Genomic DNA, 72,089 nt, shown 5'->3' on the forward strand with positions numbered 1-72,089 from the left:
ATTCGTACACGCCGATCGGGTCAAGTGCTCCTCCTTATTACGCTTATTCCAAGATGCCTACGACCAGCCCATTGCCATATACCTATACACCCCTCATTGCAAATGCATTGCCTCCCCATTCGTATATGCCCGCAGCGGCGTATGACATGCCGCCATATGTCCACAAGCCAGAGGCCCTCGTCAATGTTCCTCCGATAAATACTTCAAACATCGCATCTTATGCGCCGTCGAATATAGGCCGAAACACAGTCGCCTCACAACCGCAGCTCATTACAGGAGCTCTGCCACCCAACCCATATGGTCCGTCACATATACCAGAAAATCCTACAGTCGCCGCCTTACAACTACAAGTTAATGAACTACAAAAACAACTTACGGGAATGAGGGACAGTCCAACGACAGTGCCGCCGCCGCATTACGCACCAACTCAGACGTTCCCTGGTCATAACATGATGATGCTAACTCCCAGGCAAGTACGTGACCTGCCGGAGTTCGGCGGACAACCTGAAGACTGGCCTGTATTTTATACTGCATATAACGAGTCTACCGCTGCATATGGGTACTCGAATTGCGAAAATAACCAAAGGTTGAATAAGAGCTTGAAAGGCGCAGCACGAGAGGCCGTAAAGGCGCTATTGATACAGCCGAGTAACGTCAATGCTGTCATTGAACACCTTCGTTTCAGATTTGGTAGACCGGAACAGCTAATACGCAGTCAGCTCCGCCAGGTAAAGGAAACTCACTGTATACCAGAGGGAGCAATGAAAGAATTGCTTCAGTTTGCTACGTTTACAAATAACCTGGTAGTGTTCCTTCAATCTATGGGCGACGAAAGACATTTATCAAATCCGACATTGCTCGAGGAGCTGACGTCGAAACTTCCTCTTACGAAACGCTTGGAATGGGCCCGCCATCCCTTAACTCTGAGACCATATCCCACGATTGTTAGTTTCAATATGTGGTTGACTGACGTGTCCAACTACGCTCAACTAGTCATAGAATCTGAAAGACAGAACGTTAGGCGTCGCCCAGTGTTACATGCTGCAGCCAACGAGCACGACGGAGAACAGTGACGAGATAGATGCCCAATTTGCCAAGACGAGCATGCATCAGAGTGCCGACGTTTTAAAGATGCCACCATTTCGGAGAGGTGGAATAAAGCCAAAGAGCTTCGGTTATGTTTCGGTTGTTTGAAAGTTGGTCACGCAACGCGGGAATGTCGACATCGTCAAGTATGTTCAATCGACAACTGCAAACGCACTCATCATCGACTACTACATAGCGCTGAGCCTCCTCGTCGAACGCAAAGCACGACCGAAAGAGATATCACGGCTCCGACTCCGAGCCATCAGATAAAAAGGCCACCAATAACCCAGTGCTGAACTGTTCTTCTACGACTAATCCCAATATATTGTTTAGAGTGCTGCCAGTGACATTACATGGACCCGGGAAAAGCGTCAACACATATGCGTTACTGGACGAGGGGTCATCGATAACGCTAATGGAGAACTCACTAATGGAAGAGCTGGGCGTCAATGTCCATCGTCGAGATGTGGACATTCAATGGTTTGGCGGAAAGGCCGCCAGGCAAACGGTTGCAGTAGCGAACGTCGAGATCAGCGGACTGGGAATTAGAAGACGTCACATGCTCCATAACGTTTATGGAATCTCTAACCTCATGCTGCCCACCCAGACCTTACGCGAGAGCGACATTCCCGACGTCGCACGATACAGAAATAAACTACCAATGAAACCATAAACGAACGCTGTACCCACCGTGTTGATTGGACTGGATCATGGTCATCTGGGTTTGCCCACGCGTTCAACAAATCCCAACAAACAAGCACCCTACGCCGCGCATACTGAACTGGGTTGGGTCGTATTTGGACCAGTAGAAGCCGCGGGCAGAGGTCAAATATGTCTGCATGCTAGACCTACCGCAGATACACAAATACAGGAGATAGTGTCGGAGTACTTCTCCACTGCCACTTCTCCACTACCACTCCGCTGCCACTTGTCGAGAGCTCTGATGATATACGTGCTCGCCGCATTCTCGAAGAGACAACGTCGAAAGTTGGTGAACGCTTTCAAACGGGCTTGCTGTGGAGATCAGAACAGATAGAAATGCAGGAAAGCTACGACATGGCATTACAACGCTTAATTGGCATCGAACGAAAATTGAGAAAAAACCCAGAATTCGCTACGGCTTATAAAAATATAATACAGAGCTACGTCACTAAAAATTATGCACGCAAACTATCGCCACAAGAAGCCTCACAGTCGAGTCAAAGAACGTGGTATCTACCACATTTCGCTGTGTATAATCCCCGTAAACCAGGAAAGATCAGACTGGTCTTCGATGCTGCCGCAGAAGTTAATGGAGTTTCGTTAAACTCCTGCCTTTTAAAGGGCTCTCAACAGGGTCGACCGCTGGTGTCAGTGTTATTTCATTTTCGGGAAGGCGTAGTGGGAGTCTGCGCAGATATTAAGGAAATGTTTCATCAGATCGTCATTCGTTCCGAAGATAGGTGCGCTCAAAGATTCCTCTGGCGGGAAGGACAGTCCGGCACAACCCCAGGTATCTATGAAATGTTAGCGATGATCTTCGGAGCAGCCTGCTCCCCTAGTTCCGCCCACTATGTCAAAAACATCAATGCTTTGAGTCATATTGAGAAAGACGCTCGTGCAATCGAGGCCATCACCGACTATCATTTTGTTGACGATTTCGTCGATAGCTTTCAGAATAGTGCCGAAGCAATACGCGTGTCGGAACAGGTCAGGAACATACATAAAGATGCTGGCTTCGGGCTTCACAAATTCGTTTCTAACTCCCGTGAAGTCGTTGAATACTTCGATGGAAGCTACAATGAGTTGCCCATCCAATGTAAGGACGGTCTAGGATCAGAAAAGGTACTCGGAATGATGTGGCAACCGTCAAGCGATGAATTCACGTATAGCTTAAAATTTCATGGCGTCGATGCGTCCGTCGTGGAAGGCCGTCGTCCTCCAACAAAACGAGAACTACTAAGTATAACGATGTCCATATTTAATCTACTGGGATTCTTATGCAACTTCACTGTCACAGCTAAATGGATGTTCCGACAACTCTGGAAGAAGAAACTCGGCTGGGATGAACCTATCCCAAGCGACGTCAACGCTATATGGAATTTGTTTAGGCAGCAGTTGTCCAGCGTCGTCTCATGTAGAATTCCACGTCATTACTTTGTGGGAGGCTCCATGCAAACTCTTCAGCTCCACATATTCGTCGACGCTAGCGAAGAGGCATTTGCAGCAGTTGCGTACTGGAGGACTCAGACTACGCTAAACGATAGAGTCATTTCCCTTGTGTCAGCCAAATCACGCAGTGCTCCTCTAAAGCAGCTTTCGATCCCTCGACTAGAGTTACAAGCTGCGGTGCTGGGCACCCGCCTGATGTTAACAATCGTCAAAAACCATACCTTCCATATTGAACGGTGCGTTTTCTGGAGTGACCCATCCACGGTCATAAAATGGGTAAATAATGAGCAACGGCGATACAAACCTTTCGTAGCACACAGAGTCGCCGAGATATTGGATTCTACTAGACCGTCAGACTGGAGATGGGTGCCGACAAGCGAAAACGTTGCGGACAAAGGCACTCGCTTGAACACGGAAACTGACTTCAGCCCTTCATCCAGGTGGCTTACCGGACCGAGCTTCCTATCCAAAGAGGAGCACAAGTGGCCGCAATTTCACGATTTGAACCCTTCCGAGGATAAAGAAGAACTTCCACCAAGAGTAATGATGGTAATCAACACGACTGCAGTAATCGACTTCGCGAAATTTTCTCTTTTACGAAGCTCAAGAGAGTCATGGCTTGGATCAATCGCTTCATAAATCAATGCAAGCCCAATACTGGAGAGACAACGCATCCGAAAAAATACGGTCTTACTGTGAAAGAGTTGAATTCAGCTGAGCGTTTGATTTGTCGATAAGTTCAGCGAGTAGCGTTCGCCAATGAAATTTATCTACTAAGTAAGGGAGACGTGCCCCCAAGAGGCAGCGAACTATTTTCGCTCTCTCCGTACCTCGACGATGATGGAATACTCCGCGTTCGTGGTCGGATAGACGCTGGAAGCTGGATACCTCATGAAATTAAGCGCCCAATAATTTTGCTAAGTGGGCACATATTGACAAGACTCATAGTCACCAACGAACATGAGAAAATGATGCATCAAAACAGCGAGGCCATGATATGCCAAATACGTCAAAGGTTCTGGATACCTCGACTACGAAGAGTTCTCCGAAACGTAATCGCTTCTTGTCACTTGTGCAAGATAAGGAATGCAAAGCCGGTGCAGCCAATAATGGGACCTCTACCGGAAGATCGACTTACACCATTCGTCAGACAATTCACCTTTACGGAAGTAAAGCTGTGTGCCATACGTAGGCAATGGAGGATCGCCAGAGAACTAAGAAAAAGATTCTGGAAAAGATGGGTTTCCGAGTACCTTCCAACTCTTACTCGTCGTACGAAGTGGTGTAATCCCATGAGAAGTGTACAGAAGGGCGACCTAGTTTTTATATGCGACTCGAACGCGCCTAGAAAGGACTGGCGCCGTGGCCGAGTGGAGGAGGTATTTACTGGAGCAGATGGTGAAGTGAGACGAGCAACCGTACGCACAACTGTAGGATTGACACAAAGGCCCGAATCTAAGTTGGGAATTCTTGACATATCTAGTAGTGAATTATAGTGGATTCACGGGGTCGGGATGTTATGAACAGATCTCAAATACCCTGCAACGTTATACTACATGGTAACACCACCATTTGTATCACTTTGATGCCACACGGCAACACCGCAGTTTTGTCTTCTGTAAGCTGTCAGCTGTTAGCATTGAAGCTGAAAAATTTAAACTTGATAAAAAACCGACAGAAAAGAGCCCAAGCAGAAGTGGAAACTGCGGTGAGCTTATTAATATTTATTATAATACATTAACTAATTGTAATTGTCACATTTACATACAATCAGAAATAAACGCATTTTAAATGGAGTTGTATTTCAACCGCCTCTGCAAAGGATTCGCAGCAATACTTTTACCGCTGTGAGCCCGCGGTATAGCAACTTTGTTGCCGGGAAACCCCCGGGTTCGTCGTTTTATATTGCAAAGGGGCTCGTCCTCTTTCAATCCAGGAGCCAGCGAAGGTACACGGTGTCATCTCACGTCACGTAAGTGCTAATTTTTGTTTTTATATTCACAACATTTGTTAAAGAAATCTTCCTTAACACTTGTTGGTTTTTCCTTCAAAATATTGTAATAAAGAAGCTTTGCATTGTCAGTGAATTAAGCGCACCACTTTTGGTGTTTTTATTTCATTTCTTCCTTTTTATTCCGCCTAAATAATTCTCGAACAAATACGTGGGTGCGCGCTGTTGCCACCACGCATTTGTACATGGTCCTTACCACGCCGGCAAAGAGAACCAGTCACCTATAACTACAGTCCACTCAACTCCCTAGGCATAAAATCAAGGAAGCATTAAACTCCCTCAAAAACCGTGGTGATAAAATCAGTAAGCACGAAATAGTACATTCTCATATTACATAGAGGACAAAGCAATCCACCAACAAGGAAAATTAGCGAACGTTCAATAACTACGTCAATCAACAATATACAACAAGTGATGCACTTTTTTAGTGATACCTTGGAAACATCCAACAACAACATTTAAATAACTTTCCATTACTCCGGATCAATAATTTGTTAAATAGTACGTGGTTTACAAATAATCCGTGCTAGGTAGGGTTTTCCTTTTCACTTTTAATAAAAATTAAAAAAAAAAAAAAATTATATAGCGTAGAAAAGTGTTTCCTTTGATTAAAACCGTGCAAGTGATTGTGTGAAATGCAAATTAATATTTCGTGCAACAGTAGAAACGCATCAGGCTGTTGTTTAAAGTTTGTGCGGCACGCCTTGTGACTATCTGGAACAATCCCCCACCCGCGGTAAGATTGTCCGGACACAGCTCAAGGTAGCACAACACTGCTCTAAAGGTTAACTTAACCTCAAAAACCGCTTTGCGCCACTTTTCTGCTTTCACCTTTGCAGGGTTTATCTCAAAAAATTCATTTTATTCCACAGCACAAAAATTCGATTTGTTAAGGTTATTTATTTAGAAACCTGTAATTTTAATTTACGCGCATATTTAATTAAATAAAATTTTATCTCACATAAAAATCACTTGCACTTATTTTACACAGGCAATACGTTTGCAATTTAGTTTGTTGCTATAGCACAAAGTGCACTTAGTTTCATACACACATATTGTTTTTGTTGTTTTGGGTGGCGAATAGGCTTGTTTCTTGTCCAATTTTTAACTTGAACTATTTTTTATTTTTTACTTGCACAAATCAGTTTTGACTGATCTAATTTTTGTGATACAAAGTCCAATAAATCAATAAAAAAGTCTTAATACAGTCCTTGGTTAGGCTCACAAAATTCCATAGCGAATGTTTCGCAATTTTCTTTATTAACACCACTTTTACTAGCCATTACATATTGGCTTACACAACTTATTAGCACATCTGTATTGGGCATTCTTTTAACAATTACGTGGGTGCGCGCCGTTGCCACCACGAAATTGCAAATTCTTTCAGTTCATTTTCACTTAATACTCTCTGCAAAAGAAATTAATTAATTAATATTTTAATAAATTTTCATTTAATATAATGGATACCTATATAAGCCAAGCAGAGGCAGTGACTGAGTTTGAAAATGACTATAATGATATGTCCCCTTCAGACCATATAAATCACACCCTTTTAGTCCAAAAGGAGGAGTTGAAATCGCTATGGGAGAAGGTGAAGCACACATATGAAGAACTCTTGAGCTCCTCAGAACTCGAGGCAAAAGAGCAGTCGGCCATTAAAAAGAAGCACAAAGTTACATACTTCAGCCTTCTCAAGTGCCAGGCAGCAATGGCTGAACTCTCGAAAAAACTTGAGAAAGCTGAAAAGAAAGAAGAAAGCTCAGGATATAGGGAATATAGGGTGCGCCTGCTATCATATTATACGGACGTGTTCAAAGGAAATTACCATTTTTGGTCGTCATTTAGAGACATGTTCACTGCTATATATATACGTAACAAAAACCACGAAGCAGTAGAAAAATTATATTATTTAAATCAAAAGACTCAAGGTGAGGCCAAAGAAATAGTCGGACAATGTCCTTTAACAAAAGACGGTTTCCAAACAGCATGGAAAAATCTATGCGACCGATACGAAAATACACGTATTTTAGCAAATGCCCAATTAAAAATTCTGTTTAATTTGAAAGCAGTTGGGAGGTAATGCGGTAGCTCCACCAAGAAACTGCAGCGTGAAATAAATAATTGCATCTCGGCGCTCCAATATCATCATATAGACATATCCAACTGGGATGCAATTATAACGTATCTCTGTTCAACAAAATTGCCAGAAACCACGCTGGCACTCTGGGACCAAACAATCGAAAACAAAACAGAAATATCAAAACCGGCTGATATGGATACATTCTTATCCAATCGTTTTCAAACCCTAGAAACCGTGAGTGATTTGAGAGGGGACACACTTTCCAAACCTTCAAAGTCACAAGTATCTCGTTCGACAACAGATACATCTGCTAAAAAATTAGGGTCCTATCAGGCAAGTGTAGCCAAACCTACATGTGATATGCAAAAGTCCTGCACATCGAATTTCATAGTGTGAAAAATTCTTACGTTTAGCGCCTAGTAAACGGTTTGAACAAATTAAGAGCAGCCGTGGGTGTATAAACTTCCTTTCTGTTGGCCATTCGGTAACAAAGTGCACCAGTCAAAGGAACTGTGCCACATGTCATTTAAGACATCATACGCTACTTCATATTTCGAATCAGCCAAAACCAACATATACTTCAGACACTATCGGAGCATCTATGTCACGAGAAGCTCAAATACGACGCAATGATGAAAGAGAAAATGCTCCGATTAATAATGTGAACTCATGTTTTGCTAATACAAGAAAAGGGGTATTACTAGGGACAGATCAGGTTCATATATATTTTAATGGTGTTGACTATTCGGCGAGAGCGCTAATAGACTCGGGATCTGAATGTTCATTCACTACCGAGAAACTCAAGCGCAGGATTAATCTGGAATCGAAACACCTGCATGCCCAAGTTTCGGGCATCAATAATAAAATGTCTGCACAAGTAAAAGGAGCGTGCAACATACAACTGCGGTCACCAACAGACCCATTAATCGAAATCAATACGATCATGCTGGTTTTACCACATTTAACAGGGAATCTTCCAACTTGCAAAATAAACGCAATGACTAGGCGAGCATTCCCTGACTTAGTAGTGGCTGACAAAAGATTATTTGTCAATGAGCCAGTCGATGTAATTCTGGGCGGAGACATATATCCCCAAATTATGTTTGGCGGCATTAGGAAAGATGTGCTAAACACATTAATAGCACAGGAAACGGTGTTTGGCTGGATTCTGACAGGCCGGATAGATGCGGTTGCTACAAATAAAACCTTAGTATCATATTTCAACGAGGTCACGTTGGACAAGCAGCTGTCGGAATTTTGGTAGTTAGACTCCTCCATTCCAACGAAAAGGAGCATCAAAAACGATGGTAGGTACTGCGAAGAGTTATTCAAATCCACAACAGTTCGGAAAGATGATGGCAAATACGTGGTTTCCTTACCCTTTAGAAAAGAATTTAGCTTAGGTCCCTCTCTGAAAAGTGCGTGTTCTCATTTTTTTCGCAATGAGACACGACTAGCTAAAACCCCGATCTACAATCAGGATATAATACAGTTGTATTTAAATAGGAAACCCTAGGGCATATGAAACAAGTCAGTAATATTTCGCCAGACTCAACCAACTGTTACTTCCTCCCTCACCATGCTGTCGTAAAGGAGGGAAGTACAACAACAAAAGATAGAGTAGTATTTAATGCATCATGTGCTACCACAAACGGAAAAAGTTTAAATGATGCCCTATACCCAGGTCTAATACTCCAATCCGACCTAACAATCCTTATACTACGTTGGCGGAGTAGTATGTAAATACCAGTTCTAGACCAAATGGTGAAAGGAACAGTATATATACACCAACACATATATATACAGCAAACACAATTTCGTTGCTTACTTTTAGGCGCGCACGTTCTTAAGTTTAGTGCTTTTTGTTTCTGTTCTGGACGATGTATAAAAAAAATATTAGAGCTTTTTGCTTTTAGCAGAGCTTTGCCGTTTAGGAGAGGATCGTTAAATGGGAGCCCTACATTCTTAAAGGGCCGCAAATTTTTAAATGTCCCTCATATTTCTCTTGAGTCCTAGACTTCATCCGAGCCGCTTTAAAGAGTCCCATAGATTTCTAATCGAGCGACTGCTCCCCAACCCCCCACCACCTCTTTTTTCTCGCCTACAAAAAGTAGCAGTTGGACACCTGTAGTACCGTCCAATCCCAACCCCCAACCACAACCCCCAACCCCCTTTTTTTCTCGTCTACAAAAAGGAGTCGATGGGCACTTGTAGTACCGCCCCCTTTTTTATCGTCTGCAAAACGGGCCTGTCGGGCACCCGATCAGGGGCAGATTTTTAACTAAAGGTTATCTCAATATAGAACTCATGATCTTCCATTTGGGCTCCTTAAAAATGAGAACATATACAAAAATTATATTTTTTAAATATGAATATTGAAAATTTGTGTGACCATGCCGCCACATATATTTTTGTGATTGTAGGTTTGTGTGCACATGCTGATGCTGGTCCATATATATGTGTATATGCATGTAAGAATTTCATAATTAACTAAACGTTATCTTAATATTGAACCATGATTTTCCATTTGGGCTCCTTAAAAATGAGAGTATATACATAAATTATATTTTTTAAATATGAATATTGAAAATTTGTTTGACCGTGCCGCCACATATGTTTGTTTGATTGTAAGTTTGTGTGCACACGCTGAGGCTGGTCCATGTATGTATATATATGCATGTGAGAATTTCATAATTAACTTAAGGCTATCTTAATATTGAACTTATGATTTTCCATTTGGGATCGTTTGCCATTTTATTAGATTGGGTATGATGAAAGATGAATGTAATGGGAAGTTAATAAAAGAGTTTATAGGTTTAAGAGAAAAAATTTATTCATTTAAAATTTATAACGATATAAATGAGACTAAAAAAGTTAAGGGAATAAAAAAGTGTGTAACTGTTTAAGTGATTTTAGAAGATGTTTATTCGAAAAGAAATTGTACTTTGACTCAATGTATATTTTTAGATCAAAATGTCATGAATTGTATACACAAGAAATAAACAAAGTAACGTTAAGTTTTTAGATGATAAGAAATTTATAAAAAATAATGGAATAAATACCTACGCTAGGGAATGTTTGTACAAGAGAAAAAATCTAAACATGCTGATAAGAAACCTTAACTGATCAACATTTAAACAAATATATATATTATAATAAATCTATTATCGTATGCTTTAAAGCTTTAAACATCTACTGTCGCAAACATTATGAAAATTAATAAAGAAATATCTTTGTAATGGTAGGCTTTTTATACGTTAAGCATAGACAGGTGAAGTATAGTTGTAGATAAAACAGAATTTTTATATTTCGCCCACACTTATATACTTTAGAAATATGGACCCTTTAAAAATTTGGATGTTTAGTCTTCATATTTATTTGCGGTTTTATGAAATTCTCACATGCATATATATACATATTCACATGCATATATATATATATATATATATATAGATGTTTAAGGCTTTAAAGCATACGATAATAGATTTATTATAAAGGAAATAGCTGTGGTCCTCAACAATGAAGAATTCCATTGTTTCCACATGAAAGCTTTATTTGAATTTTCGGATCTGAGTAAGGAAAATCAACAACAAGCTAATTGGTTAATGTTACACCACCATAATATATTATGGTCCTATGGAAGCGATAGTTTTAAATTTGTAAAAATCTATTTGATGTCAACATTAAAGAACATAAAAGTTTATGTTAAGGGGCGACAAAAAAGTGTATGGATAGCAGAGTTCCTCCAAAAGCCGGTGTTTAACATTGAAGAGGAGAGTACAGGATGTGATGGAATGAATCTCTCTAGATTATATAGTTTACACCCAGATGTTGTGCGTTGTCAATATCATTTTCATACTGATTGTAATGTGAAAATCAACCAACGACAAATTCGTTGTGCTTTGAAATCAGCTTATATTTTGTTCAAATACATATCTGGTAGTAATTTAAATTTATAATGAAATAAAATAGAATTAGAAATCTTATCTTTACTGATTTTATTTTAAAAGGGTCAGAATAAGAAGAAGAGGAAGAAGAAAAGTAAGTATATAAATACATTGTTTTCTAATATCAACCTCATTTTAAATTGACGTAAACAAAAGGATATATCACAATGAATTTTAAATTTTATACCTCATTATTATTATTATTATTTGTTTTCAAAACTACTTACGGAGCACCATTTTGGGAAAACCTAGATAGTAATGCGCTTGCGATAAACCAAAACTCTAAAAGTATTCAATTTAATTTAACATTACCGAATAGTAATGATATTTTATCAATCAATATTTCATTATTATTACTAAAACAAAGTGAGCCTCTTTTAACGAATGAGGAAGAAAAAATTGAAGTGTTGTCAATGGCGCCATTATTTTCAACATCCATAACAATCGCACCATCGTACAGTGTTTCGTGTAGAACAAGCTAGCTGGACAAAATTATTTTATGAGATTTACCGTTTCATATGCAGTCATTTATTACAACTACGTCATTTTTTTCAGCCATATGTTCTTTTTTTTTATTGTTTTCCAAAATTTTACTTCATATGCATAAATTTGTTTATTTCATATACAGTAACTCATGTGAATAAGTGACATAGATCCAAAAAAATTTAAAGGACTTAAGAATATTACTTTATTGTACTTAAATTGAATGGACTACAAATTTCAATACTCAAAAAAATTCTAAAAATTCGGAAAAAAAAATTAAAATTTTGTATGAAAATTCGTCGAATTTTTCAAACATTTTTTAAATAAATAAAATAAAAATAAAAACAACATCAATTTTTTAAATACAATTTAGTTTTTGTTATAGATCGTGACAAATTTTCTTATGGGAAATTAGATAAATATGAAAATTCGTCGAATTTTTCAAACATTTTTTAAATATAATTTACTTTTTGTTATAGATCGTGACAAATTTTCTTATGGGAAATTAGTTAAAATAAATTTGCGAAAGCGAAAATTGTAAGAATTGTCCAAAAAGGGGTGTCTGCTTATTTATGTGAGTGACTGTACATATGTACATACATATTTTGTATTTATTTGAGTATTTATCCTGGCACTACAATTTTTACAAAATTATCTTATAGTACCGGTCAGGAATGTAAAAGTGAATTACAATAATAATAACAATGTAAATAATTAAATTAATTATGTGAAAATTACTTATTACAAAAACATAAAAGTAAAGTATCATACAAAGTAGAAAAGACAATAGATATAAATTAAATAAAACCTGATCCAACAAAAAGTTATAGGATAGGTTATCTTTTATAATTATGTTATTATTCGCTATCATGACTTTCATTCGATGAGTCACTTGTGGAATAGACATGAGCATCAGCAACAGTACTGTGAAAGCTTGAAACAACTTGGGTATTTATTTACTCCTTAACATTATCGGGGGACAGTAAATTTAAAACTTCTGAAGTCAGACTTTTAAATTTTTTCTTAGGTATCTCCCTAAAACTGATAACTAAAGGATCCGATGTTATAAGCAACATATTCATAAGATCTCTATTCGTGTCTTCACGCGACTGCTTTTGTGTGTTATCATCCTGAATCGTCTCAAATCTTTGTTACGGGCTTCCTGTGCTTCCTCAGAAAGTTGACCAATAGGTAAAATTGCTGATTTTATAATATCAGTACTATGGCACCACAAATATAACAGTTTTGTGCGGAAGAAGTTTCAGTCAAAGCATTGCAAACTTTTCCGTCAATCATTGTTAGAAACATATTGTGATTTACGGAAACTTCGTATTCTTCGGGCATGTACTTTGTTGGCAACAACGCATTTATCTCCTCTAAAACTTTGTTCGTTTCAAAAACAATAAAATCTTGTGTTTCTTTAGAAAAAATAAATTTAATTGGACGACAATACATGGTAGAAGAAGGTCGAGGATTCTGCCAAACAATGTTACCTTTTCATCCTGTAATTGAGAGGAACGAAAGAAAATATAAACAGAAGCTCATCAGTGTCAGAACTGCATTTAAACGTTTGCTTATATGTGCTATGGCCAGAGCTTCCATCGCAACCCCAATTGCTGATTAAAGTATACGTCAAGTTTGTAGGTAATAAACTAACAAAAACTTCTTGATTTGCTAAAACTAAACGCTCAACAGTTTTATCTAATACGGACTGGACTTTAATTTCCGCACGTGTTTCACCCACATCAATTTCATTTGGATAGCGTTCTGACTTAGCTTTTCTTAGAATATAAAATGATGGATAAACCTTATGGCCTGCCTTGATGCTCCACTTCCGAGTCGTTTTGTACCCATGAGTCGTCGACTTGCTAAAGCTTCTACATTGCTCAAGCATCTTGCATCTGGCTCACATGTCATCTTTTTGCCGGATATTTGAGTGTTTCCTGTGATTTTTTTACAATGCTAGCAACATTTCTGTTGCCGGACATACGCGTTGATACTTCTGCCGCATAAGGCAACTCACCAGGACTTCTAGATTGCAAGAGGTCATCCACTCGACGCCGTTTGGTTTTTTCACTGCAGCTAACAAAGTCCTTCTTTCGTCTTCCGAGGCCGGGGTTACCTGAAGAAGTGGTTGGTTGGTCTGATGGCAATTTTGAATCCACCGTTATTGTAAATGTGAAGTCTGGACCCGAAAGCCACTCCGAGTTTTTATTCAAAAATCGATCCTTATGTCTCCCAGAAGTGTTCCACTTTTGATCCAGCTTCGACGAATATGCCGATATTTGTAAGCTTAAACTTTTTATCGAATACTCGGCTGCTTCGCTTAAATCGTACTTAAGTACAACAAAACTCAATAATTCTTTATATCTGGTTTCCTTCGAATGTTGAACCCAAATGTCAAAAAACTCCGTTCTTGGTACGGTTATAACTAAACTGCTTTGTGTTTTTGATTTTCCGACAGGGTGAATAGTTGATGATTTTTGTGCTGCCATCTTAAGTGTCGTTGATCGTTCTGATTTGTTATCAGTTGCGCAGTATTTATATTACATTCAGGTATTGGCGTAGATGCTACCAAATGGGGTTGTTTTGTGTAGCGTTCCTGTTTGGTCATACCTGCATTAGGATTGCTTTGTATGTACCTGTTGTGCCTTGGTGACTGGTGCGGTAGGTTGTGGCAGGTTGAAGTCAGTGACCTTCGCCTTTTTGCTTTTGGTGTGCTCTTGTTGACCGTGCGCATTTATTTTTGTTTGTTTTATGGCTACGTGTTTGTTCCCTGTACGTGGGGATTGGTTTTGCTGTTTGTAGATCAGCTTTAAAGGTTCAAATATCTCGTCGGAGCTGGTACGTACATACATCCTATTTTATATGTAGAGATAACTAAATCTACAAAAAAAAATTAAAAATAGATGTGCAAAGAATTCGCAATGGTTTTTTCTTTGGACTCTAAGAGAATACTTGCGACTATAACTTATGTAAAATTTAGCCCGGATGTATGTAACTTTTTTGTCCCTAAAGTTAAAAATATAGAGAAAAAATACCTTTTCTTCTTAATAACGGAATGTTAAATATATTGAAAATACTCTAATTTCGAAAGAATTACTATTAAGAAATTTTACTTAGCTTCGAGCTTAGAATTCATCAAAAAAATTATATAAAAATGTTCACTTAAAAGAAATATGAAGCTTAATATTCAACAAGAATTTTGCAAATTAATCAATGCATTTTACGGCCACTCCTGCCTTCTTACTTCAATTGCTCAATATATATGAGGAAAAATATCAAAAAAAAGCAAAATCCCCGTTATTTTGTTTGTTTTCTTTCATTTCTCATTAAACTTTTCTTGGAATAAGAACTTTGGTTTTGTTCAGCTAGCTTGTTCTACACGAAACACTGTGCATCGTCTAAAGATGATTTTTCAACGGAAGGGAAGCCTATGAGAACTTTTAGTATAGATGAAGCTATAGAGACATTTCGTAAAGAGCTCATTGAAAAGGAATCTGATATTGGAGGAATCATTGAGACAAAATAAGCATTTTATCGACATTTTAAATTGCAATATGATAATTTTGATCTACCAATTCGTTTTACTTATGATAGTAGATACTTGGAAAAAATTTGGAGCATCAAGTACTTTGAATATCGTGAAATTGAAATTGAACGAATTCTTAGTAATGGTGATATTGAAAAGATTCTAGCCCAGGATACTTCATTTAAAAGACCACATATAGAAATAATTGATGTGAAAAACTATAGACAAACATATAATATGATCATTGTATAATGTGACTCACACGTGTATAGATAAAAATAAAAAAACCGATATGAAATTAGCTAATTTAATAAAAATTTTACTTATTTACCTGTTTCACTTAAGTTATGGAACAAGTTATCTCTATAATCAATTTATGAATCAAGAACAAAATATAAACAGCTTTAGGTATTTTGAAAATAGTAAACATACTAGTTTTGAATACAATATTCCAAACACTTCATTACGTTTAAAAATAAATGTAACAATTCAATTGTTAGATCAGAGTTTTCCCGGGCTCAACACATCGTTATTAAAAACAACAGCTACAACAACGCAGAGCCCTGGGGGATCTTTAGGACCAACTATCCGCGATCAAAGGAGTGAGTCGCATGGTGTGAAAAAAGTGAATACACCATTCTAGAGGCTAATGACAATTTTAAAGAATTATTAGTTGAAAAGGAAAATAGAATAGGAGGCATTCTTGAAAGCCCAGAGGTTTTTTTATAGACATTTCAATTTAGTTTACGATAATTGTGAAATACGAATTAAATGCTTTTATTACAGCAATTATATACAGCGTACTTAAAATATCTATTGCTTTGAATTTCCGGAAGACAATACGGAGACATTACATAAACGAGAAGCATTATATGAGCACACTTTGTACGATATAAATCCAACAATAATTCATGTTGATCGTTATTATCAAACATTGCATATGAAGGTTCAGTAATCACAAACATGTCATCGTCGTCGTCAGCAGCAGTAGACTAACTACAATAAAAAATAAAAAACTAAAATAAAAAATAATTTCATTGGTCGAATTCTAATAGCACAGATGGCCCAGAAACTTGCAATTAATTGCTCACACCTAGAGTGATTTGATGAGGAAGCTTACAAAATTATGGGCACTTATACAAAAACTTATAATCAACTTCCTTAAAAATATTGTAAATAAGTTCCACCTGTAAATACTTACTTTTTTCAAGTAAACACTTTTCAAATAAATAAAAACAATTTTTATTTTAAGTTTTAGAATATTTTATTTCTTAGTATTTTAAAGAGAGTGTTATGGCACCCTCCATAAATCGAATTTCGCACACCCCTATGGACCATAAAGCAACCATATCTTTTTCGCAAAGTGATACTGAGGCAGAACATTTTCCCGCCTCAGTGTCACTTAAATCAATGTTTGATACAACCATTGATATGTTAGAAAAATTAATAAAATCCGGTTGCAATTTTAAATACTCCAGCATCCCTTCAACAATTTCGTCAAGCAGCTCTTGGCGCTGCTGGTCGTTCTCCAAAATTCGCTGCCATCGCGCAAAATCATTAAGAGGGAGATTATCCCTCCTAATGTATGCGCTGTAAATTACAATTTTTGAATTTAAAATGCTAATCATATTATGGGTTTGCGTTTTGAATTTTGAATAATTTAAAGTGGATCTGAGCTCAGCTTTTATAATAGAAGAATAGAATAATAAAGTACTTTTTGTGTGCGATAAGAAATGTGTAATCTACTTTTAACATGACATCTCATTATAGTAAGCATTGCCTAATCTACTTACAACATTTCATCGAATATATTCATACATTTTATTATGGATAAGAATACAATAATCAGTGGAGTTATCAACTGCTTAAATTGTGAAGCAAATTTGTTTGTGTGCGTGCGATAAGAAAAAATGTGTAGCAATGCGTAATCTACTTGCAACATGCCATCTCATTAAGCAATGCGTAATCTACTTGTGTGCGTCTGTGTTTCAGAAAAGGAAGATAAGGGAAGTACATTTGACAAAGTGTTTGCGGGACCAGTTTTCGTTATGAACATGAAACACCCGATACAGTCTTAATTAGTAGAATGTCTGTATCCTCTAACAAGTTGATTCTATCCAATTCTCTCAATTTCATTCTTTTAAGTTTTTCGTTTAATACTTTCCTGATCTTAACAAAATTTGGTAATACAGTCATATGATTATTTCATATGATTTTTAATGAGTGACCGAAGAAAAAAAATCTGTTACCTATCAGTTGTGTATCTGATAAGAATCTGATAAATCTGTTACCTATCAACTATGTATCTGATAAGAATCTGGTAAATCTGTTACCTATCAACTATGTATCTGATAAGAATCTGGTGAATCTGTTTCCTATCAGTTGTGTGTATCTGATAAGAATCAGGTGTGGTATATTTTTTATAGATCGTTTATACCTGTGTAAAATTATGGCACCCCTTTCAATATCGACCTCAATTTATAGGATCTGAAGCCGCCAATACACTAAAATTATGAGCAGAAAGAAAAATACAACACAGTAATTTTTATGTAATACAATATAAATTGTTTATTAATGTTTTTTTTAAATGTATTACAGTAAAGTACTACTATAAGGTTTCGAAATGACCATAAGCATAACTATCAATATGATTTTCTCGTACAATTCACTTATCATCCAAATTACTTAGAGCTACTTTATAAATATCTTGTGGATAAACCGTATGTAATTTAGATCTCATTGATGCATTATACAATTTATTTTCCAACAGACATTTTCTAAAATCACGTAAACTCAATGTAGAAGTTACACACTTTTTTATTCCCTTAATTTTTTTAGTTTCATTTATATCGTTATCAATTTTCAATGCATACATTTTTGGTCTTAAGCCTATAAACTCTCTTATTAACTCTCCATTACATTCATCCTTCATCATACCTAGAACCTTCTTATTCAACTGAGGAAAATTAAAAATATTTTCCTTTGGATATGAGGATGTATCGAAAAATTTTGAAATATCATCACGAATATCATTATAAAGTCATCAGTTTGAATATCATATATGAATGAATCAGTATCCATATAATTCAAAGCAATATTATTTTTATATTTCTCTTTGATATAATCATAATGAAAACTATACATTTTAAATTTAGAAAGTTCTAATACGGCAAAACCAATATGTATCGGTTTATTGTACGGAGTTGACACTTGTTTCAATTGAATCGCTATTAAATTATTAGAAAAATTGCTTAGACTATGGAAATTTGGTTTTGCTATTAAGGCCCTAGCACCTCATTTTTTCCTACCGCTTCCCCCAATACTAGTATTTTCCCAATCTTGTACTAATTTAACATCTACTCTTTTATCTACATTTTCCATAGTTTTCCCATACACAGCATTATTCAATAATTTAAAGAAATTTTCCTCAAACCTATTTGCTGCTAATGTTCTATGATAATTATTTATATCAATATATTTTATTAGCCAATCTGATTGACTAAATTGTAGAATTCTATGAATTTTCTTTAATACAAGTCCATGTTTAATACATTGTTGTAAATTTCTATAATGAATAATATATTTTGTTTTGTTTCTCAAATCACCAATCAACTTTAAGTTTTTCATTGAGCCAACTTTATTATTTTCAAAACAAAATGGTAAATCATTATGAATATTGTGAGGGGTTATGGGATAATCTAAATCTACTTCTAATATGTATCCGACTAAAGAATCTTATGGTATGCTAAAAACCTCAAACTCCCCTACGTTTTCAATCCATTCAAAATTATTATGAGGGAGATATTGTGACATAGCATAACCATATAAATTATTAACATCTAAATAAATTATATAATTTGAAGACTTAGTCGCATCGTAATCACTTAAATATTTATTGTTAGAAACTGAATGCCGTTTGCAACATTGAACAATCCCGCCCCTAATTCCCGACATTATAAAATGATGCATGTTTTCATCAGTAAACAATTCTAATTCTATTCTAGTTATTTTGAGCATTGCGTCCCAAGATAATCCTGCAGATGTATAATATCGACAAGGGTCTAGTCGATAAATTTCTTTACATAATTTTCTAAAATTTTCAAAAATGTCACTGAGGAGTAGCACATCTACTTTTAGATATAATAATAAATAATCTAATAAATTGGAACAATTAAATGTTGTCCAAACATTTTGTGCATGCTGATAATCACCGATACTACATGATTCATTTGACGATTCAGATGGCAACTATTTAATAAATAAATGATAATCATATTTAGATAAATTATGAAAAAATATTGGAATACAATTTGATATCTGATATTCTAAATTACATTTATTATCTGCTGGCCCTCTATATTCACCAGTTAAATGAGAATGGTCTCCTACCCTATGATTTAATAAGAGTTCCATTCCACAAATATAACAAAATATATCCTCGTTTTGGCGCCTAAGTTGGTTGGCAGTTAATGGATGCATTCTAACTATTTTACTCAAATATAGGTGATAAATATCTAAAACATCATCGAAAATACTTTTAAAAAAATGTTTTGGAGCATCAACACCGCTATATATTTTAAAACGATTCAGTTGGTTATTATATGAGCACTTAATAAAATAACAATAAGTATAAGGAATATGTTCTTGTACACATTGATTCCTACTAGAATTTTGAATATATATTGGTTTTAGAATACATTCGAAATCTGCATATATAGTAAATGGTACATCTAATTGTTTTTGAAATTTTCAAATTTTAGTATTCTTTTCTCAGGTGTAGGCATGCGTGTTACAATTTTTCTACAATGCTTTTTATGAGTTAGTAATTTTTCTTCCTTATCAAAATGTATTAGACATGTATTGCAAAAATATAATTTATGTCCATCTCTTGTAACTTGATGCCCCATTAATCTACTTAAATTTTTTATCCAAACATATTGGCTTTCATTGAAATCATCACTGTATAAATAAATAAGATTAATGTGATGTGATTTTTCTTCTTTTGTTAAATAATAGGGTCCTACTACCAAATTGCCTTCTATACCAAACACATTTACACTAATATCTGGATTATTTGATTCAAATATTTCAATATCTTTTATTTGTAATGGAAAACTTAAATTTTCAAAATTGACTACTTTATTATTAATCAAAGTTATAATGGAATCTTGGATATTTCTAATGTGATATGAAGAACACCTTTGTCCATGTGTTGTGGGTTGGTAAAGAGATGAAATTATGGCCCACTTAAAGAAATATATATCATTGTTAACAATATTAATACAAGCTCTTTTATCTGCTATTACTTTTGGTAGTGGTATATATAATGCGCCTCTAATTATTTGATATTTATTTATGTTTACTTCTAGATGAATAATTTCACTTAGACTCCAACGACTATCTCGCTCGTGAAATGTTTTCATTCATGTTTCATATATATATATATATATATATATATATATATATATATATAATTTATATGCTGTCATGTTTAAGGACCCCAGATGGTTGTAATCAGTATGATAACAATTGCTACTCTTCGAGGAGATATAAATATGAATTTTAAATGAGCTATTTGTAATTATATGTTTATGGAAATAACATTAACGTAGAGCAATGGATTCTGAAAATTATATAAACTTTGATGACGAACAACAATTGTTTAAACTTATATTTAAGAATTCATGAGCTTACCGGCTTATAATAATTGAATTTCAATTATTATGTTTTCTAAGAGAAACTGAAACTGGTGTTAAGCTCATGAATTCTTAAATATAAGTATAAACAGAACACACCATTAAACAAACATAAAATTGTTTAATTTTGGGATCGATCAAGAGGAATTCGATAAGGTGTTAAAAAGTTTTTATGAAGACGAATTTGATAAGCAGCTTCAAAAACTAGAAGAGCCCATACAATCCCTACGAAGTACAACTGAAGTGGAGCCGCATATATTAAATAAGGGTAGGAGGAAACAGCCTTCAAAAATAATACTAGCAGAAGAATTTGATGGGCAGAATAAGCGCAAGAGAAAACAACCTTCAAAGATAAAACTAGCTGAAGGTTCTATACAAAAAGTCATACAACCAAAAGATATCCCCAAGAATGTAAATAATTGTATTGATTTTTGCGAGCTAACAGTAGCAACTGTTCCTATAACTGCAATATTAGATACTAAAGGGTTACTAAATGTTGGAAAAATTAATTTAAATGATAAATGGAAAAAATTCCCTCATTTGAAATTAATTTTAAAAATGATGTAGATATTCAAAAATTAAAGTTTTTAATACTACAGTGGTTCGATAACCAAATTAAAGCGGATGATATTGATTCGGAATGCGCTGGAACTTCAACTAAAAAACATAATGTTAGTTGTGATAATGAGTGGATCTCTGCAGATAAATTTCTTAATGAGTTTTTAGGAATTGCCCGTATTATACACATGACAAAAAGTTTATATGGATTTATAAAGTTTAGTCAAAAAATATGTTTTATTTATAAATGTAAAAATATTTTAAATTTGAAATAGTATATTTTATGTGAATATATAAAGAAATTAAAATAAACAAGTAAGGAAGGCTAAGTTCGGGTGTAACCGAACATTACATACTCAGTTGAGAGCTATAGAGACAAAATAAGGAAAATCACCATGTAGGAAAATGAACCTAGGGTAACCCTGGAATATGGTTGGAAGGTATTAAAGAGTATTTTATGAGGGAGTGGGCTATAGTTCTATGGATGGACGCCATTTAGGGATATCGCCATAAAGGTGGACCAGGGCTGACTCTAGAATTTGTTTGTACGATATGGGTATCAAATTAAAGGTGTTACTGAGCATTTTAAGAGGGAGTGGGCATTAGGTCTATAGGTGGACGCCTTTTTGAGATATCGCCATTAGGGTGGTCCAGGGGTGACTCTAGAATGTTTGTACGATATGGGTATCAAACGAATTGTGTTACTGAGCATTTTAAGAGGGAGTGGGCATTAGGTCTATAGGTGGACGCCTTTTCGAGATATCGCCATTAAGGTGGGCCAGGGGTGACTCTAGAATGTGTTTGTACGATATGGGTATCAAACGAAAGGTGTTACTGAGCATTTTAAGAGGCAGTGGGCATTAGGTCTATAGGTGGGCATCTTTTCGAGATATCGCCATAAAGGTGGGCCAAGGGTGACTCTAGAATATTTGTACGATATGGGTATCAAACGAAAGGTGTTACTGAGCATTTTAAGAGGGAGTGGGCATTAGGTCTATAGGTGGACGCTTTTTCAAGATATCGCCATAAAGGTGGACCAGGGGTGACTCTAGAATGTGTTTGTACGATATGGGTATCAAACGAAAGGTGTTATTGAGCATTTTAAGAGGGAGTGGGCATTAGGTCTATAGGTCGCCGCCTTTTCAAGATATCGCCATAAAGGTGGACCAGGGGTGACTCTAGAATGTGCTTGTACGATATGGGTATCAAACGAAAGGTGTTACTGAGTATTTTAAGAGGGAGTGGGCATTAGGTCTATAGGTGGACGCCTTTTCGAGATATCGCCATTAGGGTGGGCCAGGGGTATGTTTGTATTTCCAGATACCAGAAATTATATAACTTCTATACTGATAAATGCTGTTATTACACCTGTTGCAAGGTACAAGAAAAACGTATCTATTAAACGGGTAACCATTCAGGGGGGAATGGACAGTTTTTTAGTCCATATAAACTCGGCATCGAATTTAGAGGAAACATTGGTTAAAATAAAAGAACGATTTTCACAAGAGAATAATACTTTGCAACCTGTTTTAATAGCTACTGGTTCTAGTATTAAGTCGTTAGACAATTTTTTGTATATTTGGATGGAACAAAATTTAAGTGCTCATCATTTTTGGCAGCATTGGACTTATGTTTTAAAATTTTTCAAGTTTTTGATGTACATTATCCTCAGTACTGTAACGGTGTTTGGCTTTTTATTCAACAGTTTTTTTTTTTTGAAATTGTTACGAAATACGATGAACCTCAGCCCAAAGTGAGTGGCTTGATATCTCATTTGGATTCCTTAATTAAAAAACAGGTTAATTAAAAAAATGTAATGTATTTTTGTTTTGTTTGTGAATACAAAATTGATTCGGTTAAAAAGTTAACATCTCATTTTAGTTTTGAACATAAGCTTAAAAATTTTAGTGTTTATAAATGCGCGCAAAAAAATTGCTTCCAGCATTTTTCAAGTAAATGGTCATTTGTCAAACACCTTCATAGGCACGAAAAATATGTAAATGATTATAACTTGAGTTTAGATATTGTAAAATCAAATTCTGAAAGTTCCAAACACAATAGCCGGTCATCAAATATCTGTAGTGAAACAGAAAGTAATATGTTTGAAACAGAGAGTTGTCAAAATTATAAACTTATAGAATCTGGTGTAATATTTTCAAGTGAACTATATTCAAAAAACAATTTAAGTCGAAGAGATGCTCTTACTATCCAAAAGAATATTTCGAATATATGCAAAAGCTTAGTTAATAAAATTAAAAACAGTCTTAAAAATGAGATTGATTTTACCTTTACTAAAAAATGTGCGAAGTTTTTGAATTATGCTCTGATCCATTGCAACAAGTAAACACTGAATTTAATTTTGTAAGTATATTCAGAAAAAAAATTTGTTTCACACTTTTTCTGAGCATACTATAAACAATGAAATTGTGCCACGTATTCGATTTGGAAATCCTCCTTTGGCTGAATGTAATTCAAACGCATATATTATGCCATTACGATTTCAATTTAAAAAAAATTTCGAATTAAATTCTATTTATCGAGAGACATTAGAAAACATAAAATTCTTACAAAATCAAACGCAATATTCAAATTTTGTAAATGGATCTATTTTTAAGTCAAAGGAGCAAAGAATTGGTAAAGGGAAAATAATTATCCCATATTTTCTTTACTCTGATGATTTCGAAACAAACAACCCTTTAGGAAGTCATACAGCAAAAGACTCCATATGCGCATTCTATTATTCTTTTCCGACTATGCCGCAATATTTGTTGTCTAGTTTAGAATTTATTTTCGTTGCCGCATTTGTCAAATCTTGTTATGTGAAAGATTTTGGATGTAACTTAGCATTGTACGGCCTTATTGAAGAAATTCGATTTTTGGAAGAAACGGGGTTAAAAATAAATGCTGACGGAAATACCTATCATGTTTTTTTACATTGGGACTTGTTCTAGGGGATAACTTAGGCCCCTATTATGAGCATTATTCGATCTTCGATCTTCGCTGGCTATCGAACATCGAAAATCGAATTTGAAATTGGTGTTATGACAACTCATCTCTGTCGAAATTTTCGTTGTGTATCTAATTTTCAAGCGAATAGAAATTTGTATCGATGCTGTATCGAATAGAAAAAGAATTGTTTAAAATGTAAGTTTTTTTTATTTATGTTCTACTTTTTTACTACCTACTAGTAATTTTAAACTATTTGAATTAATTTTATATAGGTCCAAGGTCGTGAGTACAAAGCAACAGTTTGAAAGACTGGTTTCAATTATGATACAAAATCCCCATATAGCAAAGGAACTTGCACATTATAGAAATGCAACTTTGCTTGATGCAGCTCAGCCTCCTCGTAATTCAATTTTATTCATCTTTCACAAATAAAATTTTCCAAGACATTCAACACCTTTGATAGCACCACAGACACAGTCGGCTGGGCAAGTCCGAGAGCATTTTCGTTTCCAACGCTCAGTTGGAGAACTGTTGCCAAAATTAAAAAATATTAGGAATAGACTCGGCTCTTGTGCATTCCTGCAGCAGTTCATCTGTACTGGACAACAAGTCCATGAACGCTTCTTTGGACAGTCTGAAATTTTGAATAAATCTATAAACAAAACTTATAATTTCAACAATTTAACAACTTATTTAGAAAGCTACACTTACGTGGTGGAATTCACTTCCAAAGGATTTGAAACATCTTACCCGTCTCCTACTTCTGGCTAGCTCCAGTAAGCTTTCCTCTTCATCTGACGAATCATCAAACCACAATTCCGTTGTAGTCATACTTTTATTTTTAATATTTGCATTTAATGACTAGTTCTGCTTTTGTTTATTTATTCTATTTTATTTGACAGAGTATTGGAAATGTGCTATTGTGAACTTTTGAATTTATCGAAATTCACAATAATGCTTGCCTTCATCGAACGCGCGTCGTAATACCGAATGAAAATTCGTTCGATCAGCTCTTTCGACCACAGTCGAAGATCGAATTTGTCTCATAATAGGGGCCTTAGGCTTGAAAACAATAGTTGGCTTTTGTAAATAATTTCGAATAGAAAGATTTTGTCGTCTTTGCAGAAGAGGAAAAGTATATTTACAAAAAGATGTCATAGAAGAGAACGATTGTATTAGAAATACTCAAAATTATTCAGAAGATCTTAAATTAAACAATTACAGGGTCACAGGAATAATTGAAAGCAGCATATTTAATGATATCAGCACTTTTCATGTAACTTATAATTTCAGCGTAGATATAATGCATGACATTTTTGAAGGAGTTTGTCGTTATGAATTATCTCAATCACTCGTATACTTTATAAAGAAAAAGTACTTTTCTCTAGAGTTTTTAAATACACGCAAACAGAATTTTATGTACGGGGAAACGGAAATAGGTAATTTTTCAGGCCCTTTACAAATGCACAGTCTTCTTAACTTCAACTTAAAAATGTCTGCAAGTGAAGCTCGAACTTTCACGCATTTTCTACCACTAATTATAGGAGACAAAGTGCCACGAAATGATGAAGTATGGAAGCTTGTCACGCTATTAATTAAAATCATAGATATTTGTCTATATACATCGTTCACTGAAAATGACATTGAGCTTCTTACAGATACGATATCCCGTCACCACAATCTTTATTTAAAGACATTTGGACCACTCAAGCCAAAACATCACTTATTGGTTCACTATGGAACAGCAATAAAGGCTTCTGGACCTTTAAAGTATATTTGGTGTTTAAGATTTGAAGCGAAACATAAGGACTTGAAAAAATATACGTCAGTTAGTTATTCTCCCAAAAATATTTGTTATTCATTGGCAGTTAAAACTTCTTATCAGTTCTCTAATTTTATTTTAAAATTTAACGAGCTAAGGCCATCTTTAATTCATAACGCACATAAAAAACAAGTCAGTGAGGATACCACACATACAACTGAATTTTTCTTGCAGTCATATAACTTAGCAATAGAAAATTTCACTTTGGTTAACTCAGTGACATTCAAGGGAAGTGTATATAAAAAGCAGTTTTATCTCTCAAGATTATCGCAAAATTTAAAATTGTTCAAAATCGAAGGACATTTAATTGATAAACAAAATCAATTGTTTATAGTTTCTTCCAAAATCGAATTGAGCAATTTTGATGAACATTACCAATCCTTTGTTGTTGGAATTAATACCAAGGAAATGTGTTTTAATAAAATTGAATTCTTCACTAGTCTTCTTATGCATATATACAGTATGACAGACGGTTTAGTTTATCCAATAAATAAAATTTTGTAACTATTTCAATTTGGTGTTTGGCTAAAAATATCTGAAGCGAGCAATTTTTTTTATAGTCCTACTTTAACAATAAAAGTTACTAGTGTTGTAGATTTTGGACTGCAAAATCAGATTCTAAAGTATTTTTTGGAAAAAAAGTTATTATTATATAAGATATTGATTAATCAATATTTAAAATCCAAATATTTTAAAGCTAATTATTTAACTTTTTATTTAATGTGATTATTGTTTATTGATTACACCAAATATACAACATTAGTAACATTTATTATTAAAGTACCACTATCAAAAAAAAGCGGCTTACTTCAGATATTTTTAGCCGTCTTTAATTTATTGTTAAAAAAAGTAAACTGAATAAATAACATATGCTTTTAGTATAAATGATCTACAATAATACGAGTACATTTTTATGTACAAACGAACACAATTCTGTAAAATGAAGTTTTTTACGTACTTAAATTTTATTTACTAATTATGGTTCAAAAAAGGACTGACTTTGTAAAGCACTTTCTATGTACTATATATACATATGTAAAAACACTTTGTAAAAATGAATTTTTTTTTATGTAGATATTGATGAGACAGGATTATAAATTTTTATTTAATGTGATATCCACATGTGTGGATGTTCAAGCCATAGATTTCCCTCCGTACTTATAATTTACATATATGAAATAAATAATTACAAAAATGTATTTAAAACTGTATTTTTATTTGCTGAAATAAAAAATAATAGAGTTTACTCTGTCAACAAAACTGTGTTTTCTATTAAACCAACAGTAATTTTGTAGTTGGGTCAACAGATTGAACAATTACTTTTGACATAAATATGTGGCAAAACAACATTCGCATCGGTTATTAACGAACAGAAATATAAGGTAAAAGAACAACATCCATTGTTATTAATAATAGATACCTTATTAAATTAACAGAATGGGGAACAGTTAATTTGACGGAGATTTTTTAAGTTCAACAGCAAATCTAAACGTATTTTCAACAGATGAGCATTTGTTGGTTTAACGGATTTATCCTTTGGATGTGATTTACCTGTGAAATCTGTTGTTTTGACCTGTAATCCGCTTGATTCTACTGTATTTTTTTTCTGAGTGTATGGGTATCAAACGAAAGGTGTTACTGAGCATTTTAAGAGGGAGTGGGCATTAGGTCTATAGGTGGACGCCTTTTCGAGATATCGTCATTAGGGTGGGCCAGGGATGACTCTAGAATGTTTGTACGATATGGGTATCAAACGGAAGGTGTTATTGAGCATTTTAAGAGGGAGTGAGCATTAGGTCTATACGTGGACGCCTTTTCGAGATATCGCCATTAGGGTGGGCCAGGGGTGACTCTAGAATGTGTTTGTACGATATGGATATCAAATTAAAGGTATTAATGAGGGTTTTAAAAGCGAGTGGCCCTTAGATATATATGTGACGGCGTTTTCGCGATATCGACAAAAATGTGGACCAGGTGATCCAGAAAATCATCTGTCGGGTTCTTCTACTTAATATGGTAGGTGTCACACCCATTTTACAAAGTTTTTTCCAAAGTTATATTTTGCGTCAATAAACCAATCCAATTACCATGTTTCATCCCTTTTTTCGTATTTGGTATAGAATTATGGCATTTTTTTCATTTTCGTAATTTTCGATATCGGTAAAGTGGGCGTGGTTATGGTCGGATTTCGGCCATTTTTTATACCAAGATAAAGTGAGTTCAGATAAGTACGTGGACTAAGTTTAGTAAAGATATATCGGTTTTTGCTCAAGTTATTGTGTTAACGGCCGAGCGGAAGGACAGACGGTGGACTGTGTATAAAAACTGGGCGTGGCTTCCACCGATTTCGCCCATTTTCACAGAAAACAGTTACCGTCATAGAATCTATGCCCCTACCAAATTTAAGAAGGACTGGTAAATTTTTGTTCGACTTATGGCATTAAAAGTATTCTAGACAAACTAAATGAAAATGGGCGGAGCCAGGCCCATTTTGAAATTTTCTTTTATTTTTCTATTTTGTTGCATCATATCATTACTTGAGTTGAATTTTGACTTAATTTACTTACATGCAGTAAAGATATTAAATTTTTTGTTAAAATTTGAATTAAAAAAAAAATTTTTTTAAAAAGTGGGCCTGTTCTACATCCAATTTTGCTAATTTTATTTAGGACATATATAGTAATAGTAGTAACCTTCCTGCCAAATTTCATCATGATATCTTCAACGACTGCCAAATTAGAGCTTGCAAAACTTTTAAATTATCTTCTTGTAAAAGTGGGCGGTGCCACGCCAATTGTCCAAAATCTTACTAATTTTCTATTCTGCTATTCTGTTAACGGACAGACGGACGAACGGACGGACGGACATGGCTCAATCAAATTTTTTTTCGATATTGATGATTTTGATATATGGAAGTCTATATCTATATCGATTCCTTTATACCTGTACAACCAACCGTTATCCAATCAAAGTTAATATACTATGTGAGCTCTGCTCAACTGAGTATAAAAACAAGTAAGGAAGGCTAAGTTCGGGTGTAACCGAACATTACATACTCAGTTGAGAGCTGTGGAGACAAAGAAAAGGAAATCACCATGTTGTAAAAGGAACCTAGGGTAACCCTGGAATGTGTTTGTATGACATATGTATCAAATGGAAGGTATTAAAGAGTATTTTAAGAGGAAGTGTGCCATTGATCTATAGATGGACGCCATTTAGGGATATCGCCATAAAGGTGGACCAGGCCTGACTCGAGAATTTGTTTGTACGATATGGGTATCAAATGAAATGTGTTAATGATAATTTTAGTGGGCCTAAGTTCTATAGGTGGACGCCTTTTCGAGATATCGCCATAAAGGTGGACCAGGGGTGACACTAGAATTTGTTTGTACGATATGGGTATCAAATGAAAGGTGTTAATGAGTATTTTAAAAGGGAGTGGGCATAAGTTCTATAGGTGGACGCATTTCGGAATATCGTTATAAAAGTGGACCTGGGTTGACTCTAGAACGCGTTTGTACAATATGGGTGTCAAACGAAAAGTGTAATAAGTGTTTTAAAAGGGAGTGGGCCTTTGTTCTATGGGTGGACGCCTTTTCGGGATATCGCCATAAACGTGGACCAGGGGTTACTCTAGAATGCGTTTGTACAATATGGGTATCAAATGAAAGGTGTTAATGAGCATTTTAAAAGGGCTGGGCCTTAGTTCTATAGGTGGACGCCTTTTCGAGATATCGACATAAAGGTGGACCAGGGGTGACTCTAGAATTTGTTTATACGATATGGGTATCAAATGAAAGGTGTTAATGAGTATTTTAAAAGGGAGTGGGCCTTAGTACTATAGGTGGATGCCTTTTCGAGATATCGCCATAAAGGTGGGCCAGGGGTGACTCTAGAATTTTTTTGTACGATATGGGTATCAAATGAAAGGCGTTAATAAGTATTTTAAAAAGGCGTGGGCCTTAGTTCTATAGGTGGACGCCTTTTCGAGATATCGACATGAAGGTGGACCAGGGGTGACTCTAGAATTTGTTTGTATGTGTTTGTACAATATGGGTATCAAATTAAAGGTATTAATGAGGGTTTTAAAAGGGAGTGGCCCTTAATTGTATATGTGAAGGCGTTTTCGAGATATCTACCAAAGTATGGACCAGGGTGATCCAGAACATCATCTGTCGGGTACCGCTAATTTATTTATATATGTAATACCACGTACAGTATTCCTTCCAAGATTCCAAGGGCTTTTGATTTCGCCCTGAAAAACTTTTTCATTTTCTTCTACTTAATATGGTAGGAGTCACACCCATTTTACCAAGCTTTTTTCTAAAGTTATATTTTGCGTCAATAGACCAATACAATTACCATGTTTCATTCCTTTTTTCGTATTTGGTATATAGTTATGGCATTTTTTTTTTCATTTTTCGTAATTTTCGATATCGAAAAAGTGGGCGTGGTCATAGTCGGATTTCGGCCATTTTTTACACCAATACAAAGTGAGTTCAGATAAGTACGTGAACTGAGTTTAGTAAAGATATATCGATTTTGGCTCAAGTTATCGTGTTAACGGCCGAGCGGAAGGACAGACGGTCGACTGTGTAGAAAAACTGGGCGTGGCTTCAACCGATTTCGCCCTTTTTCACAGAAAACAGTTATCGTCCTAGGAGCTAAGCCTTTACCAAATTTCACAAGGATTGGTTAATTTTTGTTCGACTTATGGCATTAAAAGCATCCTAGACAAATTAAATGAAAAAGGGCGGAGCCACGCCCATTTTGAAATTTTATTTTATTTTTGTATTTTGTTGCACCATATCATTACTGGAGTTGAATGTTGGCGTGGTCGTTCTCCGATTTTGCTAATTTTTATTAAGCAGACATAAAGTAATAAGAGTAACGTTCCTGCCAAATTTCATCATGATATCTTCAATGACTGCCAAATTACAGCTTGCAAAACTTCTAAATTACCTTCAATTAAAAGTGGGCGGTGCCACGCCCATTGTCCAAAATTTTACTAGTTTTCTATTATGCGTCATAAGCTCAACTCACCTACCAAGTTTCATCGCTTAATGCGTATTTGGTAATGAATTATCGCACTTTTTCGATTTTTCGAAATTTTCGATATCGAAAAAGTGGGCGTGGTTATTGTCCGATATCGTTCATTTTAAATAGCGATCTGAGATGAGTGCCCAGGAACCTACATACCGAATTTCATTAAGATACCTCAAAATTTACTCAAGTTATCGTGTTAACGGACAGACGGACGGACGGACGGACGGACATGGCTCAATGGCATTTTTTTTCGATACTGATGATTTTGATATATAAGTCTATATCTATCTCGATTCCTTTATATCTGTACAACCAACCGTTATGCAATCAAAGTTAATATACTCTGTGAGCTCTGCTCAACTGAGTATAATAAATAAAACAATATCGTTTCTTTTATTACTACACAATCAACAAAATTTTCAGCAACAAGAAATTTTGTGGCATATGTAGCACAATGTGCATCTCGTTTAAATGCTAATATATCGACTTCAAATACTCCATATGTTGCCTCCTTTTTAAATATTCTAGGAGTTCAATAATTTTTTAAATGAAAATGATATTCCATCTGTTCTGTAAGTAATTGTTGTATAAAACTTTCACAAAGTCTTTGTAAATCAAATGCCCAATTATTGTTATTCCTCAATTGCTTTCTGATGCAATTCCTTCGCACTTGTTCACTCAACCCTCGATTTAAAAAAGGAGACAAAATTCCAGTTCCTTCAGAAGTAAGGCAATCCACAATAATAACAATAATAACATCATCATCAATGCTGTCATATTTAAGGAGCCCAAATGGTTGTAATCATGTGAGAACATGTTTTATTGAAATACAAGACAAACAAGTAAGGAAGGTTAAGTTCGGGTGTAACCGAACATTACATACTCAGTTGAGAGCTATGGTGACAACATAAGGGAAAATAACCATGTAGGAAAATGAACCGAGGGAAACCCTGGAATGTGTTTGTATGACATGTGTATCAAATGAAAGGCATTGAAGAGTATTTTATGAGGGAGTGGGCCATAGTTCTATAGGTGGACGCCATTTAGGGATATCGCCATAAAGATGGATCAGGGTAGACTCTAGAATTTCTTTGTACGATATGCGTATCAAATGAAAGGTGTTAAGGAGTATTTTAAAAGGGAGTAATCCTTAGTTCCATAGGTGGATGCCGTTTCGAGATATCTCCATAAAGGTGGACCAGGGGTGACCCTAGAATTTGTTTGTACAATATGGGTATCAAAAAAAAAAAGGTGCTAATGAGTATTTTAAAAGGGAGTGATCCTTTGTTCCATAGGTGGACGCCGTTTCGAGATATCGCCATAAAGGTGGACCCGGAGTGACCCTAAAATTTGTTTGTACGATATGGGTATCAAATTAAAGGTATTAATGAGGGTTTTAAAAGGGAGTGGTGGTAGTTGTATAGGTGGTCGCCTTTTCGAGATATCGCCATAAAGGTGGACCAGGGGTGACTCTAGAATATGTTTGTACGATATGGGTATCAAATGAAAGGTGTTAATGAGTATTTTAAAAGGGCGTGGGGCTTAGTTCTATAGGTGGACGCCTTTTCAAGATATCGCCATAAAGGTGGACCAGGGGTGACTCTAGAATGAGTTTGTACGATATTGGTATCAAATTAAAGGTATTAATGAGAGTTTTAAAAGGGAGTGGTGGTAGTTGTATATGTGAAGGCGTTATCCAGATATCGACCAAAATATGGACCAGGGTGACTCAGAACATCATCTGTTGGATAACACTAATTTATTTATATATGTAATACCTGTCAAGATTTCAAGGGTTTTTTATTTCGCCCTGCAGAACTTTTTCATTTTCTTCTACTTAATATGGTAGGTGTCACAACTATTTTACAAAGTTTTTTCTAAAGTTATATTTCGCGTCAATAAACCAATCCAGTTACCACGTTTTATCCCTTTTTTCGTATTTGGTATAGAATTATGGCATTTTTTTCATTTTTCGTAATTTTCGATATCGAAAAAGTGGGCGTGGTCATAGTCGGATTTCGTTCATTTTTTATACCAAGATAAAATGCTTTCAGATAAGTACGTGAACTAAGTTCAGTAAAGATATGTCGATTTTTGCTGTAGTTATCGTGTTAACGGCCATGCGGAAGGACAGACGGTGGACTGTGTATAAAAACTGGGTGTGGCTTCAACCGATTTGGCCCATTTTCACAGAAAACAGTTATCCTAATAAAATCTATGCCCCTACCAAATTTCAAAAGGATTGGTAAATTTTAGTTCGACTTATGGCATTAAAAGTATCCTAGACAAATTAAATGAAAAAGGGCGGAGCCACGCCCATTTTAAAATTTTCTTTTATTTTTGTATTTTGTTGCACCATATCATTACTGGAGTTGAATGTTGACATAATTTACTTATAAACTGTAAAGATATTTAATTTTTTGTTAAACATTTTTTTTTAAAAGAGGGCGTGGTCCTTCTCCGATTTTGCAAATTTTTGTTAAGCGTACATATAGTAATAGGGGTAACGTTCCTGCCAAATTTCATCATGATATCTTCAACGACTGCCAAATTACAGCTTGAAAAATTTGTAAATTACCTTCTTATAAAAGTGGGCGGTGCCACACCCATTGTCCAAAATTTTACTAATTTTCTATTCTGCGTCATAAGTTCAACTCACCTACCATCGGTTTATCTGTCTTTGGTAATGAATTATTGTACTTTTTCTGTTTTTCGAAATTTTCGATATCGAAAAATTGGGCGTGGTTATAGTCCGATATCGTTCATTTTAAATAGCGATCTGAGATGAGTGCTCAGGAACCTACATACCAAATTTCATCAAGATACCTCAAAATTTACTCAAGTTATCGTGTTAACGGACGAACTGAGTATAAAAAAATCATAAGTTCAATATTAAGATAACCTGTAGTTAATTATGAAATTCTCACATGCATATATATATATATGGACCAGCATCAGCATGTGCACACAAACTTACAATAAAACAAACATAGGTGGCGGCATGGTCACACAAATGTTCAATATTCATATTTATAAAATATAATTTATGTGTATGCTCTCATTTTTAAGGAGCCCAAATGGAAAATCATGAGTTCAATATTAAGATAACCTTTAGTTAACAATCTGCCCCTGATCGGGCGCCCGACAGGCCCGTTTTGCAGACGAGAAAAAAGTAGGCGGTACTTCAAGTGCCCATCGACTCTTTTTGTAGACGAGAAAAAAGGGGGTTAGGGGTTGGGAAGCAGTCGCTCCATTAGAAATCTATGGGACTCTTTAAAACGGCTCGGGTGAAGTCTATGACTCATTAGAAATATGAGGGGACATTTACAAATTTGCTACGGCAAAGCTCTGCTAAAAGCAAAAGACTCTAAGCTTTTTCTTATAGATCGGCCAGAACAGAAACAAAAAGCTCTAAGCTTAAGAACCTGTGCGCCTAAAAGTAGGCAACGAAATTGTGTTTGCTGTATATATATGTGTGTCGGTGTGTATATACTTTTCCTTTCACCGTTTTCCTTTCACCATTTGGTCTAGAGCTGGTATTTACATACTACTTGGCGGCTGTTCAAATACGTATTTAACAGCGACATAGAGAAAATGTACCCCCAAATATGGGTTAATGAAAATCAAAAAAAATTTCAGCGAATCGTAATTCGCAACTGCCCCAAGGATCCAATTAAGCTTTATGAATTAAAACATTAATAAAAACAGTAACATTTGGAGTACCACAAATTACTCTAAATCGTTGGATAGCATTTATGCAGAAATACAAAAAAATTAACGATATCCGCATACCGCGATGGGTTCATTTTACTACAAAGGACATCGTCGAAATACATGGATTAAGCGATGCTTCGGAAAAAGCATATGCCGCCACTGTTTTCGTGAGGGTTCAGACAGAGGATCGACTATTCACCAATCTGTTAATTGCAAAGGACAAGAGTAGCCCCGGTCAAAACTATATCATTGCCACGTCTGGAACTCTGCGGCGCATTCCTACTTGCAGGAATTATAGAGTCGGCCATTGAAAATATGAAACTTTCTAATATTAAATTCACCCTATGGACAGATTCGACTATCGTGCTGGCTTGGATCCGAAAGCCACCATGTTCACGGTCAACCTTCGTAGCACACCCAATAACAAAAATTGTGGATAAATTGGGAAGTAAAGTATGGCGGCACGTAGACTCAGCGTCAAATCCGGCAGATTTGGCGAGCAGAGGACTTCTCGCTCCGGACCTAATCCACAATTCTATGTGGTGGCAGGGACCTTCTTGGTTACAAGAAGACAAGGAAAATTGGCCAACACAAGAAGAAGATTATGACATGAATATTGCGGAAAAGAGGGTAAAGATTCACGCAGCATCTGTTAACAATAATTCTAACATCCTTGATAGGTTCTCTGACTTTTCAAGGTTTTTGCGGGTTATAGCATACATTCTTAGGTTTTTCCAAACAACACATCCGAAAACTAAAGCTTTTTTCAAAAGGCACTCTCATTTAGTAACACCTGATGAAATAAAATCAACGACAGAACGATTGATAGAAATATGCCAAAGACAATACTATCAAGAGCACTACGCAAATTTGAAGTCAGTGAAATTAATTCATGGGAAGAGTGAGATTTTACCCTTAAACCCATTTATTGATACTGAAGGTATAATCAGAACTGGAGGGCGGGTCGACGCATCCCAAGAATGTCGTACAATGAGCGTCACCCCAGGCGTCAGGCGGGGCTCTCGGAAAAACGTTCACTTGTCGGAGCTTCGTGATCTTTACAATCCGAGTTTAAGGCATTTCTGCTTGAAGCAAGGGACGGAACATTTAATAAATATAGCTATCACACTTTAGAATGGCTTTTTATACCGCCAAGCGCTCCTCACATGGGAGGTTTGTGGGAAGCTGGGGTAAAAGTTTTAAGACCCACTTTAAAAAGATCGCGACCGATCATAAATATACTCTTGAAGAGTTTACGACCCTCTTATGTCAAATTGAGGCCTGCCTCAACTCTAGGCCTAACAGTCCTTCATCCAATGATACCTCCGACCTGGAGCCGCTTACTCCAGGCCACTTTCTCGTAGGTGGACATCTTTTAGCTCCACCTGAACTCGATTGTAGTGAAAACCCTGCCTCAATTGTAAACCGATGGCAAAAGATGAAAGCCCTTCATCAAACAATCTGTAAGGGATGGAAATCGGACTATCTCACCGAAATCCAAAAGCGATATAAGTGGAAACATCCACAGGCCAACTTAAACCCCGGGACCTAGCCTTCATAAAGGAGGATAACCTCCAACCGAACGACCCAGCTCTCGTTCCCCCGAACGAGGTCAACAAACCCTAACGCAGATTCATTATCTGCCACAGAATCCGCAATTAAATTAGCAGTTACATCCCCCACATATCATATGAACTAAACGTCCAAATTTAAAAGTACATATTTTCGATTAAAAAATGTATGGATCGTCGGGAAGAAAATGCGCCCTATGTATTCTATTGTCAAAGTACTAATCAATGAATTACTTTCTATCAAGATGAATATAGTTTTCTGCAAAATAAATCAAATTCATGATAGGATCTACATAATTTTTAGCTTTTCGTCAATTAAAGTTCATTATAAAGTTGTTGTACACGTTGTAAAGATGTAAAAGTGTAAAATAAATGTTTAAGAAACACAAAGCTGTACTTTGGGCATGTAATACTTACTTAGTTACTTAATTGGCGCTTAACCGCCTAAGCGGTTATGGCCGTCCAACAAGGCGCGCTAGTCGCTCCTTCGCTCCGCCAACCGGCGCCAATTGGTCACACCATGGGAGTTTAAATCGTTTTCCTCCTGGTCCTTCCAACAGAGTGGGGGCTGCCCTCTACCTCTGCTTCCGTAGGCGGGTTCCGATAGAAACACTTTCTTGGCGGGAGCATCATCTTTCATTCGCATAACATGGCCTAGCCAGCGCAGCCTCTGCGTTATAATTCGCTAGACTATGTTGAAAAAGCCTTAATAACACATAAAAAGCCTTAATAACACATAAAAACAATATTCTCAACTCCTATTAAAGTTTGCAGAGGAAAAAGGAGATCCTACTACATACTACTTTGATAAAATAGGACTTGATTTCTTGTGACTATAGGATTTTCTGTGCAGAAAAGAAATCCAATCAAATGTCATCAATTAATCATCAATTTGATATCAAAAGCACCCTATGCAGCAATTATAAAAACGCTGCGTACACATCGACAAAATATAAACGTTTTGCCTCTAACATTGCGCACATTTGGTGCCTTATCACGTTTAAACCCGAAAAACAACAAGTACATCATGCAATTCGACGCGCTCTCGATAGTCAAGACTCTGTAGAAGTTGAAGCGGCCATATATGCAAGTGGACAATTTGCAGCTCAATCACGCTCATTCGCCATTAGCATGTGCACCAAAATATCAGATATGATGAATCTTTACAAATACCAGTACCAATGAAATTAAAACTCATACCTGTGTTTAGGTACATGCATCACGATTCAAATACAGCTACTTTAGTAAGAGATCTATGTCTTATAGCGTTTTCTTTTCTGGCTAAAGTGTTACGATTTTTATACGCCGCGCAAGGGTTGTTGTTCTATTCTAAAAAACATATTTCGTTCTTTTGTGAAAATTGTTGCCTGCTCGCAACGCAAAAGCGTTACACTTTTACCCTGTATAAAATGGCGGTGTGGCAGTGCAACTATGTGAAACTCTCAATCCGCTCTTAAGTTCCATATACTCTGTTAAAATGAGTGCACAAATCACCTACCCAGATTGCGCATTCACGAGTTCAAAATTGCTTCGTTCTGCGCATATACGTCACAGTTGAAAGAAAGAGAGAAAAAAGAGCTAAAGGATATGACGTAAGAATTTCCCATAACAAGAGCTGATCTAATGTTTACATGCGCAATGCGCAATCTTCTTGTGTGATTTGTGATATGAATGAATATGGTTAGTTGAAATGTTCTTTATATGCACTATAAATTTTGACAATTTTCTGGAGTAGGAGTAACTCTATTAAGGCGTTACCATTTACTTAGGCAACAATTTATTTCAGAAAAGAAAACGCTATTAATTTATTACCTAAATATCCAGCAGAAAATATTGTTTTTAGCTATATTGGATTCACTAACACAGCTCTCGGCACGTACACTCACTGGTGTACCAGATCAAGTTAATTTGTTGCTTGACTTTTTGCAAGATAAACGTAAAGTTGTGCGTGTACAAGTATTGAGATCCCTCACCCAATTAGCAGATCCACGATGCGTACATACTTGGCCAAAAAAGGCGATGCACGAACTAATTGTAAAAGCGCAAGAGCGCAAAGATTCGCGTGAACAGTATTTATATTTAAATATTTTACTTAAATTATGCGATTGTCCTTAGACTTGTCATGTTCTGCTACATGAACAACAGGAATCAGTGCAAGATTTATGTCTTACATGCATTTATTTGGATGACTATGCAACTGCAAGTCAAGCTATGTCAATTATAGCAGCGCTTATGGCCTACGTGGAAGGTGACAAAGAGACTACGGCTGTAATAATGTAAATCGTAAATTGACACATGGAAGGTTCAATATTTTGCATGGTTGGCGATAAGGAAAATGAGCGCGATCTACAAAAAATTTTATGTTGCGGTGTTAAAATTGCTAGTTTCAATCCTGAATTTGGCACAGATTTTGTGAATATGCTAGCAGATTTGATAACTGAGGAAATATAATATCCACCGCGTAATGCCGAAATGTTGTGCGATGCTTTGGATGCACTTGATTCACATTTTCAATTGCGTAAATTTGCAATCGCCCCTACAGAAGCACTAACCGACATTAAAGTAATGGATATCGACTTTGAGGTGCAACCATCAACATCAGCGCAAGAAGCTCTGAGTGGTACTATTAGAGTTGTGAGTGCAACTAAAACACGAATTGAGGAGGAAGGAGCTGGGACAGTTAATTCACAAATGGATAATCCAGTACTAATGCGCTTAATCTTTATACTACACAAATTGAATGCTATTATGGATGCTGGTGAAAAAGGTTTAAATATTCAAAAATAAAATATTTGCTCGCTTTGGGAGTCAGATAGTAATTGTCTTTATTAAAAGAAATTCTTTCCCTTTCATACATAATTTCTTAACCTATACATTCATAATTATTCTAATTCTTACGAACTAAAAATATGTAGATTTGCATAAATGGTATGCATATATGTAGATTTGTATTAATGGTATGCATATATGTAGATTTGTATTAATGGTATGCATATATGTAGATTTGTATTAATGGTATGCAAAGTCAACAGATTGATATTTATATGAACCATGTAAAGTGTTTGTATGTGAATATTTGGGTAATTCACATTAACAAAGTAAACAATGTAAATTAGTTGTGTGTAAATATTTTGGTGACAAACTAACATTGACGATCGGCAAGTGTATTGACCGGGGTGAGTGACTGAGCAAAAAATAGTAAGGTGTGAACTGATAAGAGTTTCATATTCGGCATTCCATTGATGTTGGCTTACCGCTGTGTTGGGTCAATGTAATTTATGTCGCATAATATTGTAATATGATTATGCTATGACTGCATGTGGTCGGTTCACAAAAATGCATTGTCATAGAAGTTCATGATGGGTAATACCGCAAATGTATTGCATAGGTGGGCATGACGCATAATGCTACACCATCCGTCTTAGCAAAATAGGCTTATATAATTGTGTGCACAATTGTGTAAGAATCTTTGTTTGAGTTTTGAATGTTTTGGTAACTTGATAGGAAAGTGAAAGTGTTTGTGTACTTTGTTTCTAATATGCTGACCTTGATACTTTTATTATTTTTACATTTTATTTAATTTTTTTTCTTAACATGTTTTGTACAAATTTTTTTCAAAGTCTTAGATTTAACTATTTTTTTTTTTTGTTTATTTTACTTCTTTTCCATATTTTACTTATTATACATATTTTACTTATTTTACACAGACGGATTTAAAATGTGTCGACCCACCTAAAATACGCTTGTTTCTAGAAGGTTTTATTAAATAACCGAGTAAATTGGAATTCTTATTTTACGATTATTTTCTTTAAATTATCAAAAGGTGTTTCAAATGTGTTTAAGCCTATTCTTATGAATTATTAATTTCTTATCTTTATTGTTCCTATTACTAGTTTCTTCTCTATGTGGTATTAAAGTAAAATTGTTATGTTTCTCAATTTTCTTTACCTTATATCTTCCTTTATATTTACTGTCTAGCTTATGGCTAGCTTCTTCTCTAACTAATACTAGATTACCTATTTTTATTTTCTTACTGGTGCTACTTTTATCATAATTAACTTTTTGTTTTTCTTTAGCTTCTTTCACTAAAATTCTAGCTCTTTGTTGTGCTATTTGAATTCTATATTTAACTTCCTTATCATATGCTTCGTGATTATACACTAGGCTTATTTTATTCTCATCTAGGAATTCGTATGTCGATGGATTTTTCGCAAATATAAGCTCGTAAGGGCAATACCCGTGTACGGTCGATGGGGTCGTGTTGTAGCAGTACGTGAAATACTTGAGGTATTCATCCCAATCATTTTTCTCACTGGATATGTATGAACGTACATATTCGTTGAACGTTCTATGACTGCGTTCTACGGTGCCCAAAGTTTGATGATGGTATGGTGTTGAGGTTTTATGCTCAATTTTTAACAGTTTGCATAGTTCTTCGAATAAGCAATATTTGTATTCGGTTCCCATGTCTGTTAGGATTGTTTTCATGCAACCATATATCAGAATGAAGTGCTAGAGTACAGCTTTAGCAACTGTTATCGCGTGTTTGCTCGGGAATGGACTTGCTACCAAATATTTGGTGAGATCGCATATGATGGTCACTGCGTATTCGTTTCCATTTATCGATGTCGGTAATGGTCCGACCTTATTTATCTGTACTATATCAAAATCCTTCGGAGGTGTCTCTGTTATTGTCATTGGCTCTTTTATATGCTTATTTATTTTGTTTTTCTGACAGTGGATGCAGTTATTTACGTATTTTTTTATGTCACCTCGAATATTTTTCCAGCTATAGCTTTGTTTGATTTTCTTTATCATGCGATTTATTCCTGGTTGGCCACCACTAATAGGATCGTCATGATATTTCTGCATAATTTCTTTAATTTTCTCGGGATTAGTCACGTACATAACCTCTGGGGTTAGTGAAATTGTTAGTTTTTTGAGAACCCTATTTCCTATTTCAATAAATTTGCCTACTCGAGTATAATTACTTTTAAACAATTTGTCCCCTAAGGACAACTGTAATTTTTCAAGTCCTAAATTGGCGGCTTCTTTTTCAAGCCTGATAAATAATTGTCCTAAGTCAATTTTTTCATCTACAATTTGGTTGCTTGTATTCATAGTGTTACAAATTTTTTTCCCTTTTTGAAATATAATTTCGGAAAATTGAAAATGAGTGTGACATGTCTTATTACTTCAAATTTATTTAGCGCTTCATATATTTTGGGTTTCTCTGTGTGACTTTCTTCAGTTTTTACATTATTTTTAATATCTTTAGCTGCTGATCTAGTTGTGACTTTCATTTTTTTGCATGCTTCCACTGACATTTCTTTCAAATTTGTAATGTTAATGCGAAACAATGCGTCCGCTACATGATTTTCTTTACCTGCAATGTATTCCACTTCGAAATCGTATTCTTTTAACCCTACTCTACTCTTGTTAACTTAGATGAAGGGCTCTTCATCGAGAAAAGGTATGTTAAAGGACGATGGCGGTTTTTATTAGGAATTTTCTGCCATAAACATATAGTCTGAAAAAGGTTATGGCCCAATGGATTGCTGCTAATTCTTTTTCTATTGTAGCTTTGTTTGATTCACCTTTTGTGAATGATCTAGAAGCATAAGCAATTGGTAATTGTTTGCCATCGTGTTCTTGGCTGAGGACCGCTCCGCAAGCATACCCACTAGCGTCTGTTGTTATGCAGAATTCTTTATTGAAGTCGGAGTATTGCAAAAGTTGTGAGCTGATTAATGCTTCCTTTAAGTAGACAAAAGCTTTTTGACATTCTTTTGTCCAGTCGAAGGAAACATTCTTTTTGCAAAGCCTAGTTAATTTTCTTGAGTACTCTGCGAAATTCGGTACAAATCCTCTGTAATAGTTGCAGAACGCTACGAACCTTTTAACTTCATCTGCTGTTTTTGGTGTTGGGTAGTTTTGAACCGTTTCAAATTTTCTTGGGTCAGGTAGTATTCCCTTGCTTGTGCATTTATGTCCTAAATAAGTTACTTCTTCACTGAAAAATAGGCATTTATCTGGATGTAATTTTAAATTGTATTTCCTACAAGTCGAGAAAACATCTTTTAAAATTTTCAGCATGTGTTTTTCTGAACACCCAAGTACAACTATATCATCCATATAGAGAAATGCTTGGGATGGTTTGAGGCCCGCAAATGCTAGTGTCATCATTCTTTGGAATGAACTTGGTGCTACTTTTAATACATAGGGTAGTCGTTTGACATAAGGTATAGGCATGAAAAATATTTTGCTCTTCCAAGTTGTTCTAAAATATCATCGATTCTTGGAAGTGGGAATTTGTCCGCTGCTAGTTTTTTGTTTACTTGTCTGTAGTCAACTCCCAGTCTCCATCTCTTTTCTGTGTTGCCTGGTAGTGATTTTTTAGGTACGGTACTAGTAAAATTGGACTGTTGTATTCTGATATTGAAGGTTCTACAATGTCATCTTCAACCAATTTATTAACCTGTTTACTTATTTATCCTTTTTGTGTTTCGGGTAATCTATAGGTTTTTTATGTAGACTGGTGTGTCATCTTTCATGTGCAGTTTTTGTTTATAAAAATTATTAGTGGAAATTGGTTCTGTTTCTACTGCAAATATAGCTATGAATTCTGTGCATAATGAAGTTAATTGTGAATTGACAAATTTTGGGAAATTTTTGGTTAATCTTTTTAATTTGTCTGTGTCATTACTCTGTTTATTGTGTGTTTTTGTTATAATTAAATTAGAGTCATCTAAGTTTTCAGTATGTATTTTTTAATTTTGAATAGTTGTATTTTTATGTGTGGTGTTAATAATTCTGATGAAAGTTTGATCCTTATTTGTGATTGTGTTTGCTACAAAAATGCCTGAAGCCAGTTGTTGGTGGGGTATGAAGATGTATTTATTATCAGTGCTTACTGTTACCTGTCTAACGACTTCAAATCTAGCAGGGATTGTAATTGTGTTAGCAGTTAGGTAATTTGTTAGATACATTGTAATGGTTTGGGGAAAATCATATGGTCTAAGGATTAGTTTATCCTCTGTTGTGCCATAATCTAGAATACAATTATATTCCTTTATAAAATCCAAACCTATTATTCCATCGCACGGTATTGGAAAGTCGTCTTCTACGACGTGAAATTTATGATAAATTAGTAGGTCATCGCCTTTTAAATCAGCTTTGATTGTGCCTAATGTACTGAAAAATGCCCTTTAAGTCTGTTATTTTTTTTTTGTATTTATTTTTTCATGATTAGTTATTTGATTATTTTTAATTATGGAGATATCTGCTCCAGTGTCTACTAAAAAATTTGAAATTGAGTTATTTAAAGACGGTTTTGCAGATATATAGCTATTTAAGTATATATTCAGTACACATATTTTCCTATCTACTGATTTTGAAGTGGAGTTTCCTGGTTTTCCTGCTGATTACAGTTACGTACATTGCGCGTCTGATTGCGAGTTTGATTATAGGATCTATTTTGGTTTTGCAATCTTCCCTGAGGATTATTATTATTGTTAGTATTTGCTCTAAAATTATTGTTATATCTTGGCTGTGTTCTAAATCTCGGTAACCTCCATAGCTGTTAACTTGGCTCCTTAAGCTCCTTCCAATGACCTAGTTATCTTTTCTATTCTGCAGTATACTGGTTAGCAGTTTTGCTGCGCTGTTGGATATTTTGTAGTTTTGCTGTCAAAACCTCTACTGATTCGCCTTTTATTGCTGTTCTCAATTTTAGTTAAATTTGTTCAATAGTAATGTCGTTGCTAATAAAATTTCTTGCAGTGCCTTTTAGCTTGGTCGTTATCATGGTTATCGCTAAGGCTTCATGAGTATCCTTGATTTGGTCTAAGATATCAAGGGCATCTAAGAAACTATGCAAATTTTCAGGCTTGCCATCAAACTCTGGCAGCAATGATGAGGCAGTTTTTATAAATTCGACTACTGTTTGTGCCATTGTAACTTTTATGAGTGGTGTATGCAGTGGTTTATGTTCTTCCCCTGATGAAGTTTGACTCAAAGGAGGTGAAGGGGTACGGCTTCTTGACGGTTCGGTTAGAACGGAGTTAAAGTCAATTTGGAGATTTTCTTCTATCGTAGTTGGTATGGGAATTTCAATGTTATATCTTGCTAATGAAGATACTAATTTATCCCTTACTGTTGAAAAAATTTGGTGAGCTTTTTTTGGTGATCAATTCTTTTACAATATTTAGAGCTTCTAATATTATATTTAAATGTTTTGCTATCGTTTCTGTTTTTATGGTAATATTTTTGTTTATGCACTTGTATGATTTATCGGCTTTTAATTTTTCTTCTGTTAATTTATCATGGATTTCTTGCCATGTATTCATCTCTATTTGAAATTTCCTTTAAACCCTTTGTACATTATTTAATTTGTTTTTTATGTAATTTTTTATTAGAAATGCAATTGCGACAATCAAAAATGTAGTTACACAAACAAAAATAGTTAACCATTTATCAGAAGTTTCTTCTTTACTTTCTATACTCGCTTTTGGTTCATGCTTGACCAATGTATTTTCAAGGTTGTTTTCGTTATTTTCCTTACCAACTTCGTATCCTGCGATACCTATTAGTATACCATTTAATATGGTTTTCCACCATGCCATGTTTAAAAATTCTTAACGAAAATTTGTAAATTTTTTTTTATTAATTTATTTATTTATCAACCATCTTAATACGCTTTAATTCTAAAATTTATAATTTTGTATTTTTAAATATTTATTTTTCGTTTGGGAAGACCATTCGCAACATCCTAGGTTTTTCTTCTTCCCTTGTTGTAGGGTTTTTAACATCTTCTATTGTAGGTTCCCTAGTCATTCCTATTGTTTTCCAGAATGATTTTAGCCCTTTCAGTTGTTTTTCGTAGTCTACCTTTCCTTTATCTATAATTACTTTATCTTCCCATGCAATGGAATGTTCCCAGTATTTAGCTGGCATTCCAATTTGCTGAACCAATTCTTTAATTTTTAACAATGTTTAAAAAGATTCTTTTTTTTTCTTTAAGTCTTTACATATATATATATTTTTTGTTTTTAAAATCTCCTATTGTACAAAAAAAATCCTAGGCAAAAATATAAAGCAAGTTATTCTAAGTTTTAAATTATTTAAATATACTTAATATCCGCTGCCAGTTGTATTGCCCATTATGTCCTGTCTTATAATATTAGTTGCCTTGTTGCCGATTTATATTACACTTCTTTATGCTCGCCGGCATTCCCTTCAATTGTGATATTTGTTCATTCGAGCACCCGTCAATAACTCGTTTGTTTTGTCCATCATACTTTTTGCCTAAGCTTTATTAACATAATAATAATTGCCTTTTAAGGTGGGTTTGTTTTTCTTCAGTAGTATATTTTCCAAGCGGTTTTTTCTTCAAGCACACTTCTTGATATTGTGGAAGTACGTTTAGTAGATTTTCTATTTTTTAAACTGGGCAGGACCTTTCAGATCTTTAGCCAGATCTGTCAGGATATTTTCCTCCAGCAAGATCTTCAGCAGTTTTGCCAATTTCTGATCAAGCTGGCAGGATTTTCCTCCAACTAGACTGTTTAGCAGTTTTGCCAAATTAATCTAGTTTGGTAGGATCGCCATGAAAAAGGTTTAAATATTCAAAAATAAAATATTTGCTCACTTTTGGAGTCAGATAGTAATTGTCTTTATTAAAAGAAATTATTTCCCTTTTATACATAATTTCTTAACCTATACATTCATAATTATTCTAATACTTACGAACTAAAAATATGTAGATTTGCATAAATGGTATGCATATATGTAGATTTGTATTAATGGTATGCATATATGTAGATTTGTATTAATGGTAAGCAAAGTCAGCAGATTGATATTTATATGAACCATGTAAAATGTTTGTATGTGAATATTTGGGTAATTCACATTAACAAATTAAACAATGTAAATTAGTTGTGTGTAAATATTTTGGTGACAAACTAACATTGACGATCGACAAGTGTATTGACCGGGGTGAGTGACTGAGCAAAAAATAGTAAGGTGTGAACTGATAAGAGTTTCATATTCGGCATTCCACTGATGTTGGCTTACCGCTGTGTTGGGTCAATGTAATTTATGTCGCATAATATTGTAAAATGATTATGCTATGACTGCGTGTGGTCGGTTCACAAAAATGCATTAGCATAGAAGCCCATGATGCGTAATGCCGCAAATGTATTGCATAGGTGGGCGTGACGCATAATGATACACTGGTCCTAAACCAGATCAACCACATACCGTTGAAATACTGGCTTCTGTTGCATTACAATCAATGATTGGTTGTTTTATACCCAAAGAGATAATTGAGTATTTTGAGCGTTGCTGTAGCAAAATTAATTGTTGGAATCAATATCGCATAACAAGATCGGCTAGTCATTATGAACAATATTACTTCGCAGCGTATATATTCTCGAAAATTTCAAAATTTACTGTAGTTGATAAGCTGAATTTTTTCCTAATGGGCCTAGCGCAAATGATTAAAACTGAATGCATACTCAACTATAGCTGCCGGGCAACGCAAAATTTGCTTGATGGTTACCATAGCAACGTTTAGTTGTGTGCGTTTCGGGTGATTGTCGCTTGCCCGGCCACCACACAAGCAGAAAGCATCAAGCGCCATTTGTATTGAAAATTCGTAGCGTGCAGCCGTGAACATGTCATCGGATGACGATTTTTTATTGCTTGTAAATTTTGCGAATTTTCGTAAAAATTTTTCAACTTTCTTCTAAGAATTTTTTCGAGTATGCAGTTTGGTAGCTTATTCAATTTTAATATAATAAGATGCTAATCTTAAGCCACTAAGAAAATTACCTGATTTTTGGAAAATTTTTTTCCATCCGATCTTTGCATTCGTAGGTTTCACTGTAGTTGATAAGCTACATTTTTTCCTAATGGGCCTAGCGCAAATGAGTAAAGCTGAATGCATACTCAACTATAGCTGCCGCGCAACGCACAAATTTGCTTGATGGTTACCATAGCAACGGGTAGTTGTGTGCGTATCAGGCGATGTCGCGCTCACACGAATTTGTTGTCGGCTTCGCGTTGATGAAAATCAAAATTTTTAGATTTTTTCGCTTGACAGCTGGTCTATTTGATCGTGGCCGACGTGGTTGACAAGCATTGATGTGTTAGTTTTGTGAGAACGTGCAATGAGCAACTTTGCGGAAGAAAAAGATTTCACGTTGCGGTTTACTGAGACCTACGAATGCTTACCAGCATTGTGGAATATAAAGTGTGAAGCATATTCCAGCCGTGATGGAAAAAATAAGCAACATGATATTTTTTGATCTACAATTTTTTATTTTTTTTTTTATTTTCTTTCCGCCAAAACAATTGCAGTAACAAGCAATAAAAAATCGTCATCCGATGACATGTTTACGTCCGCATGCTACGAATTTTAAATACAAATGGCGCTTGATGCTTTCTACTTGTGTGGTAGCCGGGCAAACGACAATCACCCGATACGCACACAACTACCCGTTGCTATGGTAACCATCAAGCAAATTTTGTGCGTTGCCCGGCAGCTTTATATTGTAGGTTATGAACATATGCATGATAATTATGAAAAATGTGCCCCAGTACCATCCACTACCGTTGCTGCAGATACTACAGACACTCAACCCACAAATAAAACGTCTATAACACCACTTAAACAATTGCCATTGATGCAACGTTTAAAATCGGCAATCAATTTATCATTACAAGCACTTGCAAAAGTCTATCGTCGTTAGCATAAAGAAATCGGACGCTTTAGTGATATGTCCTATATATTACAATCAACTGATCGCTGCCCCTCGCCATCGCTTCGCGATGCACTCACTAATATATCCTGTCTACTGCTGAAAAAAAAATCAAATTGCCGTCCACTTGTCGATCACGTATGGTGCCTTGTTGGTCTGATAACTTTGGCACATTTGCATAAGGGACGTGCACAGCCAAATACGAAAACGAATGTTATAGAGGTTGGACCAAATAGGGAGGCATATGAAGAAAAGGATGGGTATTATAATATTGAAAAAGAGGGCCAAAAACCGGAACGTCAAGGTCCTATAACTTACTCAGAGTTAAAAGAACTCCTGCAAAAATGTGTTATAACACTAAAACAACATTGTGGTGCTATCGGTATGGATGGTTGGCCTTCGCATCAACAAATTCCACAATTAAAATGGTGTCTCATAGCAAATGGTACACCCATCTATAATGAAATTGAACTTGCCTCTAAATTATTAGATATACTTATAAAATGTACGAGCTTTTGTCCGAGTCGCTCACAAAACGGCGCTGCCGTACTTCTTCCTGGCCCAAAATTATCACGCAACCTATCTGAATTTGTTTACTTACCACATATTGTACAGGTTTTTCTAACGCACGATCCTGTGTTGTTGGAGCGCGTTGCTACATTATTATGCCAGATTATGGAAGACAATCCGGAAATGTCGAAAGCTTATTTGACAGGCGTATTTTATTTTATGCTCATCTACACTGGCAGCAATATACTGCCTACAAAAAAGTTCCGAAAGTTGACACACATAAAACAGGGATTTCGCAGTGATGAGACATCTCAATCCGGAATTATGCATCGCAGTATTTTAGGTCAATTATTACCATTCTTTATTACCATTATTCTGCAAATCATAGACTCCAATGGAGATGCAACCGCAATGCCAAGGAATGGAAATATTCCTTATAAGAATGGTTTTTTGCCAATTTTTTGCAATAATTTTCATTCTTTCACGAAATTATAGCGCCGACATTGCAAGCCAGAACCGAGTGAAATTTTAAGCGGTTTCTTTAGTTGCAATAGAATATTTGTGTTATTATCCCCGGTAGCACGCAATTTAATATGCAATACAATAGCCATTTTTATATGGTGACATCAATCATTGCGAAAATCCGACAAAAGTCACCATATAGCGGCATCTGAAAGTAAAAGGGCAAAATTAATTAATGAAAAAAGATTACAATCTCATAAGAGCATATACTCACCACCGCGTGTTTTAAATGAATGACATTTTTGCCATTCAGGAAATGGAAAAGCGTAGCAAGTGCCAAATTTCTACCCTCCATTTCTGACTGTAAATTCACTGCTTTACCGACATTATGCCTTATGCGCTTCTACACACCACACATGTCGCGTATTACATATCTCGATCAATCATTCATTTGGTCGAGATTTAAAATACTTAATTCCATGAATCTCAACATTATCGACAATACACGTCAAAAATAATGTTGAATGGTGGGAATGCAATTCTGTTATACTTTTCCAGTCAGGTTTCGAACCGTTCCGTGCATTGGCAGGCCACTTGTTGTGAAAATAAAATTCACCACAAATCAAAAATAAAATTTAGAAATACGTCAGCGACATCTACCGCCACAAGTCGAATTATAAATGTACTAAAATACTAAAGCTCCATCCAGAGTGAATGCATAAGTGCTAAAATCAGTTTTTTCGTTCTTTGCGCACATAAGCATTTACTTATGGCCGTTAATCTTTTATTTCAATTAAAATTTCCTGCTTTCTTTTGCGAAAAATACAGGGATATCTTTGTTTTTACCCCACCCGAACACCATTGGCCACCCAACAAGCCCAATACGATCATAATAATAAACGCTCCCACTTCCAGAAATGACTGTATTCATGCTGTAACGCTCTAAAACAGAGGCACGCGCCAATGCGTTCACTGTTGCTTGCCGTTTGTGCAACAAACTTCACGGAGTGAGACTGTGCCTGATATAACGGAGTATGTCGACCGAAGGGCGTCTACGCGAAGTACTTATACATAAATATTGCCCGAATTGTTTATCGCCATTTCACCGCCTTGAAATATGCCCCAGCCAGGATCGATGCCGACGGTGTAATGAGCTGCACCAAACCACGCTCCGTGTCGACGACGACCGCCGCTTCTAACGCAAGGTGAGAACGACGACGATGATGCGAGCTCGGATGGAGTACTCCCCATCCACGTTACTGAGCAATACAAGTCATGGGCACAGCAGGTAGAAGAAGCAGAGGAAGAATAGAGGCTCGCCAACCAAGCAGAGGTAAATCCGACGCCACAACAGGGCGGCTCAGAGACGCAGCGATTCCGACCGCCACGAGAGACTTGAGTTTCGCTCGATTATGCACGGCACCTTGATGCGCCCACAAGACGGAGATGGCGCGGAGACAGGTCCTTTCCGCCCGTCGCACCGCCCTACTGGTAAACAGCGTGACGACGCGGAACCGCGTCCGTCCCGCTCGTCACGACGGTTTGCTGAGAGGACGGCCCCTAATATAATGCGCAACAAGCACAAAGCTCTCGTTCGGCAACGGCAAACACCAACGAGCTTCAGGAGTGGCCGAATCCGGGATACTCTAGTAGCACGAACCATAACGCGATCACTTTTTGCAATTGCGCCGACGGCAATAGTCCGCATTGAAGCCGGAGGCCATTTTCATTTAGTCCGCGCCCTTTTAGACGCCTGCGCTCCCACCACCATTATCAATGCCAATTTGGCCAAGGACCTTCGCCTGGAACGCACTAACACCGCGCGCTATTCGCGATGCACCGTAGTATTGAGGGAGAAGTATGGGGTAGCCGCAAAAGTTACAACCCAAGCCACTGTAGTGGCGAACTATGCCAGATTTAATCCAACGGCGAATATGCACCCGTCGATAGCTGCCCAATTTCAGTTTATGAAGCCGGCCAATCCGACGTTCTACCGATCATCACCGGTGCTGGTCACGCTGGGCGCCGATGTCAATATTATGGTCAGCGGCACACCCTCATCGACTGTTGGCGGGCTGCTCACACAAGCCACGATTTTCGGCCTCGTTGTGTCTGGAGCCCACCCACTATGAATATTTTTATATATTTCAACGCGAATACTCTTATATATCTTTAAGTAAATATTGCACGGAATTACAAAAACACGTACTTTTACCTAATAATTTCCTCTCTCTTTCCACAGGACAGCGAAACGTGAAGTCAATCACACGGCGTCCGAATCTGCACATCGATGCATCGCCTTGCGGGACGTGCGAGGACGTGGTATTCTTTTATTTCTCATTTTTTCTTTGTTGCTTGCGGCAAGGGGGCCAGTATATTTAGGTCACAGACATAAATATATCTGCCCCCCCCCCCCTCTCGTAACAGAATTCACTGCCACCCACACATGATTGCAGTCACTAGCACACAGGCATGTGTGAGTGGTAGCACATATGTGTATTTATATTTTAACCGCTGTGAGCCCGCGGTATAGCAAATTTGTTGCCGGGAAACCCAACGAAGGAGCTGTATCGCGGGTTCTTCGTTTTATATTGCAAAGAGGCTCGTCCTCTTTCAATCCAGCAGCCAGCGAATTTACACGGTGTCATCTCACGTCACGCAAGTGCTAATTTTTGTAAGAAATTCTTTTTATATTCACAAAATTTGTTAAAGAAATCTTTCTTACATTGTCAGTGAATTAATCGAACCCCTTTTGGTGTTTTTATTTCATTTATTCCTTTTTATTCCGCCTATATAATTCTCGAACAAATACGTTGGTGCGCGCCGTTGCCACCACGCATTTGTACACTTGTTTTGAACTTACTTCGTTCGTTTTAGAACGATTTTTTCTCTGAGTGTACATATAATGCAAACGAAACTCCGAATAGTTTGCACCCAACAAAAACTGCCAAAATTTAAGAATTCATAAGCTTAACACCGGCTTATAATAATTGAATTGCAATTATTATGTTTTCTAAGAGAAACTGAAAAGAATGAAACATTTACTGGCATATTGCTATGGAACCATTTCAAAAACCGCCAACGTAATCATCATCAGGCAATTTTGTAATGTTATCAAAGGTTTTACCGGGATTCGAACCGTGAATCACATGGTGAAACTGCAGTAGCCTTTAATGCGGCAGTTACTCACGAACGTACGTACCAAAAACGTGTCAGCTAACACGACCTATCTTATGAGTGTGCAATGTAAACGAAAACTCACCGACGTGCAACGCCCGTACGTACGTAGCCCGGAACGTAAAAATCAAAACAATTTTGATTTTTTCCGTAAGAACGTGTCAGCTGATCGCTCTCTCACTAGACAGAGTTGCATAGTAAACTTATGTGCGCTAATTTTTGACCGCGAATGAGAAGCTTTGTAAACTCAGGCTCGGTTGTACATATTTATGTATGTTTGTTTAATGGTGTGTTCAATTTATACTTATATTTAAGAATTCATGAGCTTAACACCGGCTTATTTATTTATTTATTTATTTATTATTTAAAGTCGACGACAAACTATGGTCGACTGCATAATATAAAAGATATATAAATATACAACTCAAAAGATAAAATTTAAGATATATCGAGATTTCAACAATGTTATATTACAAACAAAGAAATATTAATGAACATTACTATTTAATTTCAAAATATAATAATAATAAGAAATATGAGTAGAAATAAGATCTTATGCCGAAATCTTATACTGGCGGAATGCATCAGATTCCGCTCAGCATGATATCGGAATGCAGTGGATTCCAATCTCCCTGTTGGAATGCAACAAGATTCCAGTCAGCATGTCATGGGCATCCGGCAGTGCTAAGAGTAGTGTAATGAGGATACGCCATCACAAGGGATAAAAATTAACATGACCTGTGTTGTTGGAATGCACCGGATTCCAATCAGCTCGATGCCTGACCCATAAGATTATACTGCCGGAATGCATAGGATTCCGGTCAGTGACTCATGAAAAAGCATTGAATTTTAATTATTATGTTGTCTAAGAGAAACTGAAAAGAATGAGACATTTAGTGGCATATTGCTATGGAACCATTTCGAAAACCGCCAACGTAATCATCATCAGGCAATTTTGTAATGTTATCAAAGGGTTCACCGGAATTCGAACCGTGAATCACATGGTGAAACTGCAGTAGCCTTTTACCACTAGGCCATCCTGCTGGCCATTGTTTTCATGCTTAATTCAGTTTTTCTCATTTCTACACTAACAACACAATTGAGACATAATGTCTCTATATTAATTTGTGTGCCATGTAGATTCGTTTTTGTAAAGTTCTTCTTCGTTGCGAATGAGAAGCTTTGTAAACTCAGGCTCAGTTGTACATATTTATGTATGTTTTTTAATGGTGTGTTCAGTTTATACTTATATTTAGGAATTCATGATCTTAACACCGGCTTATAATAATTGAATTTCAATTATTATGTTTTCTAAGAGAAACTGAAAAGAATGAAACATTTACTGGCATATTGCTATGCAACCATTTCGAAAACCGCCAACGTAATCATCATCAGGCAATTTTGTAATGTTATGAAAGGTTTTACCGGGATTCTAACCGTGAATCACATGGTGAAACTGCAGTAGCCTTTAACCACTAAGCCATCCTGCTGGTCTTTGTTTTCATGCTTAATTCAGTTTTTCTCATTTCTACACTAACAACACAATTGAGACATTTTGTCTCTATATTAATTTGTGTGCCATGTAGATTTGTTTTTGTGAAGTTCTTCTTCGTTGCGAATGAGAAGCTTTGTAAACTTAGGCTCAGTTGTACATATTTATGTATGTTTGTTTAATAGTGTGTTCAGTTTATACTTATATTTAAGAACTCATGAGCTTAACACCGGCTTTTAATAATTGAATTTCAGTTATTATGTTTTCTAAGAGAAACTGAAAAGAATGAAACATTTACTGGCATATTGCTATGGAACCATTTCAAAAACCGCCAACGTAATCATCATCAGGCAATTTTGTAATGTTATCAAAGGTTTCACCGGGATTCGAACCGTGAATCACATGGTGAAACTGCCGTAGCCTTTAACCACTAGGCCATTCTGCTGGTCTTTGTATCGCCATGTGATTCACGGTTCAAATCCCGGTGAAACCTTTGATAACATTACAAAATTGCCTGATGATGATTGCGTTGGCGGTTTTCGAAATGGTTCCATAGCAATATGCCAGTAAATGTTTCATTCTTTTCAGTTTATCTTACTTACTTACTTCAACAAGGCGCGCCAGTCGCTCCTTCGCTCCGCCAACCGGCGCCAATTGGTCACCCAAGGGAGTTTAAATCCCTTTCCACCTGGTCCTTCCAACGGAGTGGGGGCCGCCCTCTACCTCTGCTTCCATAGGAGGGTTCCGATAGAAACACTTTCTTGGCCGGAGCATCATCTTTCATTCGCATAACAAGGCCTAGCCAGCGCAGCCGCTGCGTTTTAATTCGCTGGACTATGTTGATGTCTGCGTATAGCTCGTACAGCTCATCATTAAATCTTCTTCGGTACTCGCCATCGCCAACGCGTAGAGGTCCATTAATTTTTCAAAGAAGTTTTCTCTCGAACACTCCCAAAGCCGCTTCATCTGCTGTTGTCAGTGTCCATGCTTCTGCCCCATATAGCAGGACGGGTACGATAAGTGACTTGTAGAGTACGATTTTCGTTCGCCGAGAGAAGACTTTACTTTTCAATTGCCTACCTAGTCCAAAGTAGCATTTATTGGCAAGATTGATTCTTCGCTGGATTTCAGTGCTGATGTTATTGCTAGTGTTGATGCTGGTTCCCAAATAAACGAAATCTTTTACTATTTCGAAATTATGGCTGCCAACAGTAGCGTGGTTGCCAAGGCGCATATGCGCTGACTCTTTGCTCGATGACAGCAGGTACTTCGTTTTGTCCTCATTCACCATCAAACCCATCTTTACCGCTTCTTTTTGCAGTTTGGAGAACTAACAGCGCGGGTGTTTAGGCCGATGATATCAATGTCATCAGCATATGCCAGTAATTGCCCGCTTTTATAGTATATCGTTCCAGTGCGGTTAAGTTTCAGTTTCTCTTAGAAAACATAATAATTGAAATTCAATTATTATAAGCCGGCGTTAAGCTCATTAACTCTTAAATATAAGTATAAACTGAACACACCATTAAACAAACATACATCCCAAAATTTTAATTTGATTTAATAGTTTGTCCACAATCCTGTGTAATTTTTATACTCAGTGTGCTTTGCACACAGAATATATTAACATTGATTGGATAACGGTTGGTTGTGAAGGTATAAAGGAATCTAAACCAAACCCAGAATAGATTGGTATTGAAAACGAGTGAAATCGGATTGTAGCCACGCCCACTTTCTATATATATAAAATTTTGGAAAACACTAAAAACCTGATAATTTAGTAAATAATACACCTATAATGTTGAAATTTTACACGTGGACTGATATTGAGACTCTTAATAAAAATTTGGAAAAATTTTTAAAATGGGTGTGGCACCGCCCACTTGTGATAAAATCAATTTTACAAATATTAATCATAAATCAAAAATCGTTAAACCTATACTAACAAAATTCGGCAGGGAGGTTGCCTTTACTATAAGGAATGCTTTGAAGAAACATTAGTGAAATCGGTTAAGGACCACAACCACTCTTATATAGATTTTTAAATGGGTCGTGGACGAATAAAATGAGCTATATCTTTGCAAAAAATAGCTTTATATCAATTATATTTTCACTTCCCAAGTGGATTTATAACAATAAATAGGAAAAACTTAAAAAAAAAGCTTTTATGACTAAGCAATTTTCTATGTTTCGGGAGCCATAACTCGAAGAAAAATTAACGGATCGTAATAAAATTGGGTACCCACATTTTATCTATAGCATGAAATATTTCTAGGAAAAATGGAAGAGATCGGTTAAAGACCACGCCCACTTTTATATACAAGATTTTTAAAAGGGTCGTAGACGAAAATAATAAGAACAAAATAAAATAATAAGGGAAAAAGAGCTTTGTGTCGTTAGAATTTTACTTTCTAAATTGAATTATAACATTAAATTGGAAAACACTAAAATTTTTGAAAATGGGTGTGGCCCCGCCCCTTTTATCACTAATCAATTTTCTATATTTCGGGAGCCATAACTCGAAGAAAAATTAACATATCGTAATGAAATTGTGTACACACATTTTCCTTATAGCAGGAAATTTTTCTGGTAAAAATGGACGGGATCGGTCAAAGACCACGGCAAATTAGATGTAAAACAAGTTTTAAAGGGTCGTAGACTAGAATAATAAGCTATAACTTAGGAAGAAATTGTTTTGAATCAATGATATTTCACTTATCAAGTTTTACTGTAAGAGGAAATGGGGAGACATTTTTTTTTTAAACGGGCGGTGCCACGTGTTATATACAAAAGTAATTTATCTGAAATGAAATTTACAATTGAAGCGCACGCTGAGTATATAATGGACGGTTACCCCAGAACTTAGACACCTTTACTTGTTTCATTTCAAATATCTTATGGACGAAATCTTTTGGTACAGCGTAACATTTTTTCTCGACACGCATACCCTGAGGAGGATTAGCTCAATTCGCTAGCTGGCGTTTCAGAAAAATTCTTAAATTTCGATTCGATCGGGTTCATATTCGTGATCTGTTTAGGCCTCTCCAGTGTTCGAAACTTTTGAAATCTCAACCGATTTCGTACCATTTGGAGGTATGTCTGGAATAGTTTTCGTGTTGAAAAATGAATTTGGTCTCACTACAGTGAAACATGGTTACTGCAACTGACAAACTCGTTTACAAAATATTGAGGAACCTCTTCTTTGCCGTTCTGTTATCAATTTTAACAATAGGACCTGTTTCAAAAAGTGTAATACAACCCCAAATCATCAGAAAGCCACCTCCAAATTTGAAAGTCCGCTTCTTTTTGAGAGGTTTGATTCAATGAATTGCTTACTGAAAAATAGTAAAATCTACAAATTTTTGGCTTTACCAGCAAAGTGTTTTTTGTCGGTTTGGAATTTTTTTTACAGATTACATTTGTATTTGAAAAATATTTCAGCAATAGAAAATAAGAAAAGTAAACACATTTTTTATACTCAGCTGAGCAGAGCTCACAGAGTATATTAATTTTGTTCGCATAACGGTACGTAACGGCATGAACTACCCTGCAAAACTCGCGAGTACTCCATGCATACATGCTATGTACCAATCGAATGCTCCAAAATTAACCACAATCCATACAAAAAATATGGTCCAATTAACATTGCGATGTCCTAGGACTGGACCATATACTCCAGCTCCGAATTACATCAGAGTAATCCACGGAGTACGCACAATCCAATAAACATCGTGTAGTGATTACAATCGTTAAAAACGTGCAATGATCGGCTCAAAATATGTTCGTGTAGAAACATGAGTTGGTCCATTGCTGTATTACAGTGGAGTATAATGGTAAGTACTCCAGTGGACCACATGATCCAACAATTTTTGCAGGGTAATCGAGATAGATATAGACTTCTATATATCAAAATGATCTTGGCGAAAGAAGAAATTCATTTAGCCATGTCCGTCCGTCTGTGTGTCCGTAAGAACGATAACTTGAATAAATTTTGAGGTATACCACGCCCACTTTTTCGATATCGAAAATTTCGAAAAATCGAAAAAGTGCGATAATTCATTACCAAATATGGATTAAGCGATGAAACTTGGTAGGTGAGTTGAACTTATGACGCAGAATAGAAAACTAGTAAAATTTTGGACAATGGGCATGGCACCACCCACTTTTAAAAGAAGGTAATTTAGAAGTTTTGCAAGCTGTAGTTTGGCAGTCGTTAAAGATATCATGATGAAATTTGGCAGGAACGTTACACTTATTACTATATGTCTGCTTAATAAAAATTAGCAAAATCGTAGAACGACCACGCCCACTTTTAAAAAATTTTTTTTTTTTAAATTCAAATTTTAGAAGAAAAGTTAATATCGTTAGAGTATAAAAGTAAATTATGTCAGTATTCAACTCCAGTAATGATATGGTGCAACAAAATATAAAAATAAAAGAAAATTTCAAAATGGGCGTGGCTCCGCCCTTTTTCATTTAATTTGTCTAGCATACTTTTAATGCCATAAGTTGAACAAAAATTTACCAATCCTTGTGAAATTTGGTTCTTGATTATTAAGACGTACTTTCAATTAAGAGATTTATTCAATTCAAATAGGATAACTATATATATATACAAAACTACTTCACAAATAAAATTAATATGTGGAATGACAATAATTATGGTTTTATGCAGTTAGCTGATGTCGACCGAATGCCGAATATCTCACTTTGTCTCGTCACTTCTGCAATTGTATAGGGTTGCCAACACCTCCCCTTTTTGGTTGGATACTTTACCCAGGAACGAATCGTTCCACTGGGCGACGTAAACGCTGAAGTCGTTCTTTCAGTGTGGGTGATGGCCTTTTTTGCGATAATGCCGTATTCGAGTCTGTCTCGTTTGAAACTAAATTCCTTTGAGTTTGTGTATCTTCATATAGATCGAATGCATCAATAAATGTGTTGTTTTCATTTTCTTCCTTAGCTCTCGTCGAGTCTGAAGTATGAGAGCGCTTTCGTAACTGGTTTGCGTGTGCTCTTATAACCTTTTTGTTGTTGAGCAGAACATTGTAAATAACATTCCCTACCCGCTCAATTACTTTTCCTGGTATCCATTCAAATTTGTTTTTCCTCAGTTTGGAACACCCTTTCCTTCGCTCCATGTGATCTGTCAAATTGTCTTTTCATACGCTTTTTTTGCTGATCAAGTTCGCGATTAATGTAAACCGGTTTAGGTTTTATCAAATCTAATGTGGTGTGTATGTTTTTTCCTAATAAGACTTCAGCAGGCGTTTTGTTGTTTTCGTTGTTCTTGTTGGGCGATGAGCGGTAACACTGCAAGAACGTTTGTAAAATTTTATGAGTAGTTCCCTCTCCGTTTAATTTTATTAGAGCACGTTTGAAGGTGTCAACGAATCTCTCTACTTGACCGTTCGACATTGGGTAGTATGGGCTTGAACGTAGGTGGACAATGCCATTCTCTTCTAAAAAGTGTTGGAATAACGCGCTTGTAAATTGCGTTCCGTTATCGGAGACTATAGTCTTTGGGTTTCCAAAACGTGCAATTATCTCGTTCAAGATATCAATTGTTTGTTGTGTTGTTATAGAAATGGTTGGAACTATCTCTGGCCATTTGGAATACGCGCCGACAATTACCAGAAAATATTCGTTTTTTATCGGTCCCGCGTAGTCAGTATGTAGGCGTTCCCAAGCGTGTGATGGTTTCGGCCATGGATGCAGTGACGTTTTATTTGGCATCTTGGCTGCAGAAGCACAGCTATTGCAGTTCCGTATTAGCTCTTCTATATCGGAATCAATGCGCGGCCAATATACAAAACTTCTGGCGATTGCTTTGGTTCGCTCCATTCCTGGATGCCCCTTATGAATTTGTTTGAGGATCCGTTTACGTAAAACGGTTGGTATTACCACACGACGGCCTAACATAATGCAACCATCAATGATACTAAGCTCGTTGCTTCTCACCACGAATGGTTTTAATTCCGCTCCAATTTCTGTAGACCTTGGCCAGCCGTTATCGATATAATTTGATAGTCGCTTGAGTGTTGTATCTCTTTCTGTTTCGTACTTCACCATTCTGTGCGTTACTGGTAGCTTGTCAATTGCATCAGACAGAATTTTTTTGATGTCGCCTTCGAACTTTACCGAAGCGATGATGTAGTCTTCTGAGGATTTTTTGTTTTTATTTATGAGGCGCGACAGAACGTCAGCATAACCGAAGCTATTTGTTGATATAAAGCTAATCTCAAAATCATATGCTAGTAACTGCAACGCCCATCTCTGTAGTCGGTTAGCCTGGTGTGCCGAAATGCCTGTTTTCTTAAGTAACGGCTTATGTATGTATGTAGCTTGAACTTTATGCCGAATATCATCTTATGAAACTTGGTGACTGCAAAAACGAGGGCGAGCCCCTCTTTCTCGATCTGGCTGTAGGCTTTTTCCGCTGGTGTAAGGGAACGTGAGGCGTGACAGACTGCTCTTATCGAGCCATCAGCATATTCGTGGAGAATACATGCACCAAGGCCGTAATTAGATGCGTCTGGGGCAACGATGATCTTTTCATTTGGGTCATAGTGTGTCAATAGCAAATTTGAAGTAAGGACATCCTTGAGGCTGTTAAAACACTTGGTTTTGATGGACGTCCAATTCCATGTTACGTTTGCCTTTAGAAGCTCGTCCAACGGCCCTCTAAACTGATGCATTTTGTTGATGATTTTCCCGTAAAAATTGATAGCGCCCAGAAAAGATCGCAGTTCGGTTACGTTGGTTGGTTCTGGCATCTCCTTAATCGCTGATATACGCTCCGGGTCAGGTCGGAGTCTGTCCTGGGATATAATATAACCTAAGTATTTAACTTCGGTCGCCGAAAATTTGCACTTTGCAAATTTAACTTTAAATCCATAGTCTTGAATTCTTTTCAAAACTTCCCGTAAGTTCCGATCATGCTCAATTTGGAGGCAAGGGCTTCTATAGTGAATTCCTGGCCTTTTTCCTCTGATTGGATTGTTCGTTGTGGAATGAATTGCTTTATTAACTCTTACATAGTCTGTGTATCACGATCATGTTGCTCTTTCATCTGCGTGAGTAGTTTTTTTACGGTTTCATTCATTGTAGAGGTTAGGACTGACTTTTTGAGTCTAAAATTTTGCTCGTCGCCACTATTACGTTCTTGATTATTAAGACGTACTTTCAATTAAGAGATATATTCAATTCAAATAGGATAACTATATATATATACAAAACTACTTCACAAATAAAATTAATAAGTGGAATGACAATAATTATGGTTTTATGCAGTTAGCTGATGTCGACCGAATGCCCGAATATCTCACTTTGTCTTGTCACTTCTGCATTTGTATAGGGTTGCCAACACTTAGATTCTAGGACGATAACTGTTTTCTGTGAAAAAGGGCGAAATCGGTTGAAGCCACGCCCAATTTTTACACACAGTCGACCGTCTGTCCTTCCGCTCGGCCGTTAACACGATAACTTGAGCAAAAATCGATATATCTTTACTAAACTCAGTTCACGTACTTATCTGAACTCACTTTGGATTGGTGTTAAAAACGGCCGAAATCCGACTATGACCACGCCCACTTTTCGATATCGAAAATTACGAAAAACGAAAGAAATGCCATAACTATATGACAAATACGAAAAAAGGGATGAAACATGGTAATTGTATTGGTCTATTGACGCAAAATATTACTTTAGAAAAAAACTTGGTAAAATGTGTGTGACACCTACCATATTAAGTAGAAGAAAATGAAAAAGTTTTGCAAGGCGAAATCAAAAGCCCTTGGAATCTTGGAAGGAATGAATGAATGAATACTGTTCGTGGTATTACATATATAAATAAATTAGCGGTACCCGACAGATGATGTTCTGGATCACCCTGGTCCACATTTTGGTCAATATATCGAAAACGCCTTCACATATATAACTAAGGGCCACTCCCTTTTAAAACCCTCATTAATACCTTTAATTTGATACCATATCGTACAAGCACATTCTTGAGTCACCCCTAGTCCACGTTTATGGCGATATCTCGAAAAGGCGTCCACATATAGAACTAAGGCCCACTTTTTTTATACTCAGTTGAGCAGAGCTCACAGAGTATATTAACTTTGATTGCATAACGGTTGGTTGTACAGGTATAAAGGAATCGAGATAGATATAGACTTCCATATATCAAAATCATCAGTATCGAAAAAAAATTCGATTGAGCCATGTCCGTCCGACCGTCCGTCCGTCCGTCTGTCCGTTAACACGATAACTTGAGTAAATTTTGAGGTATCTTGAAATACGCATTAAGCGATGAAACTTGGTGGGTGAGTTGAGCTTATGACGCAGAATAGAAAACTAGTAAAATTTTGGACAATGGGCGTGGCACCGCCAACTTTTAAATGAAGGTAATTTAGAAGTTTTGCAAGCTGTAATTTGGCAGTCGTTGAAGATATCATGATGAAATTTGGCAGGAACGTTACTCTTATTACTTTATGTCTACTTAATAAAAATTAGCAAAATCGGAAAACGACCACGCCCACTTTTTAAAAAAAAATTTTTTTTTAATTCAAATTTTAAAAGAAAAGTTAATATCTTTACAGCATATAAGTAAATTATGCCAACATTCAACTCTAGTAATGATATGGTGCAACAAAATACAAAAATAAAAGAAAATTTCAAAATGGGCGTGGCTCCGCCCTTTTTCATTTAATTTGTCTAGGATGCTTTTAATGCCATAAGTCGAACACAAATTAACCAATCCTTACAAAATTTGGTAGAGGCTTAGCTTCTAGGACGATAACTATTTTCTGTGAAAAAGGGCGAAATCGGTTGAAGCCACGCCCAGTTTTTACACATAGTCGACCGTCTGTCCTTCCGCTCGGCCGTTAACACGATAACTTGAGCAAAAATCGATATATCTTTACTAAACTCAGTTCAGGTACTTATCTGAACTCACTTTGTATTGGTGTAAAAAATGGCCGAAATCCGACTATGACCACGCCCACTTTTTCGATATCGAAAATTACGAAAAATGAAAAAAATGCCATAATTATATACCAAATACGAAAAAAGGGATGAAACATGGTAATTGTATTGGTCTATTGACGCAAAATATAACTTTAGAAAAAAACTTGGTAAAATGGGTGTGACACCTACCATATTAAGTAGAAGAAAATGAAAAAGTTTTGCAGGGCGAAATCAAAAGACCTTGGAATCTTGGAAGGAATACTGTACGTGGTATTACATATATAAATAAATTAGCGGTACCCGACAGATGATGTTCTGGATCACCCTGGTCCACATTTTGGTAGATATCTCGAAAACGCCTTCACATATACAACTAAGGGCCACTTCCTTTTAAAACCCTCATTAATACCTTTAATTTGATACCCATATCGTACAAACACATTCTAGAGTCACCCCTGGTCCACGTTTATGGCGATATCTCGAAAAGGCGTCCACATATAGAACTAAGGCCCACTCCTTTTTAAAATACTCATTAACAACTTTCATTTGATACCCCTATCGTACAAATAAATTCTAGAGTCACCCCTGGTCCACCTTTATGTCGATATCTAGAAAAGGCGTCCACCTATAGAACTAAGGCCCACGCCTTTTTAAAATACTTATTAACACCTTTCATTTGATACCCATATCGTACAAAAAAATTCTAGAGTCACCCCTGGCCCACCTTTATGGCGATATCTCGAAAAGGCATCCACCTATAGAACTAAGGCCCACTCCCTTTTAAAATACTCTTTAACACCTTTCATTTGATACCCATATCGTATAAACAAATTCTAGAGTCACCCCTGGTCCACCTTTATGTCGATATCTCGAAAGGGCGTCCACCTATAGAACTAAGGCCCGCGCCCTTTTAAAATACTCATTAACACCTTTCATTTGATACCCATGTCGTACAAACAAATTCTAGAGTCACCCCTGGTCCACCTTTATGGCGATATCTCGAAAAGGCGTCCACTTATAGAACTAAGGCCCACACCCTTTTAAAATACTCATTAACACCTTTCATTTGATACCCATATCGTACACAAAAACTCTAGAGTCACCCCTGGCCCACCTTTATGGCGATATTTCGAAAAGGCATCCACCTATAGAACTAAGGCCCACTCCCTTTTAAAATACTCATTAACACCTTTCATTTGATACCCATATCGTACAAACAAATTCTAGAGTCACCCCTGGTCTACCTTTATGGAGATATCTCGAAAAGGCGCCCACCTATAGAACTAAGACCCACGCCCTTTTAAAATACTCATTAACACCTTTCATTTGATACCCATATCGTACAAACAAATTCTAGTGTCACCCCTGGTCCACCTTTATGGCGATATCTCGAAAAGGCGTCCACCTATAGAACTAAGACCCACGCCCTTTTAAAATACTCACTAACGACTTTCATTTGATACCCATATCGTACAAACAAATTCTAGAGTCACCCCTGGTCCACTTTATGGCGATATCTCGAAAAGGCGTCCACCTATAGAACTAAGACCCACGCCCTTTTAAAATACTTATTAACACCTTTCATTTGATACCCATATCGTACAAACAAATTGTAGAGTCACCCCTGGTCCACCTTTATGGCGATATCTCGAAAAGGCGTCCACCTATAGAACTAAGGCCCACTCCCTTTTAAAATACTCATTAGCACCTTTTATTTGATACCCATATTGTACAAACGCATTCTAGAGTCACCCCTGGTCCACGTTTATGGCGATATCCCGAAAAGGCGTCCACCCATAGAACAAAGGCCCACTCCCTTTTAAAACACTTATTACACTTTTCGTTTGACACCCATATTGTACAAACGCATTCTAGAGTCAACCCAGGTCCACTTTTATAACGATATTCCGAAAAGGCGTCCACCTATAGAACTAAGGCCCACTCCCTTCTAAAATACTCATTAACACCTTTCATTTGATACCCATATAGTACAAGCAAATTCTAGAGTCACCCCTGGTCGACGTTTATGGCGATATCTCGAAAAGGCGTCCACCTATAGAACTAAGACCCACGCCCTTTTAAAATACTCATTAACACATTTCATTTGATACCCATATCGTACAAACAAATTCTCGAGTTAGGCCTGGTCCACCTTTATGGCGATATCCCTAAATGGCGTCCATCTATAGATCTATGGCCCACTTCCTCTTAAAATACTCTTTAATACCTTCCATTTGATACACATGTCATACAAACAAATTCCAGGGTTACCCTAGGTTCCTTTTACAACATGGTGATTTCCCTTACTTTGTCTCCACATCTCTCAACTGAGTATGTAATGTTCGGTTACACCCGAACTTAGCCTTCCTTACTTGTTTAAAATACTCATTAACACCTTTCATCTGATACCCATATCGTACAAAAGAATTCTAGAGTCACCCCTGGCCCACCTTTATGGCGATATCTCGAAAAGGCATCCGCCTATAGAACTAAGGCCAACTCCCTTTTAAAATTCTCATTAACACCTTTCATTTGGTACCCATATCGTACAAACACATTCCAGGGTTACCCTAGGTTCTTTTTACAACTTGGTGATTTTCCCTTACTTTGTCTCCACAGCTCTCAACTGAGTATGTAATGTTCGGTTACACCCGAACTTAGCCTTCCTTACTTGTTAACTTTAACTTTAACATTCACTTTAACTTTAACTTTCACTTTAACTTTAACTTTAACTTTAACTTTAACTTTAACTTTAACATTCAATTTAACTTTAACTTTCACTTTAACTTTAACATTCACTTTAACTTTAACTTTAACTTTTATGAGGTGGGTTTTGTCTAAGGCTGGGGTAGCGCTCAGTCAATCCAGAGTCGAGTAAAGGTCCCACAAACCCCTACTGAATAAATACACAATGTTTATGTGTTACGAACACACTCACACACGGCTGGAGATATTAGGCGGACAGCAGCTTTCCGTCGCAAGATGGCGAGGGGGCGGAGCGTCGACTAACGGTCGTTGCAGTAGAGGAGGTTCAGTAGGGCGGCTGAACGGTCAGGTAACGGACGGACTGGTACGGTGGTACGGAAGCAGCGGCGGGATAGAAGCAACGGCTTAACTGCGGTAGTATGGCAAACGGCCAATGGTCGTCGTCGCAGTGGCGGGACGGATGCAGCGGCTTAACGGCGGTAGGATGGCGGACGGCCAACGGACGTCGTAGCAGCGGCGTGACGGATGCAGCGGCTTAACGGCGGTAGGGTGGCGAACGGCTGACGGTCGTCGTAGCAGTGGCGTGACGGATGCAGCGGCTTAACGGCGGTAGGATGGCGGACGGCCAACGGACGTCGTAGCAGCGGCGTGACGGATGCAGCGGCTTAACGGCGGTACGATGGCGGACGGCCAACGGACGTCCTAGCAGCGGCGTGACGGATGCAGCGGCTTAACGGCGGTAGGATGGCGGACGGCCAACGGACGTCGTAGCAGCGGCGTGACGGATGCAGCGGTCCCTACTTGCACACTAGTGGAAGGTGCGTAAGGGGGTGGGGTTGTACCGGCCGACCCGCCGTGGGTCGACCCGTGGCGGAGGGGAAGTGCACCTTAACGGCACAGCGGTTGCCCCTTGTGCGCACGCATCGGCTCACGGCCGAAACCAGAGCTGCGGAGAGGGGTCATGCGGTCGTTCGGGCGGCGAGTCATTCCTTACCAGACCAGGACGACGGAGGGAAGGGTAGTCCGAAGACACCACTCGCGTCATCCTGGTGCAGCAGGGGGTGACTCGCGCCACGGCCGCACCCTCTTCTCCCCAGCTAACTAGAGGGAGTAGTTCCTCCGCTCCGGCCAGCCTACTAAAATCAGAGCTGAGGGGGGAGGGGGTTATTTGGTCATTAAGGCAGCGGGCCGCTCAACACCGAGGTGGGCGACGGATGGAAGGATAGTCCGAAGACACCACTCGCGTCGTCCAGCCCAGGTGAAGGGTGACTCGCGCCATGACAGCGCCCCTTCCGCTCAGTCCGAGCCGCGGGGGAGGGGGGTTATTTGGTCATTAAGGCAGCGGGCTGCTCAACACCAGGGTGGGCGACGTAGGGAAGGATAGTCCGAAGACACCACTCGCGTCGTCCAACTCTGGTGGAGGGAGACCCGCACCATGACAGCGCCCCCTTTCACTCGGCTAGCTAGCCGGAGTGGCAATTTTGTCTTTAAAAACACAACCACTCCCGCTGGCTCACCTGCGAGGACTGAATTGCAAAAATGCGAATTCAATGTTTATATGGGTTTATGGTTGAGAAGTCAACACACCATTATTGTGATTTTCATTGGTTTGCTATTTAGTGGTTGTTGACTATGCTATAAAAGAATAAGTACAAGCGGTTGTTGGTTATGCTATAGAAAAATAAGTACAGGGAGGTTCAGGTAGCTATGCTATAGAAAAATAATACAGGAAGGTTCAGGTTTAAGTGAATAAGGAAATACAGGGAGGATTTACGTTATTGTAACGCTACGTTACAGTCCCCCTCCCACTTCGGTTGACGGAAAGCTGCGGTGGGGAAAGATGGATCTCCAGGCATGGCCTAGGTCGAAGCACTTTATTTAAAAAAAAATTATTTTCTCAAAAATATACAGAGTCATTCCACTTATATCTAACAGAGTTAATATATATTTTTGCCGGCTCGAGGTCAATTAAAAAATAAACACAAGTTTTCTTTAAAAATCCGATATATTTATTAAATATGAAAGGTCGCCAAACAATTTACTCTACAAAAACAGAGTTAATGTTATTGTAATTGTTCTAACAAAGTATTGTTTTTTTATTAAAAAAAAAAAAATGTTCCACTGTTTTTTTTTTTTTTTGTTTTTTTTTTTTAGAAAAATAATTCACAATTCATTTCTGTCTTAAGTCTAACAAGTTTTTGTAGATGGTATAAAAATATAAAAAAGAAATGCGGCGGCCTCTTCTCTTGATGTCTCATTCGACTTGTACCATTCGGTTGATTCCCATCAGCGAAACTTTCGCCCTGTTCTCGCCCATAATCTTCACCTTGACGTGCTGGTTCTTCCAGTAGAATTTCCAGCACTTTTTGCTCTGTTTTGTCGGGCGTTTTAGCTTTAGTTCCCCGAAAAATTGTTCGGGATCGGGGTGCCCCTTTTCGTATGTCGTTTTCTTCGTTTCGTTGTGTTCGGTGTCGCCCCGTTCCTGTGGCTCTGGTTGCTGGCCCATGAAAAATTTGGATTCTCTGAATCTTCGGTTTGTTTGCCGGCCACACTGTTGCCTCAAACGGCGGGCGCCACGGGCGTATCGGTTTCGGTGAGTCCGGTGGTGTGGGTTGCCGCTGTTTTCGACTCATTGTTGGACGGTTTGATTCCTGCAATGAGTAAGCAAAACGGGGGTTGTTTAGAATTCGTACGGCTTTAAATCTTGCAAGTGCGCGTGTTGTCGCTTTGTTTGCTCCGCGTGGCCTAATTTCACCGTGTTCGTGGAAACATATTCCATCACCAAGTACGGGCCGGAAAATTTTGGTGCTAACTTCTGGGCAAATTTGTCGGCCGCAGATGAGAGTGGGTGGTCCCTTTTCATCACCTGCTCGCCTATGCGTGGCTTCCATTGCCGTCTGCGTAAGTCGTAGTGTTTTTTCTGTTGCTTTGAAGCTTTGGCTAGGTGCCCTTTTATCTCGTCCCATAACTTGGTGATGGACGGTGGTACGGTTGGTGGCTCTGCTGGTACTGCTTCCTCCGTGCGCACTTGCTGCGGTGCTGTAAGGCCTCTACCGAAGTTGATTTCTGCTGCTGATGCTGTTGTCGATTCGTGGCTAGCCGTGTTTATCGCGAATGCTATTTGCGGAATCTGCTGGTCCCAGGTGCGGTGGTCGTCCTTGCATCGCTGAGCTATCATGGTTTTCACGACTCGGTTGGTTCGCTCGGTGGGGTTTTCGTGCGGGGCGTAAGCTGCCGTAAACTTGTGATCGATGCGGTGGTCGTTCAAAAACGCTGCTAATGCCTTCCCGACGAATTGTTTGCCATTGTCGGTGAGGAAGGTTTTCGGGCAGCCAAATCGGTATATGACTCTTTCTTGGAGTGCTTTGATTACGCTTGTCGTTGTCGCTTGGCGCACTGGGATCAACTCTACCCACTTGGAGAATTTATCCACCATGACGAGGAGACAAGTATTTCCTTGCTTGGAACGGGGCAGTGGTCCCACGAAGTCAGCGGTTACTATTTCCCACGGTGCTTTGATTACGCTTGTCGTTGTCGCTTGGCGCACTGGGATCAACTCTACCCACTTGGAGAATTTATCCACCATGACGAGGAGACAAGTATTTCCTTGCTTGGAATGGGGCAGTGGTCCCACGAAGTCAGCGGTTACTATTTCCCACGGTCGTGATGATTGCATGGTTGCCATCAATCCTTCTGGGCGTCTTTGCTCGACTTTGTATTCTGCGCATCTGATACATTTCCGTACGTGTTTGAGAACATCGCGGAACATCCCGGGCCAGTAATAGTTCTGTTGTGCTCTCTTAAGCGTCTTCTTCACCCCGAGATGTCCGACGGCGGCGGCGTCGTGGACTTCTTGTAGTACGTCCTTTCGTCGGTCGGCTGGGATGCACAGCTTCCATTGCGGTGCCCGCGAAAATTGATTTCTCGGGGAAATGTGGCGGAAGACTCGGTTATCGACGATCTGGTAATCTGGATGTGCTTGCGGTTTTTTCCGCACCTGTCTTGCTTTCCTCTCGTGCCAGTCGTTTGTTCCGTTGGTTATGGTGTACAAAATGTCGTCATCGGCGTGTTGTAGCGGGCAGCGGGAGAGCCCGTCGGCTACCACGTTCTGTGCTCCTTTCCGGTATTCTATCTCGAAATTATATTGTTGTAATTCCAGTGCCCATCTTGCCAGACGTCCAGAGGGGTTTTGGAGCGAGTGCAGCCATTTTAGTGAGTGGTGGTCGGTGATGACGGTGAAGTGATACCCCTCCAGGTACGGTCTCATCTTACGGATACCCCATAGCACGGCCTGTTTGGTGGCCGAGTATCGCTTTTCCAGTTGGGTTAGGCTTCGGCTGGCGTAAGCTACTACGTTCTCGTGGTCGGAATGGCGTTGATAGAGCACGACGCCCAGGCCCTCTCCGCTCGCGTCGGTCTGGAGAAAAAACGGTCGAGAAAAGTCCGGACAACAAAGTATTGGCGCGCTGGAAAGCTTATCCTTGAGTGCTTTGAAAGCGTGATTTTGGTGCGCCTCCCATTTCCAGACTTGTCCCTTTTTCAGCAGTTGGTTAAGCGGCGCGGCGAGCGTAGAGAAGTCTGCCACGAAGCGGCGGTACCAAGACGCGAGTCCAAGAAAACGGCGGAGCTCTTTGAGCATTTTCGGTGCGGGCATCTCCTGTACAGCGGATAATTTTGCTGGATCGGTGTGAATTCCTTAAGAACTGATGATGTGTCCTAGGTAATGGGGTTGTTGCTGGACGAAGCTGCACTTTTCGAAGTTTACTTGCACCTTGTGTCTTTGTAGGCGCTCGAACACTTCCCTCAAGATCGCCAAGTGTTCTGCGAAGGTATCTCCCAATACGATGATATCGTCCAGGTAGGCGAAAACTTTTGGTTGGAGTTCGGGCTCAAGTATCGAATCCAGAGCGCGTTGAAAGGTAGCCGGGGCAGAGTGTAGGCCAAATGGCATGACTTTCCACTGGAACAATCCCCTGCCAGGAACTGTAAATGCGGTGTATGGGCGAGATGCCGTTCTTCAAGTCAATAGTAGAAATGAATTTCGCCTCTTTCAGCTGGTCAAGAATGGCTCCAATTTGCGGCAACGGGTAAGCGTATGGTTCGCTGGCGGCGTTGAGCTGACGGTAATCTATGCACATCCTCCACGTGCCCTGTTTTTTGCGGACTAGCACGATTGGCGAGCTGTACGCGCTTTGTGATGGTTCTATTCTTCCTCCTGCTAATAACTCGTCTACCTCTTCGTTGATGACTTGTTGCATGGCCGGGTTGCGGGGGTAGTATCGTTGCTTCAGCGGTCGGTTGTGTTTGAGGCGAATCGTATGCTCGGCTGCAGTGCTTGGTCCGATGATTTCGCGAAACCGCTTTTGGTGATGCGCCAGGAAGTTTCCCAGTTCCGTGTTTTGTTCGTCGCTCAGGTGTTCTCGGCTCGTCACTGCACATAGCGTATCCAGTTCGGGTGCTCTCTTGGTCACGGTGGCCTCTAGCGGCTGACCATCCAGCGTGAGGATGGTTCCCCTCTTTCTTAGGAAGTCCATTCCGAGGATTACCTGTCGGCCAAGTTTGGGATAACGGAGAGCATCGCATCTGTGGCTCGTCCTGGATACACAATCCTTGCCGGGTAGGAGTTCGAGGTAAAGAAACACGTTTGATCTGCCAGCTGGATGCTTCGCTTGTTGGGGCGCGCCTTAATGTTGTTCTTTTCTAGGTGTTTCCGTACGGTGTCATCTACATAGGATAGGGTGGCGCCGGTGTCCACTAGTGCTCGCACACTCATGTCCTCGATGACCACTGGTATATAGAATCGGCCATCTACTTGTGTTTTTGCGGTTGCCTTGCTGGCGGGTGGTTCCCTCGGCTTCTCTGGTCGGACGTACGGTGCTTGGCGGCTTCCTTTAATAGCGTTGGACGGCGTTCGGGGTGCGTTCTCGGTAGTTGGGCTAGTCGGAGGGCATGGGCAGTCCCTGGAGAGGATGTTGTCTTGGCCACACCGGGAGCAGAACTTCCTCCAGGGGCCCTTATATTGGAAGCGGTGGTGTCCGCGTTCCTTGCAGCGCCAACAGCACTCTTTGCTGTCGTATTCCATGGGTAGGTGGTATAGGCTGTGGGCCACCATTTTTCCCTGTTTCGCTTCCTCGCCTCTTAACAGCTCATACTCTTCCGTTAGCTCCAGGAGCTCCTCGATCGTCCTAAACTCGCTGCGTTTGACGAAAAGGCGGTATTCCACGCGTAGACCATCATAGATCCGTTCGAGGTGATTCTCTTCGCACATCGTCGGCTGTTGGCGGATCAGCGTCTCCAGTGCGAGGATGTAGTCCTTGGCCTTCTCTCGGCCTTGCTGTTTGCGTTGTCGGATGGCTTCTTCCAA

The 72,089-nt window shown here is 37.6% G+C and overlaps 1 pseudogene; it reads left to right on the top strand.

Moving 5' to 3' along the window:
- Positions 1-25,796: 25,796 nt before the first annotated feature.
- On the top strand, positions 25,797-48,399 carry LOC137241729 (integrator complex subunit 7-like; annotated as a pseudogene).
- Positions 48,400-72,089: the final 23,690 nt, after the last annotated feature.

This window comes from Eurosta solidaginis, chromosome 2 (assembly GCF_040869045.1).
Source record: "Eurosta solidaginis isolate ZX-2024a chromosome 2, ASM4086904v1, whole genome shotgun sequence".
In the NCBI taxonomy this organism is placed as follows: domain Eukaryota; kingdom Metazoa; phylum Arthropoda; class Insecta; order Diptera; family Tephritidae; genus Eurosta; species Eurosta solidaginis.